The sequence below is a fragment of the Erythrolamprus reginae genome, chromosome 3 (assembly GCF_031021105.1).
Source record: "Erythrolamprus reginae isolate rEryReg1 chromosome 3, rEryReg1.hap1, whole genome shotgun sequence".
In the NCBI taxonomy this organism is placed as follows: domain Eukaryota; kingdom Metazoa; phylum Chordata; class Lepidosauria; order Squamata; family Dipsadidae; genus Erythrolamprus; species Erythrolamprus reginae.
Genome location: NC_091952.1, coordinates 251,715,011 through 251,787,099, shown reverse-complemented (window position 1 = coordinate 251,787,099; position 72,089 = coordinate 251,715,011). Strand labels below are relative to the sequence as shown.

Sequence of the window (72,089 nt, the reverse complement as noted above, 5' to 3'; positions counted from 1 at the left end):
ATGGGCGGGACCCAAAGACAGGTTCCCCCCAATTGCTCAGGCCGGCTAGCCACCACAAGCCTTTGGAGAGAACTTGTCATCCCCAAAGATGCCCAGCGGAGAATACGCAGTTGCTAAACACCACCCAGTTTTCCGCCCCTAACCTGCCTACCCAAATGACCAAAGGTAAGCCAATTAGCCTAAGCTGGGTGCGAAGCACCCCCTAACCGCATGTCCGTCGCCGCAGTGTGGAATAGGTGAAAAAACGGTTGCAGAAAATACCGAGACCACCAAAAATTCCTATTCGGCCCCCTAAGGGTGACCCACAGTGGCACACTGAAAGATAGGGAGGGCGGGTGGGTGTTCGCTCTGTCGTCGTGGGGCGAAAAGGAGGCCCCAAGCCTGCACAGCCCTTTTTATAGGGCTGGCAGGCTCCGCCCTCGACGATGTCATCGGCCATGGCCGATGCACCAGGAAATGGCTGAGATCTCATGAAATCTCGCGAGATCTCAGCCCCAAAAGATGGCGGCTACTCCGGAGGTCATGTCTCCCTGGCCCTGCTGCAAAATGGGACGGGGAGTGAAGCAACGGCCAGGTATTCTTAAAAAAAGCTTCTTGTGATGACACCACTAAGGGCAATTTAGGAAATAACCTTGTTTTATATTTATTCAAACTCTAAGTATGGCACATCTAATAAAAAGATTCATAAACATTATATTAACTTTAATTTATCATATCATAAATCACCATGTTAACCAAATCTCAATTCATGGCCTTCAAACTCCTATCGCTTTTGGTATGATGGTATCTTCAAGCACTTCCTTTGATCTTGTGTGTGATTATACTTTAAATTGCAAAAATCAGATATGGATATGACACAAGTTGTTTTTTTGCTGCTAGGAAGGTTTGCAGCTATGAGGTTCTTCTCAATTCCCCTTTCTCTGAAGAAGGAACCTACTGCATCAAGTGGAGGCCAAGGGGAGTCATTGAAAAAGACCTCATCCTTATATTCCAAGAAAGACCTGCTGGTCCTGTTTGGAGATTCTTAGCATCATCAGGTAATGCTTTGGGTTTTGTAACTGTTTCTTTCAAAGAACACCTTTTGGGGGTGAGGGTAGGACTTGGGAACCATCAGGATGGGATCAACTAATCACACAGGATCCTCTGACCAACAATGGAACTCAGTTCAGAAGCAATTATTTTTCCAATTATTTTTGCATGAGTCTTCTCCTGCCTGATTCCAATAAATCTTAATATGTGTATTTTAGGAGGTCTATTCTCGTTCTAATAGAATAGAATGAAATGGAGTGGAATGGAATGGAGTGCAGTGCAGTGCAGTGGAGCAGAATAGAATAGAATTCTTTATTGGCCAAGTGTGATTGGACATACAAAGAAATATATGTTTAGTGCCTATGCTCTCAGTGTACATAAAAAAATATACATTGCCAAGAATCATGAGATACAACACTTAATGATTGTCATAGGGTTCAAATTAGCAATCAGAAAACAATCAACATTAATATAATTCATAAGGATATAAGCAACAAGTTACAATCATATAGTCATGAGTGGGAGAAGATGGGTGATAGGAATGATGAGAAGAACTAGTAGTAATAGTAATGCAGCCTTAGTGAATGGTTTAGAAGTTGTGAGAGAATTATTTGTTTAGCAGAGTATTAATTGTCTTTTCCTTCATCATCTTGTGCTTTAGGCGATTATGTTGGAGATTCTTTTGTTATAGTTATTGCATTGTTGGTCGTTTGAAAAGGGGAGTGGGTCACAGTATCTCAGAAAGACCCTCAGTAGTCTTCTAGAAAGTAAAAGTAAAGAAAAGGAAAAGAGCTTTCAGACTTAAAAAGATTATGTTCCTGCAAACTCACAATAAAGATAATATTAGTATTCATGTCTGGAGGATTTTTTTGGAGTACCCTGCTGATCAGTGTTCCCTCTAATTTTTTTGGGGGGTGGGCGGAAAAGTATAGTGTCTGAGCGGCAGTCCCTTTGGGACTGGGCGGCACAGAAATAATAAATAAATAAATAATCCCAGCGACCGATTAGGTCCCACAGAGTGGGCCTTCTCCGGGTCCCGTCAACTAAACAATGTCAGTTGGCGGGCCCCAGGGGAAGAGCCTTCTCTGTGGCGGCCCTGACCCTCTGGAAACAACTGCCCCCGGAGATTAGAACTGCCCCTACTCTCCTTGCCTTTCGCAAGCTTCTTAAGACCCACCTGTGTCGTCAGGCATGGGGGAACTGAGACATCTCCCCCGGGCATATACAATTTATGAATGGTATGTATGTATGTATGTGTGTTTAGAAAATGGGGTTTTTAAAATGTTTTTAGTAGAAATTTAGATTTGTTGTAAATTGTCTTTTGTACTTTGTTGTGAGCCGCCCCAAGTCTGCGGAGAGGGGCGGCATACAAATCTAAATAAACATAAACATAAACATAAATAAATAAATAAACAAACAAATAAAAAACCCACCCTGTTTTGCCTCAGAGAATTTCAAAATAAAATACTGTACTGTGTGTCTATAACAGTGAGCTCCTAATAGGGCAACTCTACCAATATCAAAATGCCACTTAAATAGTTGAGCTAGTTTCAAAATAGATTTTGATTTTCTTTCTCTCTTCCTTGCTCCCATTCTTTTTCTTTCTCTTTTCCTTCCTCTCTTTTTTCTATCTGTTTCTCTCTCTTCCTCTCTTCCTCTCTCTCTCCTTCCCTCTCACTCTTTCCCTCTCGGCTTCTGGGCAGGTTTGGAAAACTCTGAGTTGATGATGATTTTTAAGTGAGCGATTGCTCACTGCTCAGCTTAGAGGGAACTATGCTGCTGATATTAATCTTGCTGATCAATGAGCTTTCATGGGTGAAGGTGGAACTTGTGTCTCCTCAATTTAGGCAGGAAAAATAGTTTGACCCCCCCATATTTTTCTAAGAGCCGTTCAAATATTGGAATAGTACAATCATGTCTTCTCTAGTCCATTTTTTTCATTAGACTAGACATACCCAATGCCTATAAATATTCTTCATATGTTTTAGTCTCCAGTCCTTAATCATTCTTGTTGATCTTCTATGTACTCCATCCAAAGGTTTGACATATTTTTATATGAGTTGAATTTGTTGAGACAAAGTTGATTGATTGGGAATGCCTGTTTTTATATATATTTTTGGGTTTTTTTTAGATTTTATATTTAATTAATGAGGACCCGGATTGTGGGGGCAATATGCTGGCTCTGTTAAAAAGTGCTATTGCTAACATGTTGTAACCTGCCCTGAGTCTAAGGAGAAGGGTGGCATAAAAAAAAAATCAAACAAACAAACAAACAAACAAACAAACAAACAAACAAACAAACAAACAAATGGATTTAAGATGTGATACATAAACCACCCCGAGTCCTCGGAAAGAGGCAGCATAAAAGTCAAATAAATAAATGAACGAACAAACAAACAAACAAACAAACAAACAAACAAACAAATGTTGTGAACAGAACTGCATGCCATATTCCAAACATGGTCATGTTCAGGATTTGAAAAGCAGCAATAAAACTTCATGTGGTCTTGATGCTATAATTCTATTAATGTAGCCTAAGATTGCATTAGCTTTTTTGATGGGCCCAAAACTGAATCTTGGCGTATCCCACTCCATGTGGATGGAGTTCCATTGAGTACACATTCAGTACAATTTGTCAGCCAGTTGCAAACTCTTCCAGTGATGGTGCTGTCTATCTCACATGTTTCTAGCTTGCCAAGGACTAGGTTGTGGTCTATTTCATCAAATGCTTTTCTGTAATTTAAGTCTACTATGTTCATAGCATTTCAACGAGCCACTAACTTAGTCAGTTTGCCAAAGAATAAAATAAGATTTGTTTGGCATGATCTCTTTTGGATGGACCCAGGTTGGCTTCCAGTTGTAAGTCTGTTTTGCAAATGAACAGTTTAACTTGTAAAATTCAGAGAAAACCATTACGCAAGTTCTCTAAGGTTGTTTTGCTACATAACTTTGTGGCTTGGGCCACATAAATTCTCTGTTCCAATTTTCATTGCTTGAATTGACAGTCAACAGGAACTTCATCTGATTGTTAGATTTCGATAGAGAACTGCTTGTTTCTCCTGGAGATTCTTTCTATCCTCCACAGCCAAGGTCTTCAAACTTGGCAACTTTAAGACTTGTGGACTTCAACTCCCAGAATTCTCCAGCCAACAATAGCTGGCTGGAGAATTCTGGGAGTTGAAGTCCACATGCCTTAAAGTTGCTAAGTTTGAAGACCTCTGCTCCACAGGTATGTCAGTAGTAAAAGTAGCACTTGAATGGTGGTAAATGTTATTTTCAAATACATTTTGATTTCTTTAGTTCAGAATAGGACTTGGGGGATTATTAAGAGGGTCTCAGTTAACACCACAGAACTCTATGGCTAAATGTAAAATCTCACTCCCAGTTTGTTATTCAGTTTTTAATTTAATTGATTTAGTTATTTGGGTTGGGTTGGGTTGTGAGAAGGTGACTGGAGCAATGTTACCCAGCTGATTTTGGTGTTTGGGGTGCGATTAGAACTCACAGACTAAACTGGTTATCCCAAGCTCTCACACGCTTAAAATTAGTCATAATTTCTCTTAGGATTTTGATTACGATTTTGTTATCAAAAATCTTTTGTTATTTTCTGATTAGTGACAAATAAAGTTTTGATATTATGTTTGTGGAGAATTTTACTAATAGTAAAATTAGTAAAATTAGTAAAATTCTCCACAAACATAATATCAAAACTTCATTTGTCACTAATCAGAAAATATCCAACATCCTAAGAAACCCAAAAGACAAAATCAAACTCGAAAACCAAGGAATCTATGAAATACCATGCAAAACATGTGCAGTCACATACATTGGATAAACCAATCGAAGAATAAACGCACGCATTGCAGAACATAAAAATGCAGTAAAAAGGAAGAAAAAACTTCCTCCCTTGTCCAGCACATTAAAAAAACAGGACATGAAATTGACTTTGAAAAAACTAAATTACTTTCCAAAACAGAACACGTATATAAAAGAATAATCATGGAAGCCATAGAGATAGAAAAACACCCCCTCAGCATGAATAAATGTGATGACACGTCCCGCCTCCCAGAAATTTGGAAACCAGCCTTAAACAAAAAAACATATCATAATCATCACCATGTCAATCCTTCAACTAAATGTGATTCCACCAACCAATCAAATCATTAAAACATAGCCACCCAATCTACTTGCTACATTCAAACCAAATCTACACCCCCACCACTATTTATAAGGAACATGGCTTCCATGATTATACAGCATGATTATACAGCAAAAGAATAATCATGGAAGCCATTGAGATAGAAAAACATCCCCAAAATATGAACAAGCAGAAGGATACCTCCCGCCTACCAGACATCTGGAAACCAGCCCTCATTAACAAACGTATCCCAGCCATAGAAACTGAAACCAGACTCAGAACACACATTGCAAAACAACCAAGTAGCCTGCAAGCTCCAACTACTCAGGATATCACCCCTAATCCACAATCATTAACTAATCAGCATACCTCTGTTAAATCAACGACCCCAGGTGTCACCCCACTGACTCACCAGGAAGTTTCTACACAGCAGGCAATTGCTGAGCCATCAAACCACATCCAGCCCCCAGTATTTATAGAAGGAAGGCAGCTCAGGTCTCGCTGTGTTCGCCCTAGAACAAGGACAGAAGCACCTCTGATTTCGTAGTAAAGGTCTCTGCATTACCCCTGAGCTATAGCTCTGTAAAAGAGACCTCAATGGCTAAGCAGTTTTAGTAAAGATCCCATGATTCTGATATTTTTCTTCCATGGTTCTAGATAGCTAGTTTATAGCAGTGGATGGGAAATTATTGCTTCCCACATATTTATTTATTTATTTATTTATTTATTTATTTATTTATTTATTCATTCATTCATTCATTCATTCATTCATTCATTCATTCATTCATTCATTTATTTATTCCAATACACAATGAGGGTTTTAGTGGGTGTATATGCTCAGCAAACCACAACTAGCCACCAGTATTTATAGAAGGAAGGCAGTTCAGGTCTCGCAGTGTTTGCCCTAGAACAAGGGCAGAAACACCAGCCTGAAGATGACGAATGGGACCTCGTCGAAACGTCGCCAGAAACCTGAGCTGCCTTCCTTCTATAAATACTGGTGGTTGGGTATGGTTTGATGGCTCAGCAATTGCCTGCTGTGTAGAAACTTCCTGGTGAGTCATTGGGGTAACACCTGGGGTCGTTAATTTAACTGAGGTATGCTGATTAGTTAATGGTTGTGGATTAGGCGTGATATCCTGAGTAGTTGGAGCTTTCAGGCTACTTGATTGTTTTACAATGTGTGTTCTGAGTCTGGTTTCTATGGCTGGGATATGTTTCAGGGCTGGTTTCCAGATATCTGGTAGGCGGGAGGTATCATCCTGCTTGTTCATATTTTGGGGATGTTTTTCTATCTCGATGGCTTCCATGATTATTCTTTTGCTGTAGTGTTCTGTCAAAATCAATTTCATGTCCTGTAGTTTTGAAGTGTTGGAAAAGGGAGGAGGTTTCTTTCTTTTTTCCTTAATGCATTCTTATGTTCTGCAACACGTGCATTTACTCTCCTGTTATTTTGTCCAATATATGTGGCTGGGCAGATTTTACACGGTATTTTATAAACTCCCTGGTTTTCTAGCTGGATGTTGTCTTTCAGGTTTCTTAGGATGTTGACTCACCAGGAAGTTTCTACACAGTAGGCAATTGCTGAGCCATCAAACCACACCCAGACACCAGTATTTATAGAAGGAAGGCAGCTTAGGTCTCGCAGTGTTTGCCCTAGAACAAGGACAGAAACACCAGCCTCAAGATGACGAGTGGGACCTCATCGAAACGTCGCCAGAAATTTCCAAATCCTACACTGGAAGAAACCCGAATACAGTGGTCCCTCGAGTTTCGCGATCTCGATCTTCGCTAAACGCTATATCGCGAGTTTTCAACCCGGAAGTAAACTCCACCATCTGCGCATGCGTGCCCTTCCACGCATGCGTAGATGGTGGAGTTTCCCCGCCGGGCAGAGGCTTCCCTGGGTCTTCCCCCTCTTGCCCCGGTAAGGCGCGAGCAATGGCGTGGGCGGGTGGGCGGCACACGCGCGGGGAAACCCCAGGGCCGCTTCTCACCTGAGAAGCGGCCCCAGCAACAGCGCGGGGGGGCGGGCGGCGCGCGCGCGCGCGCGGGGAAACCCCAGGGCCGCTTCTCAGCTGAGAAGCGGCCCCAGCAACAGCGCGGGAGGGCGGGCGGCGCGCGCGCGCGCGGGGGAAACCCCAGGGCTGCTTCTCAGCTGAGAAGCGGCCCCAGCAACAGCGCGGGGGGGGCGGGCGGCGCGCGCGCGCGTGGGGAAACCCCAGGGCTGCTTCTCAGCTGAGAAGCGGCCCCAGCAACAGCGCGGGGGGGGGGCGGGCGGCGCGCGCGCGCGCGCGGGGAAACCCCAGGGCTGCTTCTCAGCTGAGAAGCGGCCCCAGCAACAGCACGGGGGGGCGGGCGGCGCGCGCGCGCGTGGGGAAACCCCAGGGCTGCTTCTCACCTGAGAAGCGGCCCCAGCAACAGCGTGGGGGGGCGGGCGCGCGCGCGCGCGCGTGGGGAAACCCCAGGGCTGCTTCTCAGCTGAGAAGCGGCCCCAGCAACAGCGCGGGGGGGCGGGCGGCGCGCGCGCGCGCGGGGAAACCCCAGGGCCGCTTCTCAGCTGAGAAGCGGCCCCAGCAACAGCGCGGGGGGGTGGGCGGCGCGCGCGCGCGCGCGGGGAAACCCCAGGGCCGCTTCTCAGCTGAGAAGCGGCCCCAGCAACAGCGCGGGGGGGCGGGCGGCGCGCGCGCGCGCGCGGGGAAACCCCAGGGCTGCTTCTCAGCTGAGAAGCGGCCCCAGCAACAGCGCGGGGGGGGGCGGGCGGCGCGCGCGCGCACGGGGAAACCCCAGGGCTGCTTCTCAGCTGAGAAGCGGCCCCAGCAACAGCGCGGGGGGGGGGGGGGGCGGGCGGCACGCGCGCGGACAAGCAGCAGCAGCGAGGCGGCGGGGAAACCCAATCTTCGGCTCCTCGCTGCTGCGGTGGAAATAAAAATACCATCTGCGCATGCGCAGATGGTGTTTTTACTTCCGCACCGCTACTTCGCGACAAATCGATCATCGCGAGGGGTCCTGGAACGGAACCCTCGCGATGATCGAGGGACCACTGTATACCAAGACCATCATATAACTATATTTATATGTATGTATGTATGTATGTATGTATGTATGTATGTATCACATGTTTATATACATATATCTGTCTGTCCCAGGTCCTTGGGAAGAACTCTAAAACCACCAAATCCAATCTGAACCCTGGGCCAATTTACTATCACTATAATTTATTAAACTATATATATAAATCTACGAAAAAACACACATGCACACACATATGGACAGAGTGGTGGTTTGATGATGTTAAAGGAATTGTCACAATGTGCAGGTTTTCCTAAGTAAATTTGTCTTTTGTAACTGACTGATGGTGATTTTGTCAATGTCGATGGTGTTTTAAGGGAAGCTTGAAATGTTTTGGGACTACATTCAAGGGCACATTCTGGTAATAACTTCATCATATTATTACTTTCTTTTCTGTCCTTTCTCCTATTAGTCCTGCAGTTGCTGGACATGATTGCTTAGCCAACAGTTCTGAGTCCTATAATCTACTTGGCACCAGATGTCGAGAAACTCCAACATCTTGTGTGGTTCTTCTTGATGCGAGTGACAACTTGTCCGGTATGTGTTTCTGTAAATTATGCCTCACTTTATTGTTTATAGAAGAGACTTTCATCACATATTGATGCTATTATTGTGGTTATTATAGGAGATACACATGATAATATGATAACTATGGATTAATATTTATGTATTTATGTATTTATGTATTTATGTATTTATGTATGTATGTATGTATGTATGTATGTATGTATGTATTTATTTATTTATTTATTTATTTATTTATTTATTTATTTATTTATTTATTTATTTATTTATTTATTTATTTATTTATTTATTTATTTATTTATTTATTTATTTATTAGATTTGTATGCTGCCCCTCTCCATAGACTCAGGGCGGCTAACAACAATAATAAAAACAGCATATTACAAATCTAACATTTAAAATAACTAAAAAAAACCTTATTAAAAACCAAACAAGCACACACACAAAGATACCATGTATAAATTGTATAGGCCTAGGGGGAAAGGATATCTCAGTTCCCCCATGCCTGACGACAGAGGTGAGTTTTAAGGAGCTTACAAAAGGCAAGGAGGGTGGGGGCAATTCTGATCTCTGGGGGGGAGCTGGCTCCAGAGAACTGGAGCCGCCACAGAGAAGGCTTTTCCCCTGGGTTCCGCCAATTGACATTGTTTTGTCAACGGGACCTGGAGAAGGCCAACTCTGTGGGACCTAACTGGTCGCTGGGATTCATGCGGCAGAAGGCGGTGCCGGAGATATTCTGGTCCGATCCCATGAAGTGCTTTATAGGTCATAACCAAACCTTTGAATTGTGATTGGAAACTGATTGGCAACCAATGCAGACTGTGGAGTGTTGGTGTAAAATGTGCATATTTAGGGAAGCCCATGATTGCTCTCGCAGTTGCATTCTGCACAATCTGAAGTTTCCGAACACTTTTCAAAGGTAGCCCCATGTAGAGAGCGTTACAGTAGTCGAGCCTCGAAGTGATGAGGGCATGAGTGACTGTGAGAAGTGAATCCCGGTCCAAATAGTGCCACAACTGGTGCACCAGTAGAACCTTGGCAAACGCCCCCTTCGCCACAGCTGAAAGATGTTTCTCTAATGTGAGCTGTGGATCGAGGAGGACGCCCATGTTGCAATGATTCCCCCCCCAGGGTGATGGATGGACAGATGGAATTGTCCCTGGGAGGCAAAACCCACAGCCACGCCATCTTATCAGGGTTGAGTTTGAGTCATAATTTATGGCCTAACAGCCTCCAGGCACTGGCACATCACTTCCACTGCTTCGTTGGCTGGACATGGTTGAATCTGTTCTTCTTTCTTTTCTTCTGATAGGAACTTCCATTCGAAAATCAGAGATTATTGTTGCATTACAAAAATCTCTCTGTGGATTTCATCCTGAAGTACCAGAGCAAAAAATCTGAGGATACAGCACTTCTATCAATTATTTAGATTAAGCACAAAAATATGTTTGTGGTTAATATCACAGCCGTAATCATCAACTGCATTGGAATCCCATTAAATGGAATAGTTATCTGGCTACTTGGCTTCCAGATTAAGAGGAACCCTTTCACCATATTGATTCTTAATTTAGCTATTGCTGACTTTGGAAATCTTGTATTTTTCAGTATATGTTGCATTTGTTCTCTCATAGATTTTGAATCAAAAGAATTTCTCTTGTTTATCATCGATTCATTCATTGACATCCTGTATATGACCAGTCTCTTTCTCCTGACATCCATCAGCATTGACCGGTGTGTGTGTGTCCTCTTCCCAATCTGGCATCGCTGTTCCCGGCCAAAATATTTGTCCCCAGCTGTCTGTACTGTCCTCTGGATTGTTTCTGTCCTCTTGGTTGGAATTCAGAATATCATGCGATACAAGTTTGGATCTGGTACCTGGCAGTATATCTATACCTTTGTTCCTTCCGTGCTTTGCCTTCCATTGATTACAGTCTCTACTCTGATCCTATTTGTCAAAATATGCCCTCAACCTAAACAGATCAAACGTAGACGAATGTTAGTGATGATCTTAATTACTCTTCTCTGTTTCCTTATTCTTACTTTGCCATTATATATCTGTGCGTTCATTAACTTTTCTTACTTTATTCATTTGACTGAATTTCCTGAATTATACGGCTACTTAATTCTAGGGGCTTGCCTAAACAGCACTGTTAACCCAATAATTTACTATCTGGCGGGGAGAAAAAAACGAGCTCAGACCAGAGAGAGCATGAAGCTCATTTTTCAAAGAGTCTTCAGGGAAGATGAAGCTCCTGAAAGTGCAGAAAATGCTACAAAGAGAGTTTCAACCCCTCTGTAAAAATGATATTATTATTGTTGTTGTTGTTATAGATAGATTAGCCTGCAAAATCCATTTGTTTCATTTCATTTTTCATTTTTTTGAGATCAGGAGTGTTGAAATTAGTATACTAGCAAAAAAGTATTAAAGAAAAACACTTCCAGTAGCTAAAAGCAACCTTTTTTTAGTCCAGGTCAAATATGACCTGGAGGAGCACAAGTATATAATTTTTGGAATAGAACATCAAATTTTTCATTTCATTTTTCATTTCATTATGTTCAGAAATATTCAAATTAGTATGGCAATGCCCAAAATAGTCCAAGAATTCTGATTTGGCAGGCTAATCTATATACAAAGTGAAATAATTGCACACAGCCGGGGAGAGAGGCCCTTTTCTGAGCAAAATAAAAAAAATAAGCATCAATTTTTTAATTACAATTTTCATTTCATTGTGTTCAGAAATGTTCAATTTAGTATACCAATGCCAAAGATGGTAAAAAAAAAGTCTGATTTTACAGCCTAATCTAGATAAAAATGAACAAAATTGCACAAAAATGGGGGGGCTTACTTTTATGAGCAAAATAAAGAAATAAGCATTAATTTTTTCACTTCAATTTCATTGTGTTCAGAAATGTTCAAATTAGTAGGCAAATGGCAAAGGGTTTTAAAAAATTGAAAATTGGAAGCCTTATATATATATGTAATGTGAAATAATTGTGCATGAACAAAATTGCACAAAAATGGGGGGCATGCTTTTATGAGCAAAATAAACATGTAAGCATTAATTTTTTCACTTCAATTTTCATTTCATTGCGTTCAGAAATGTTCAAGTTAGTACATTAGTGAAAAAGATATTCAAAAAGACCATTCCAGTAGCTAGAACCAACCTTTTTATACTCCAGGTCTAAAAGGACCCAGGAGGGTAACAAGTGTATAGTAAATGCGAGGAGAACAGCAGGGTTAAATATTTCGATCATGCCCCCACTTTCCCTTCTGTCCTCTAGACCAGTGATTTTCAACCTTTTTTGAGCCGCGGCACATTTTTTACATTTACAAAATTCTGGGGCACACCACCAACCAAAATGACACAAATCTAATAAATAAATAAATAAATAAATACATACATACATACATACATACATACATACATACATACATACATACATAACCCCCTCATATATACAATCCCATGTAACATCCCCTTATAAATACCTGTACAGTCAATCATCAATCATCCCTCCTGAAATTTATACCACTGTCTCATTTCTGGGTACTTCTCCTGTCTTTCCCCATTTTCTCTCTCATGTTTCTCAATTCTCTCTCTTCCTCCCTTTTTCCCTCATTCCTTCTCTCCCTCCCTTTCTCTCTCTTTCCTTTCTCTCATTCCCTTTCTCTCTATCCTTTCTATCTCTCACTTGTTCTTTCTCTCCCTCCCTTTCTGTCTCTTTCCTTTCTCTCATTCTCTCTTTGTCTCCTGGGGCTGACTGCGCCTGCCCTGCACCCCCCACCGCGGAGGGAAAGCATTTGGCATCGGCACCGCCAACCCCCCCTCCATGAGCAGCAAAACCCTCAGCGACGGAGCCAAAAGGCAAACGGCGCGATCCGTCACTTAGGCTTGTGCTGCTCCTGGAGGGGGGGGGGAGGATTTTCTCCTCCCCACCCCCCTGGTAGCCAAACGTCGCTGAGGCTTTGGGCATTGGCGCCTTCCCCTCCATGAGCAGCAAAAGCCTCAGCAACAGAGCCGAAAGGCAAACGGCGTGCCCCGTCGCTGAGGCTCTTGCTGCTCGTAGAGGGGTGGCGCTGATGCTCCCTCTCTCCGCCCCCATCTCCCGGCGACCGCCTGGAGCCGCTGCAGCCGGCACGCTCCCACTCCCACCGCCAGTGCCCTCCCGCCGGGCCCAAAGGACACTTGCCACCGACGCCAGGAAACTCCAGCTGGGCGGGGCGCTGCTGGTGCCTCCGAGCTCCCACTCGCTCTCCTTTTTCCCGCCTTCCTTCTTTGGGGCCCAGCAGGAGAGCGCCAGAAACAGCTGCAACGGGCAGGAACCGGGGGACAGCTGCGAGTGGGAGCTCGGAGGCACCGGCAGCGCCCCGCCCAGCTGGAGCTTCCCTAGGAGCTTGGCAGCACACCTGACTGTGTCTCGTGGCACACTAGTGTGCCGCGGCACACCGGTTGGGAAACGCTGCTCTAGACTACACAGATTGAGTTCATTAAGTCTTTCCTGATAAGTTTTATGCTTAAGACCTTCCACCATTCTTGTAGCCCATCTTGGACCCGTTCAATTATGTCAATATCGTTTTGTAGGTGTGTATTCCAAATGTGGTCTCACCAGCGCTCCATACAGCGGGATCACAATCTCCTTCCTCCTGCTTGTTATACCTCTATCTATGCAGCCAAGCATTCTACTAATTTTCCCTACTGTCTGACTGCACTGTTCACCCATTTTGAGGCAATAAGAAATCACTACCCCTAAATCCTTCTCTTCTGAGATTTTTGCTAACACAGAACTGCCAATACAATACTCAGAGGATTCCTTTTCCCCAAGTGCATTATTTTACATTTGGAATCATTGTACTGCAGTTTCCATTGCTTTGACCACTTATCTAGTAAGGCTAAATCATTTGTCATATTACAAATGTCTCCAGGAATATCAAGCCTATTGCACACTTAAGAGTCATCGGCAAATAGGCAAACCTTCCCTACCAAACCTTCCCCTATGTAACTCACAAACATATTAAAAAGAATAGGACCCAGAACCTGTCTTTTATGGTTCTGTTTTTGCTAAGTTGAGTGCTTTCCTTTTGGATGAAGACAGATGCAAAGCAAGGGCGAAATGCTCCTAGTTTGGACCGATTTGGGTGTACTGGTAGCAACGGCCACCCGTGGTTCACTGAATCCCAGTGTGGCTGGCTGGCCATGCCCCCAAAATGGTCCACCGGTCACCACTCATTGGCTCTGTAAGCAGATGTCCCAGGACTACAGATATGGTAGGATGGAAGCCCGCAATGGAAGAGGACTGTCAGAAATGCGATACATATGTGCAGCAGCTCCAGGACATCCGTTTGCCATTTCCCACCTTTTGGACCTGGCGTGTTATGCTTCAACGGGGCCTTTGGCTAACTGTTGCCACTCTCAGACTTAGCACCATATCAGCAGCAGCAGAGGAAGAAGGAGGAGGAGGTGGTAAGGTGATGCTGGAAGGGGGAAAGCTGCACCTTGAGTCCCAAAGAGCAGGGCGTCCTCCTGCCTGCGCTCTCTGCCATCCCGGAACCGCACGTCATCAGGGAATTTTCTGCATGGCTGTGGTGTGGGCAGAGCCACTCATCGAGGCTTTGTTTGAATGTGGCTCAGTGTGGGGTGTTGAGCTTTGGGGTTAGGCAGGGCTCAGAGTAACAAGAGGGAAGGAAAGGTCTCTTTAGTCTTGAAAGGTGGCCTTTAAGAGATGACTTGATCGAAGTGTATAAAATCAGGCATGGGATAGAAAAGGTGGATAAAGAAAAAATATTTTCTCTATCACACAATCCTAGGACAAGGGGGCACTCCCTAAAGCTCATAGTAAGAAAGTGAGGACAAATCAAGGGAAATATTTCTTCACCCTGAGGATCCGCCTGCTACCGCACGAATCCCAGTGGCCGATAAGGTCCCACAGAGTTGGCCTTCTCTGGGTCCCGTCGACTAAACAATGTCGTCTGGCGGGCCCCAGGGGAAGAGCCTTCTCTGTGGCGGCCTTGGCCCTCTGGAATCAACTCCCCCCGGAGATTAGAACTGCTCCCACCCTCCTTGTCTTCCGTAAACTACTTAAGACCCACCTATACCGCCAGGCATGGGGGATTTGAGACACCTTTCCCCCAGGCTTATTATAATTTATGTTTGGTATGTATGTGCTTTTTGGTTTTTAATTATGATAGGGTTTTTAGGTTTTTTTTAAATATTATATTTGTGCCAGTATAATATTGTTTTTATTGTTGTTGTGAGCCACCCCGAGACTTCGGAAAGGGGCGGCGTACAAATCTAATAAATTATTATTATTATTATGGAACTCACTTCCAGAAGACAGCTGTCAGCCTGGATAGCGTCAAGGCAGGATTAGACAGATTCAGGGATGACAAATGTATCGGTGATTATTGAAACGGATGTCCAAGTGCCACCTGTTGGTTGAGGTAGGCAGGATTCTCTTGGGTACCATTTGTTGGAGGTCAAAGGTAAGGGAGGGTTTTGCCTTCTCTTTCTGCTCAAGATCCCCATTGACAATTGGTGGGCTCAATGGCCTTTGTCCCGATTCAGCATGGCTCTTCTTATGTTCTTATGAACTTTCTCCTCCTACTGGTGAGTTTCATTGAGTTCATTTTTCAAGCTTCTGATGAAAACTGATGATGAAGTAGAATCCAACCCTGTTATGTTCCTGTGCACAACACAAAATCAACCATGCCAGCTGGTGTAACAGGCAGTGTTCCCTCTAATTTTTTTGGGGGGTGGGCAGAAAAGTATAGTGTCTGAGCGGCAGTCCCTTCGGGACTGGGCGGCACAGAAAACATAAATAAATAAACAAACAAACAAACAAACAAACAAACAAAAAACCCACCCTTTTTTGCCTCAGAGAATTTCAAAATAAAATACTGTACTGTGTGTCTATAACAGTGAGCTCATAATAGGGCAACTCTATCAATATCAAAATGCCACTTAAATAGTTGAGCTAGTTTCAAACTAGATTTTGATTTTCTTTCTCTCTTCCTTACTCCCATTCTTTTTCTTTCTCTTTTCCTTCCTCTCTTTTTTCTATCTGTTTCTCTCTCTTCCTCTCTTCCTCTCTCTCTCCTTCCCTCTCACTCTTTCCCTCTTGGCTTCTTGGCAGGTTTGGAAAACTCTGAGTTGATGATGATTTTTAAGTGAGCCATGGCTCACTGCTCAGCTTAGAGGGAACTATGGCAACAGGTTCCTGCTTGTTTCAGATATCAGCAGAACAGATTTTCTTAGCCTGGTAAAATGAAAATATTTTCTAAATCAAAATAAATTTCACATCCAAATTAAGCTGCTTTTCAGCCAGATTTTGTTTTTTAGGTTGTTCCTTCTTCCAAATTAAGTTCACATATTTAAGTACTTCTTTTTGTAAATCAAGTGTGTGCAATCATAAAATTCAGAGAAGACTATTAAGCAACTTCTCTGAGGTAGATTTTCTACGTAACTTTGTGGCTTGGGCAACATAAATTCTCTGTTCCAATTGCTTCAATTGACAGACAACAGGAACCTCATCTGATTCTTAGATTTTGATAGAGAACTGCTTGTCTCCCCTGGAGATTCTTCCTATCCTCAACAGGTATGTCAGGAGTAAAAGTAGCACTTGAATGGTGGTAAATGTTATTTTCCAAATACGTTTTGATTTCTTTAGTTCAGAATAGGACTTGGGGGATTATTAAGAGGGTCTCAGTTAATACCACAGAACTCTATTGCTAAATGTAAAATCTTACTCACAGTTTGTTATTAGAGCTTTTAATTTAATTGATTTAGTTATTTGGGTTGGGTTGGGTTGGGTTGCGAGAAGGTGACTGGAGCAACGTTACCCAGCTGATTTTGGTGTTTGAGGTGGGATTAGAACTCAATGTCCCGAGTTTCTAGGCAATGACTAGTTATTACTGGTAATATTTATTTTATTACGTTCTTTTGTGTCATTTTTTTTTCATTAGTCCTGCAGTTGCTGGACATGATTGCTTAGCCAACAGTTTTGACACTGTTGGCACCAGATGTTGAGAAACTCCAACATTCTACTTGATGCGATTGACAACATGTCCGTTATGGGTTTCTGTAAGTTATGGCTCACTTTATTATTTATAAAAGAGACCCTCTTCATCTATTGATGGTATTATTATTGTTGTTGTTGTTATAAAATGAGTTAGGCATGACAATATGATAATTATGGAGGAATGTTTGAATCTGCCCTTCTTTCTTTTCATCTAATAGGAACTTCCTTTTGAAAAGCAGAGATTATTGCTGCATTCCAAAAGTCTCTTGGTGGATTTCAATGTGAAGTACTAGAGCAGAGTATTCAGCACCATAGTTCCCTCTGAGCTGAGCAGTGAGCAATCGCTCACTTAAAAATCATCATCAACTCAGAGTTTTCCAAACCTGCCTAGAAGCCAAGAAAGAAAGAGTGAGAGGGAAGGAGAGAGAGAGGAAGAGAGAGAAACAGATAGAAAAAAGAGAGGAAGGAAAAGAGAAAGAAAAAGAATGGGAGTAAGGAAGAGAGAAAGAAAATCAAAATCTAGTTTGAAACTAGCTCAACTATTTAAGTGGCATTTTGATATTGATAGAGTTGCCCTATTAGGAGCTCACTGTTATAGACACACGTTACAGTATTTTATTTTGAAATTATCTGAGGCAAAGCAGGGTGGGTTTTTTATTTGTTTGTTTGTTAATTAATTAATCAATCGATCGATCGATCGATCGATTGATTAATTAATTAATTAATTATATCTGGCTGTATCTCCATTTCGTTGTGCCTTCTGTGCTTTGCCTTCCATTGGTTACAATCTCTACTCTGAACCTTTTGTCAAAATATATCCCAAATCTAAACAGATCTAGCGTGGACGAATGTTAGTGATGATCGTAATTACTCTTCTTTGTTTCCTTATTCTTACTCTGCCATTAATTAATTAATTAATTAATTAATTAATTAATTAATTAATTAATTAATTAATTAATTAATTAATTAATTAATTAATTAATTAATTAATTAATTAATCAATTATGTGCTGCCCAGTCCCGATGGGACTGCCGCTCAGACACTATACTTTTCTGCCCACCCCCACAAAAAATTAGAGGGAACACTGTTCAGCACTTGTATCAATTGTTTAGATTGAGCACTAAAGTTGGGCGAACCCAACGAAGTTTGGGTGAGTTCGCCGAACCCGAACAGCAGCAAACCGGTGCAGCATCTTTTTCTGTAAAAATAAACAAGGAGGGGGAGAATTCCCCACCTCCTTTTGCTTCCTTTTATTTTTACGGAAAAGGATGCCGCAGCGGCGCTGCAAGCAAAAGTAGGTGGGGAATCCCATGATGGGATTCCATGGGCGGGGCTTTGATGTCATGGAGACTCCTTCCTCCCTGTTTTGGCCGGCCAGGAAGTAATCTCTGTGATGTCAAAGCCCCGCCCCTGGAATCCCATCGTGGGATTCCCCATCTACTTTTGCTTGCAGTGACGCAAGCAAAAGGTGGTGGGGAATCCCACGATGGGATTCCCCACTCTCCTCCTGGGCAGTGATGTTTCGCAGTGTTCCAACTTTTTTAAAAGTTCGGGTTCGGCATGCCGAATACTGCAAAGTTTGGCACGAACCCGAACTTGCAAAGTTCGGGTTCGTGCCGAACTTTGCAGTATTCGGCATGCCGAACCCAAACTTTTTAAAAAGTTGGAACACCGCGAAACACCACCGCCCAACACTATTGAGCACAAGTATATGTTTGCTCTTGTTATCGTATTCTCAATCAGCTGCTGTATTGGAATCCCATTAAATGGGATGGTGATTTGGCTACTTGGCTTCCAGATTAAGAGGAACCCTTTCACTGTATTGATTCTTAATTTAGCTATTTCTGACTTTGGACATCTTGTATTTTGGGCTATATTTTATATTTGTAATTTAAAATATAAATCACCTCTAGGAATTCCCTTTTTAAGCCTAGATCCATTTTTGATCATACGTTTTTTCATTCACATCATGTATATGAACAATCTCTTTCTTCCATGAGAATCCATCATCTTTTACCAGTGTGTGTGTGTCCTGTTCCCAATCTGGCATCGCTGTTCCCAGCCAAAACATTTGTCCTCTGCTGTCTGTGCCTTCCTCTGGATCTTCTCTGTTCTCTTGGTTGGAATTCAGAATATCATGGGATATGAGTTTGGAAATTATATCTGGCTGTATCTCCATTTCATTGTGCCTTCTGTGCTTTGCCTTCCATTGGTTACAATCTCTACTCTGAACCTTTTGTCAAAATATATCCCAAATCTAAACAGATCTAGCGTGGACGAATGTTAGTGATGATCGTAATTACTCTTCTTTGTTTCCTTATTCTTACTCTGACATTAATATCTACTCTGTCATTAATATTCTTACTCTGCCATTAATATCTATCTATTAATATCTATGTGTTCTTTAACTTTTCTCACCTTTGAGTAAATTTCCTGAAATGAGCCCCTTCTTAATTCTGGGTGCTTGCCTAAACCACAGTGTTAACCCAACAATCTATTATCTGGTAGAGAAAAAGAAATGAGCTCAAACTAGGAAAAGTAAGTAAGGTCGCTGGGATTTGTGCGGCAGAAGGAGGTCCAGGAGATATTCTGGTCCGGTGCCATGAAGGGCTTTATAGGTCATAACAACACTTTGAATTGTGACCGGAAACCAATGCAGACTGCGGAGTGTTGGAGTGATATGGGCATACTTAGAGAAGCCCATAATTGCTCTCGCAGCTGCATTCTGCACGATCTGAAGTTTCCGAACACTTTTCAAAGGTAGCCCCATGTAGAGAGCATTACAGTAGTCGAGCCTCGAGGTGATGAGCGCATGAGTGACTGTGAGCAATGACTCCGGTCCAAATAGGGCCGCAACTGGCGCACCAGGCGAACCTGGGCAAATGCCCCCCTCGCCACAGCTGAAAGATGTTTCTCTAATGTGAGCTGTGGATCGAAGAGGACGCCCACTAGTGTGCCTTTCATCCCCTGTCCAATTGTCTCTCCTTATCTCATATATCATATACAGTGGTACCTCATCTTACGAACGCCTCTTCTAACGAACTTTTCAAGATACGAACCCGGTGTTTAAGATTTTTTTGCCTCTTCTTCCAAACTATTTTCACCTTACGAACCCAAGCAGCTGCTGCTGGGATGAAGGGGTTTCTTCCCCCCCCTTTTTTGAAGAAAGAAAAGGGAGGAGCTGCTTGGAGTAGGAAACATTTTGCAGAGAACAACGTGCTTGCAAAGGAACTGAAAGGGTGTCTTTTTAAGAAAGAAAAGGGAGGAGGGAGGGGCAGCCTGGGGGAGGAAATTTTTTGCAGAGAACAACGTGCTTGCAAAGGAACTGAAAGGGTGTCTTTTGAAGAAAGAAAAGGGAGGAGGGAGGGGCAGCTTGGGGGAGGAAAAATTTTGCAGAGAACAACGTGCTTGCAAAGGAACTGAAAGGGTGTCTTTTGAAGAAAGAAAAGGGAGGAGGGAGGGGCAGCTTGGGGGAGGAAAAATTTTGCAGAGAACAACGTGCTTGCAAAGGAACTGAAAGGGTGTCTTTTGAAGAAAGAAAAGGGAGGGGCGCCCCCCTTGCCTTTCTTCCTTCCCACTCACCCTTTAGCCTAGCCTTGCTTCTTCCACCCGCCCCCTTTAGCTGCTCCTCCCTGCCCTCTGTTCACCTCCCTTCTAAAGTTTGGGATTTTCCTGAAGGATTTGCATGCATTATTTGCTTTTACATTGATTCCTGTGGGAAACATTGTTTCATCTTACGAACTTTTCACCTTACGAAACTCCTCCTGGAACCAATTAAGTTCGTATGATGAGGTACCACTGTATATTTTCTTCCTTGCATATATCTTCTCCTCTATTTTCATATTATCTTTATATATATTACTTCATGTCTATTCTCTTCCATATGTATTGTGTATTGGACAAACGAATAAATAGAAAAAATAAATAAGTATTCATTTGCAATTCATGTTCCATATCCTTTCATGTTCCTCCAAATTTATATTATGTCTGATATTTTGTGCCCATGTGATCATTGAGCCTTTCACACTTTGCTTTGGAATGCAGGTTGACAGCCTCTTAGATATTGGAAGCTACGACAATGCTAGTTTTATTTAGGAGACACGAGTAACTGAATCCACTCTTCTTTCTTTTGATCTAATAGGAGCTTCCATTCAAAACGTTTTTCAGAGGATTACAAAAACTCAATGATGAATTCCACCTTGGGAGATCTGGATACTGCCCAGAACTATTATGGACACCACAATGTCAGTGACTCCTATGAGAATACAGAAGAGAACAGCCCTTCTGATTTAGGACAGTTTATTTGGCTGGCCATTACTTTCAGCACCTGTTGTATTGGATTTGTGGGCAACGGCTACATCATTTGGCTACTTGGCTGCCAGATTAAGAGAAACGGTTTCACCACATTCATCCTTCACTTGGCCATCACAGACTTTGGCTACCTCACATCTGTATTTATAATTAATATCGTTTCCATTACCAATGTTCCAGAAGATGGAATTGTCTCCCACATCTGTGCCTTTTTCTCCCACATGATGCTCATCAATACAAACTTTCTTCTGACGGCCATCAGCATTGACCGGTGTGTGGCTGTCCTATTCCCAATCTGGCATCGCTGTTCCCAGCAAAAACATTTGTCCCCCAAGGTGTGTGTCCTCCTGTGGGTCTCCTCTTTCCTCCTGAGTGGAATTAGGAGGATTATAAAAATATTTGTAAGGGACAGTGTGTTAAATTTCCACTTCTTTGTGACTGCTATAGTTTGCCTTCCATTGATCACAATTTCAACTGTGATCCTTTTCATGAGAATACGTTTGAAAATTAAACAGAAGAATCAGGGCAGGCTTTTACTGATGATTTTAATTACTCTCCTCTCTTTCCTCATCCTAGCTTTTCCATTAAATGTCATTGCAGTGATTATCAGTTTTTCTGATACCAAAGTTTCAAATAAATTAAAATATCTAGTTATTTTTAGTATGCTGCTTTCCTGTCTAAACAGCAGTATTAACCCAGTAATTTATTATCTAGTTGGGAGAAGAAAAGGAGCTCAGTCCAAGGAGAGCGTGAAGGTCATTTTGCAAAAGGTCTTCAAAGAAGGTGAAGCTACTGTAGAGAGATAGAAGAGCCCACACCTACATGCAAGACCTCAGTGCTTCTTTTTCAGTAGCAATGGTCAGTGTTCCCTCTAATTTTTTGGGGGGGTGGGCGGAAAAGTATAGTGTCTGAGCGGCAGTCCTTTCGGGACTGGGCGGCACAGAAATAACAAACAAACAAACAAATAAATAAATAAATAAAACAAATAAATAAATAAACAAATAAACAAACAAACAAACAAATAAAAAAACCCACCCTGTTTTGCCTCAGAGAATTTCAAAATAAAATACTGTACTGTGTGTCTATAACAGTGAGCTCATATTAGGGCAACTCTATCAATATCAAAATGCCACTTAAATAGTTGAGCTAGTTTCAAACTAGATTTTGATTTTCTTTCTCTCTTCCTGACTCCCATTCTTTTGCTTTCTCTTTTCCTTCCTCTCTTTTTTCTATCTGTTTCTCTCTCTTCCTCTCTTCCTCTCTCTCTCCTTCCCTCTCACTCTTTTCCTCTCGGCTTCTGGGCAGGTTTGGAAAACTCTGAGTTGATGATGATTTTTAAGTGAGCGATTGCTCACTGCTCAGCTTAGAGGGAACTATGGCAAGGGTGTGGAACCTTATAAGTGGGAGCAACTTAGTAGCTTCTTCATCCGAATACACATATACAATAATTGCATTTTTAGAAATGTCTGCATCAATGCACATATAATGATTTTCAGAAAATGAACGGCATGGCGTTTATGAAACACTCAGGTTTTTTTTAATTGTTTTAGGTGGTTTTATATTACATTTTACATTTATATAGAGAGAATTATTACAAGAAGAAGAACAAGTAGTAAAAGGATTGACGAGATATTGGCAGGATGAATTAGAAATTGATGAATGGGATATGGAAGGCATAATTGAAAATATCAAAAGAATTAAAAACACAAGAATAAGAGAGATGAGAAGAAAAATATCACATAAATGGTATTACACACCAGTACAATTAGCACGTTTTCAAACAACGAAGAAAGGAAATTGTTGGCATGGGTGTAAGGAAAATGGAATATTTATGCATATGTTTTGGGAATGTAATAAAGTTCAAAAATTTTGGAAACAAATACAAATGGAAGTGAATAAAATTACGAATGGTAATTGGAAAATAACTAAGGAAGCAGCATTATTGATAAAAAATAGTGAGGTAAAAGAATATGAAGAAATCAAAATTGCAGCGATAGAAAGTGCCCAGGCAACAATAGTGCTTAGGTGGAAAGATGACAATAAATGGACGATAGAAAATTGGTGCAGATACATGGTGGACCACATTCACTATGAAATTATGGAAATTAGATTACATAATTACAATGAGGAGAAATTAGCAGCAACAATGAAGCGGTGGGAGAAGGTCAAAAATTATATATTAACAACATCAGTAAGCGATGCAAATGTAAGAAATAAAATTCAATCACTTTATAAAGAATGAACAATGTAACCCAGAGATGAAGCAAATGAAGGATACAAAATTGAATCTTCCCTGGTGACGGGAATTTTTTTCTTTTTGGTGATGGCACATTTTATGCTTATGTTTTGTTTTTTGTAAAATTATTTAAAAAATCAATAAAAATTATAATTAAAAAATATATATATTACGTTTTATGTGTACTTGGTTGTAAGCTGCCCAAAGTCCAAATAAAGTCCAAATAAATAAATAAATAATGGTTTGGAGAAAATGAACTTGCACGGTGTTTATGAAATACTCAGTTTATTTTGCTTTCCATAAGTATAAATACAAATATAAATAAAAGTTTTATAAATACTGGGGAACTCCAATCATATCTGCTGCTTCCAGATATCACCTATTTTTTTGTGTGTGTGGAATGAAGCAACACTAAGAAAAAAATAAGGTAGAACCAGTCACAAACCAATTCAAATTCAATAATGAAAGTTAAGGCTTCAATCAGTTACTAAAAACATGAACGGGGAGCAAAAAGAAAGTCTTACCACAAAATTAAACATTTAAATAACAAAAAGAATAAAAGATTTGGGGATCAACCTAACATCCAAAACCATAAATCTAAAAGAATAAAATTATGACAAATTAAACGGAAAAATTAAAAAAGAACTGAAGAAATGGGGAAAGCTACAACTTTCCTTTATTGGAAGGGTAGCTGTTGTGGTTAGCTCTGGCTCAGCTCCTGCCTCAAGGAATGTGGATGTGGGGGAGACATCCACATGCCGCAGGCCTGTTTTGCTCCCGGTGGAATCTGCTGATGAAGGCTCCTCTGACCAAGAAGACATGAGTGACAGGGAGGAGAAGAGTTTGGCAGACAGCTCAGAAGGAGATCAATTATCTACCTCCTCCTTGGATTCAGAACAAGAGTTAATGATACAGCCACGCATGGGTAGAGCGATGCATAGGAAGCAACAACTGAGAGATTATTATCAAAGAAAATGAGGCCACCTATGGTTGGGCGGGGCTGTGGTCATTAGTGAGGCTGCTATAAAGAGCAGCCTGTGGGTTTGGCCATTGTGGAGGATTATCTGATCGTTGTGTTTCATGCCTGTCTTACTGACTTCGACCTTTGTGTGTTGATTTTTCCCCGCTTTGAAACTTAAGCAGAGTAAAGTATGTTTCACTTCGTTAAAGAAGAAGGACTGTGAATTGCCTCACAGCTGCAAGCTAAGTATCACAGAACTGATAAGGGACTTGTACAAATTACCAGATTGTTTGGAGACGAATGCTCTTTGCTATACAAGAAGAGTGCTTAGTTTATTTGAATTTTCATTATAAAGAACATTGTTTTGAATTTTCAAACGTGTGTGTGTCTGAAATTTGTACCTGTGAATTTTCGGGAGGATTCTACCAGAGAGCCCGATAGAACAGTAGCCTAAATTTTGCCTAAAATTCTCTTTTTATTTCAAACAATTCCCATTCAACTATCTCAAAATTATTTAAACAGATTGATAAACAAATTGATACAGTAATACCTCATGATACGAACTTAATTGGTGCAAGGAGGAGGTTCGGAAGATGAAAGGTTCGTAAGACGAAACATTGTTTCCCATAGGAAACAATGTAAAGTCAATTAATCCGTGCAACCAAAAAATCCCCCGCAAAAAAACGGCTTTCGGCGACTGCTGGGAAGCCGTGCGGCTGTTTTAAAAGGTGACAGCCGGCCTGGGGGGCTTGCCAGCACCCCCCCGAACCCCGAACCCGGGTTCGGGGGGGTGTTGGCAAGCCCCCCAGGCCGGCTGCGACCTTTTAAAACAGTCACGCCGCTTCCCAGCTGTCTCCCGAAGCCGAACGCGGAAGTTCGGCTTTAGCGTTCGGCTTCAGGAGACAGCTGGGAAGCAGCGGGGTGCTTTAAAAGGTCGCAGCCGGCCTGGGGGGCTTGCCAGCACACCCCCGAACCCAGGTTCGGGGGTGTGCTGGCAAGCCCCCCAGGCCGGCTGCGACCGTTTAAAACAGCCGTGCTGCTTCCCAGCTGTCTCCCGAAGCCAAATGCGGAAGTTTGGCTTTAGTGTTCGGCTTCGGGAGACAGCTGGGAAGCGGCGTGGGTATTTTAAAAGGTCGCAGCCGACCTGGGGGGCTTCCCAGCAACCTCCCGAACCGAACCCGGGGTTCAGCAAAATTTTGCCTCTTCTTACGAACTTTGTTCGAGTTACGAACCGGCGTTCGGGAGGCTTCTGAGAAGCCCCGCCGCCCGGCTGTCACCTTTTAAAACAGCCGCGCGGCTTCTCAGCAGTCTCCGAACGCCGGTTCATAACTCGAAAAAAGTTCATAAGAAGAGGCAAAATTTTGCTGAACCCCAGGTTCGTATCACGAGTTGTTCGTAAGACGAGGGGTTCGTATCTTGAGGTACCACTGTATAGCAAAACAAGCGACCCAGAATTTGGTTAAAATAAGAACCAAAATAAAATAAGAAACTAAGGAAGATGGTGGATTGGCTTTACCCAACTGGAAGGAGTATTACAACACATCTGTTTTAGTTTGGGTTTAGGAATGGATGGGGGTCACATGCGTGGGGGGGAATGGGTGGGGGACACGCACACACACAATTTTGACATATGAACCAAAAAGGTTAGCCATCATTGCCCTATATGTTATGTGACAAAGACAGCAACTAAGATTTTTCAACAGGGAAGGAAATATCTCTCTCTGTCTCTGTCTCTGTGTCTCTCTCCCTCCCTCCCTCTTTCCCTCCTCCTTCCCTCTCTTTCTCTCTCACAAAGAACAAACAGACAGACAGACAGACAGACAGACAGACAGACAAACACATACAAGTGTTTCCATAGATATCTTCATCCCTCTATCAAAGTTCATTCTATTAAAGTTCACAATTTTGAAAAAAGATCCCGAATGCAGAAAAAGAAATAATTATACACTAAGAGAAAGTCCATGAACCTTGCAAGATTTGCTGCAGAAACCATTGAACAGTTTCAAGCTTGTTTTATATATCAGCAGAATGGATTGCCTTCGCTTGGGAAAATGAAAATATTTTCTAAATAAAATTAAACTTCACATCCAAACTGAGCTGCTTTTCAGACAGATTTTGGTTTTTAGGTGGTTCCTCCTTCCAAGTTAAGTTCCCATAATTAATTCCTTCATTCGCAGATCAAGTGGGTGAACAGTTTAACTTGTAAAATTCAGAGACGACTATTACGCAAGTTCTCTGAGGTTGTTTTTCTACTTAAGTTTGTGGCTTGGACCATATAAATTCTCTGCTCCAATTGTCATTGCTTCAATTGACAGACAGCAAGAACCTCATCTGAGAATTGCTTATCTCTCCTGGAGATTCTTCCTATCCTCAACAGGTGTGTCAGGAGTAAAGCTAGCCCTTGAATGGTGGTAACTGTTATTTTCAAATACCTTTTCAGTTCTTTAATTCAGAATAGATCTTGGGGGGATTATTAAGATGGTATCAGTTAATACCACAGAACTCTGTGGCTAAATGTAAAATCTTGCCTCCAGTTTGATATTCAACTTTTAATTTAATTTATTTAGTTATTTGGGTTGGGTTGCGAGAAGGTGACTGGTGCAATGTCACCCAGCTGATTTTGGTGTTTGGGATGGAAAATGTATTGATTGATAAAATATACAGGTGTGCTTAAATGGACAAATTGACATTTGCCTTAGGACATTGCCACCACATGTGTAGTAAAGGGCAGTACTGCAGGCCACTGAAACTGACTGTAGATCTGAAGGTCAGCGGTTCAAATCTCATCACCAACTCAAGGTTGACTCAGCCTTCCATCCTTCCAAGGTGGGTAAAATGAGGACCTGGATTGTGGGGGCAATATGCTGACTCTGTTAAAAAGTGCTATTGCTAACATGTTGTAAGCTGCCCTGAGTCTAAGAAGAAGGGCGGCATAAAAAATCTAATAAATAGATAAAATAAAATAAATGTGATAATAGGTTCCTTCACTACTTCTGCACTTCCAACTATTTGGTTTCATGTTTATAATACACTTTCACTGGTCTTAGAAACATAGAAGACTGACGGCAGAAAAAGACCTCATGGTCCATCTAGTCTGCCCTTATACTATTTCCTGTATTTTATCTTACAATGGATATATGTTTATCTCAGGCATGTTTAAATTCAGTTACTGTGGATTTACCAACCACGTCTGCTGGAAGTTTGTTCCAAGGATCTACTACTCTTTCAGTAAAATCATATTTTGCAGGAGAGACGGAGTAACGACACGGACACAAGAGCTGGATTTAAAACTGGGTCATTTTTATTAAAATAAATTTGCATAATGTATTTAATTAAATTAGCATAATTAACATAACTAACTATGACCCAAACAATGGACCTGCAGGGTCAAACAATTGCTTCCGGGGTGGAAAATGACATCATATAAACTTCCTGGGCATCTTATGGGCGTAGCTCCATGCTAGTCCAGGTGAGGGACCCCTCCCTCACCTGAGACCCTGCCATGCACTTGCATGTGGGAGGTCCCGCCGGCTAACTCCTAGCAGGGGACTTAAATGCGCAGGACCCGAAGACAGGTTCCCCCCAACTGCTCAGGTTGTCAGCACCACAAGCTTGGGTAGAACCTGTCAATCATCCCCAAAGATGCCCAATAGGGAACACGCAGTTGCTAAACCACCACCCAATTTTCCACCCCTAACCTGCCACGGAGCGGGGGTCAGATCTCTATCTTGGCCCCCCGACTCCCCCCTCTAACTGCACCAGCTCGCGCAGAGACCGCTGCAGGTCCTGTAAGAAAATGGTGTTCCCCTGTTCTGACAGGTGAACACCGTCGGCCCGGTAAAGCCACGGCCGGTCTACAGTGATGAGGGGATGGGCCACTACAACCCCACCTAATTCCCTAACTATTTTACCCAGGGCCTTATTCACTCTCCGTCTAACCCGGTGAATGGCCCTAAGGGAAAGGGCGTCCCTCCAAGTGATCCTCGGGAGGATCTCTGACCAAACCACTTGCATGGAAGGCCACACAGCACGAAGCCTCCATAGGTCTTTGTGCGCCTGGCAAATCAGGGGCAGACCGCCAAGCAGGCACAGGTCATTGCCACCGAGGTGCAAGACCAGCCATCTGGGCGCAGCAATGGGATGCCGCCCTCCCAGTCCAACCTGGGCACAGCCATGGGAAACCGCCCTCCCAGTACAGCCAGGCGTAGCCCTGGGATGCTGCCCTCCCAGCAACGTCGGCAGGAGACCCTCCCACCGCATACCTTTTCTGTCCATCCAAACGATATTGACCCAACGCCCCAATGACAGCTGTCCCCACGGCACTTCTGGCTGCTGAACGGCCGGCCCAAAATATCATGCTATGGCCGCACAGCAACGCCGTCGGCCTCGTATTGGCATGGCTACCTAGAAGAGGGTAAAGAGGACACAGAGAGGTTACCTGGCCTAAGACCCTGACCTAGATCCTCAGCCGGCCTAATATAACCCAAGTATGCCGCACCTTGGACATGGCCCTGGACACTAAAACCCAGAACTGATAACGGGTGAAAGGCGTACCGTCCTGATGTTTAAACAGGTACCCCTGACCCGACCCCCATAAGCTACAAAAGTGCTGGAGAGCAGCCACCGGGCACACAGACTGGTCGGTGGCCGCACTAAGCTCTAACCTAACCCCTCTGTGCAGCTGATCTGTCTTGGAGTGTCTCACCAACAATGATACACCCCCCGCCCTAAAAGCCAGATCAGAAAACTGGAAGGCCCAGAATGACGTGTCAGCCTGTGAGGAGGCCATAGCCTTGCTGACCCGCAGGGCCCCAAAGAACATTACACAGGTCGCTGCCCTAAAAAGACGGGCCTCGTACAGAGAGGCACACAGACTGTCCAAAGCTTGATTAATAAGCGACAGCTGCTCAACCGTCAGGGCCTGACGAGTGTCAGAAGGGGTCCCCTGTCACTCCCTAGCCCAGCCCTCCAACATCTTCCGAATGCGGAAGTCACCATAAAGGTCCCCAACCCCCCCCGCCTTGGACAGAAAGGCGAGGCCAGCTAACTTGGACCTAATTGTCCTAACTGAAAGGCCACGCTGCCTAAGCTGGACACAAAATTCTTCCAGGTGTTCCACTGGGGCAGGCCAACTATGGGGGTAACCCCTATCCTGCCTGAACTCCCCAAACTCCTTACCTGCATGCTGGTAAGCCCTCAGGGTGCCTGGAGCCACTGAGAGTGCCATAGCCCTGCAGGCCTCTTCTCTCCACTGCTCAGGAGCCCTCCCAGGCTCCAAAGGTGGTCGGGAAAAGCCTCTGGTGACGCTCGGGCCCACGGGGCCAGGGTCCCAAACCTGGACAACTGACCACGGGACAAGGCGTCAGCAATCCCGTTATCGAACCCGGGGACATGTCTGGCCAAAAACAAAGCGTTCAGAGACAAGGACCTGTGCACAAAATGGCAGACAAGCGGCATGACCCTGTCGCTCTTAGAGGACAGGGCATTCACAACATGGACCACTGCCAAGTTGTCGCACCAGAAGTGCACAGTCTTGTCCCTAAACTGCTCCCCCCAAAGCTCTAAGGCCACTACCAAGGGAAAGAGCTCTAAAAAGGTCAAATCCTTAACCAGGGGGGAGGCCCTCCATTCCGGAGGCCAGACAGACCAGCACCACTGGTCATCTAGCACAACCCCAAAGCCACAAGTCCCCGCAGCATCCGAACACAACTGCAACTCAGCTTCCAAAAGAAGCTCGTGCCTCCAAAACGACAACCCATTAAAACGCTCTAAAAACTCCTGCCATACACCGAGGTCAGCCCTGACCCCAGCGCATAGGCGGGTACGATGATGGGGCAAACATAGCCCCTTCATCGCACTATACAACCTCCAGGAAAAAGCCCGTCCAGGCACCACGACCCGACAGGCAAAATTCAAAATCCCTGCTAATTCCTGCAGCTGCCTAAGAGTGACCTTCCTGCAGCCCAAGACTAGATCAAGCTTAGCCTGGATCTTGACTAACTTATCTAGGGGCAATCTAGAAGATTGCTCTTCTGAGTCCAATTCAATATCAATGAAGGTAATCTTGGTGGCAGGGCCCTCGGTCTTCTCAGGGGCTAGAGGCACCCCCAACTGAGCACAAAGGGCTTCGAAGTCCTGCATCAGAGCAAAACATCGCTCTGAACGTGCAGGCCCCGCCATCAAGAAATCATCAAGGTAGTGAACGATCGAACCCAGACCACTGCGCCTCCTGAGCGCCCACTCCAAGAAGGTGCTAAAGCTCTCAAAAAGAGAGCATGAGACAGAGCAACCCATAGGTAAAGCCCTGTCTACATAGAAACCACCTTCAAAGTGGAAGCCCAAGAGCTCGAAGTTGTCTGGGTGAATGGGGAGGAGCCGGAATGCCGACTTAATGTCGCATTTACCCATAAGGGCTCCAACCCCACACTTCCTAACCATGGCCACGGCCGCATCAAAGGATGCGTACCGGACTGAACAAAGTTGTCAGGAATGAAGTCATTCACTGACTCCCCTTTCGGAAAAGACAAGTGGTGAATCAACCTAAATTCACCACTCGCCTTTTTGGGGACCACCCCTAATGGTGACACCCTAAGATTCAGGAAGGGCGGCTCCGGGAAAGGCCCGAGGACCCTGCCATCGGCCACCTCCTTCCGAATCTTCTCCCTAATGATGTCTTCATGTCTCACAACCAATCTAAGGTTGTCGGACATGAAGGCTTTCCTAACCCCCATATAAGGGATCCTAAATCCCTTGGAAAAGCCTAACAAGAGAGCGGCCGCTCTCGATCGAGGGTGGTAGTCCTTCAACTAACCCTCGAGTGCTTTAAGATTAATTGGGCTGGGCCCCTTTTCCCCCAGCAGGTTGGGCTGACTTTGCTGGGCCCCCTCCCTTCTTGTCTGTTCCCTTCTTGGGGCGGGGGCACACAGAAGCGGCATGGGAACCCCCGCAGTTCCCACACGCATGCCTGTACTTACAAAAGGGACGAAAACAAGCCCTTTTTGCAGCAAACTCATGACATGCGGGGGAGGCACCCCTCCCCGCACCCCCCGTGGCAGCCTTGGCAGGGGCGGAAGCTGTGGGCTCCTCCTCCATGTAGTGCCCATTATCCGTCCTGTCACACCCCTCTTTCCCCGACATATAGGTCGCCTGGAACCAAAGGTCCGGCACCACTATGTCCCAAGGCAAGGTGGGGTCAAAGGCTAGCCGCATTCTAAACCTCTTGTCGTAATGCCTCCAGATGGTACCCTTATACTCAAAGTGGGCCCGGGCAATGAGGTCTGCGTATTTAATCAAAGCCGCGGCCTTGGCCGGCTGCCTCTGAATAACCACCGTGGCATAGGTCAGAAAAGCATATAGCCAAGAGCTGAAACACTTGCTGACCTTGAGTTTTTTGGGTTTTTCCCCTGGCACTACATCTTTGTCCTGCTTGGGGACCTCCCGATTCAATATGGAAAACAGATCGACATACTCCCCCTTCCATATCGCCTCCTTCACCAAAGGGTGAAGGTGGAACCCAAGAGGAGTGGCCGGTAAACCGCATGGGATCGCCCCCGCCTTCAAACTGGCGAATGGGTCCCACATCATGGTGGCCCCCATTCCTAACACCCCCATTACTGATGGGTAAGGCAAAACAGGAGGCGGAGGCATCACGGCCCGGCACCCCAGGCCCTGGCGGAAAAGCTGCCCCAGGGACCTGTGCCGCCGCCGCAGGAGCTGGCGGGGACCAAACCTGGCCACGTGTGCCTAAGGGAGACCCCATGAAACCAGCCCCACTCCCAAAACCCGGTGGTATAAAGGCCTGGCCGGGCAATGGGAGAAAAGAAGTGGAAGGTGTGTGTGGTGCAACCTCACCTGTCCCGTAGGGGGTCGATGACATCCCGGGCGGCCCCGGCCTCCCGGGGCCCGGCAACGCCGCCATCAGCCCTGGCTGGGCCATCTGCCCAGACTGGGCCACCGTTTCCTCGGGGTCCCTGCCCAGGGCAGCCTGCGCAGACATGGGCGCCCCTCCCGGGCCGGCACCGGACCGCCAGCGTTCGAGCTTGTCCAGCCGCTCGAGGACCCTAGCCCAGGAAAGAGAGGGAGACAAATTCTGTTGAGCCACAGGAGGCATAAACCCAACTCCCTCACCTGGGACCCCTACAGGGGCCCCCTCCTGACTAGCCCAAGCCCGGGCTGAAGGCCTCAAAGCACGCCTAGGCCACACCACTGGTTGAGCCGGGGGGGGGGGGGGGCCCGGGCCTGCTTCTTCTTTGGGGCCATTCCTGAAACCACAAAGTTATCAGTAAACAAGGGAGTATGAATAAAATATGTGATATATAACAAACCTTTATTATTGAATTTTATTATTATTATTGTTTATTATCTGTTTGAAATGTTCTTGCTTTAAACTGAGAGGGTGGTGCCAGAAGGCCCAAGCCCCTAACAGAGGGCAGGGACCGGCCTCAAGCCCAAACGGGCAAAGGGGCAACAGGGAAGTGTCCCCCCCAAGGCTTCGCCGCCCTTTGCATGGGAGAGCCACCCCGACCTGTAATGCCGCCCCTGATCCCGGGGAGGCAAGTCGTGCACCCCCCCCACTGGAATTATGGTGCTGCCGGTCGATCCCCCACGCTCCCGAGGGGAACGACGAGAATGATCCCCCCGATCCCGGGGGGCCCTAAACATAAGGTTCCAAAAGCAGCAAGGCTCCTGTGAGTCCCAAGCCGCTGTTACCGCCTTCCCGCCGAGGACAGTCGAACCACTCCACGCCTCCGATGAGGCTCACAAAATGGCGGCCGCGACATGCGGCAGCCACAAGATGGACGCCGAGAGCAGACACCCAGCCGAGTGTCTGCTTTAGCACGCTGTCCGGGCGAAAAGGCAGAGCCCGGACCTGCATGCCCTTTTATAGGGCTGGCAGGCCCCGCCCGGACAACGTCACGATCGGGCCATTCTGGCCCGATCCTCGGCCGAAGTCTCGCGAAATCTCGCGAGACTTTGGCCGATCCAACATGGCGGCTACACCATGTGTCCGCGTCTCTCGTCCCCTACCTGCAAAAGGCACCGGCGGGTAAGTCCGCCGGCGCTATTCTCATGTTGCCTTTGATCTTTCCCCCAACTAACTTCATATTGTGTCCCCTTGTTCTTGTGTTCACTTTCCTATTAAAAACACTTCCCTCCTGAACCCTATTTAACCCTTAAGTACCACTTAAGTCTTAAGTGCCATCTTTAAAATAATTTATATTGGTTTTCTTTAAATGCAGTCGGCAGTATTAATTTGCAATTCATGTTCCATGTCTTTTCATGTTCCTCCGAATTTATATTATGCCTGATATTTTGTGTCCATGTGATCATTGAGCCTTTTACACTTTGCTTTAGAATATAGGTTGACAGCCTCTTAGATATTGGAAGCTACGACAATGCTAGTTTTATTTAGGAGATAAGAGTAACTGAATCCACTCTTCTTTCTTTTGATCTAATAGGAGCTTCCATTCAAAACGTTTTTCAGAGGATTACAAAAATTTAATGATGAATTCCAGCTTTGGAGATCTGGATACTGCCCAGGACTATGATGGATACTACAATGACTACTACAATGTCAGTGACTCCTATGAGAATACAGAAGAGAACAGCCCTTCTGATTTAGGACTGTTTATTTGGCAAGGCATTATTTTTATTCCCTATTGTATTGGATTTGTAGGCAACGGCTACATCATCTGGCTACTTGGCTGCCAGATTAAGAGAAATCGTTTCACCACATTCATCCTTCACTTGGCCATTGCAGACTTTGGGTACATCACATCTATATTTATAATTGATATCGCTTTTTTAGCCAAAATTCAAGATGATGACATTTTTTTGCACATCTGGGCATTTTTCTACAACCTGATGTACATCAATTCAAACTTTCTTCTGACGGCCATCAGCATTGACCGGTGTGTGGCTGTCCTCTTCCCAATCTGGCATCGCTGTTCCCGGCCAAAACATTTGTCCTCGAAAGTGTGTGTCCTCCTGTGGATCTCCTCTTTCCTCCTGAGTGGAATTTGGAGGATTATAAACATATTTGGAAGGGACAGTGAGTTTAATTTCCACTTCTTTGTGACCGCTATAGTTTGCCTTCCATTGATCACAATCTCAACTGTGATCCTTTTCATCACAATGCGTTTGAAAATTAAACAGAGGAATCAGGGCAGGCTTTTACTGATGATTTTAATTACTCTCCTCTGTTTCCTCATCCTTACTTTTCCATTAAGTGTCCTCACAGTGATTATCAATTTTCCTGGTACGAACTTTGTAGAGAAATTAAAATATCCAGTCATTTATAGTATGCTGCTTGCCTGTATAAACAGCAGTATTAACCCAGTGATTTATTATCTAGTTGGGAGAAGAAAACGAGCTCAGTCCAAGGAGAGTGTGAAGGTCATTTTGCAAAAGGTCTTCAATGAAGGTGAAGCTACTGGAGAGAGATAGAAGACCCCACACCAACTTGCAAGACCCCGGTGCTTCTTTTTGAGTAGCAATGGTGCGTTGTGTAACCTTATAAGTGGGAGCAAATCTCTTTCAACTTATACGTAAGTTGAAAGAGATTTACATAAGTGCACCAGAGTGCCTACTGGCCCCTGTCCTATAGTATCTCCCATATCACATATATCTTCTCTTCTATCCCTATATCTTTTTCTGCTATTCTCTCATAGTTATATTTTATTCCTTTATGTTCTCCTCTATTTTCCCTTTAATACATTCTACCTGGTTATATCCTCTATAAACCTTGTTGTGGTTCAGCCTGAGCCAGATCAAAGACCAGCTGAGTCTCTGCTGGCTCCATGCCGGGGGAGTCTGATTGCAGAGGGGAGAGTTCTTTGCAGCCAGACAGGGGAGATAGCAGTCAGGAAAGTGACGAGGAAGAAAGGCCTGGGAGCCCTGGGGAAGGGTTATCTCAAGCAAGTAGCTTGGATTCTCTGGAGTCCCTGGAGTCCCTGGATATTGAAGCACAAGCTATCATTAGTATGCGACAGAGACGCATAGATCAAAGGAGAAATCAATTGTGTAGATATTATCAGTGCTGAATGAGGAACACCTGGGGGTTGGGTGTGGTCCTCAATAGCAGGGAAGGGTTTATAAGGCATGCGAACCCTTTCTGCATCGTGGAGTGTTATCAAAGTGGAGTTGCTGTTATCTGCATTTTCTCTCAGTTTTTTTGTTCCTGGCTCGTGGCCCAGCAGTCTTGAAGACCCATGGGAGGTTGGTGTCTGTTAGCAACAGCCTCGTTTGGCATTAAGGATCCTGTGTTTCTGTATGAACAATTGCCTTCGTGTATCTATTTGGAGTTCCACTGTTTTCCTGACCTGTAAGGACATTTTCTGTTGGCTTCTTTTCTGTTTATCATTATAAAACTGTGTTTGGATTCAACCGGTGTGTCTGGCTTATGTTTTTGGGTTGGTCATAGCTTCTGGAGTGACCCAGACAGAACAACCCTCAGTGTGTATTATTGTGTGTTGAACAAAACAAATAAATAAATAAAATAAAATTGTTAGCATCTTCATCCGAATACACACAGAAATAATTGCATTTTAACAAAGGTCTGCATCAATCCACATCTAATGATTTTCATAAAATGAACGGCATGGCGTTTATGAAACACTTCTGGTTTTTAAAAACTATTTTAGGGGGTTTTATATTACATTTTATGTGTATTTGGTTGTAAGCTGCCCAGAGACCAAATAAAATAAATAATGGTTTGCAGAAAATGTACTTGCACGGCGTTTATGAAATACTCAGTTTGTTTTGCTTTCTATAAGTATAAATATAAATATAAATAAGAGTTTTACAAATACTGGGGAAGCTCCAACCACACCTGCTGCTTCCAGATATCACCTGAAGGCAATTTATTCATGGAATGAAGCAACAAGAAGAAAAAGAATAAGACAAAACCCATCAGAAACCAGTTCAAATTCGATAATGAATGTTAAGGCTTTAATCAGTTACTAAAAACTTGGAAAACAAGTGAGACAATTTATAAGCATACTCTATGAGAACAGCAGTAGAGGCAAAATCTTAAATCCCCAGGCCAGAAAGAAAGAATGGAAATATGGCCACTTAAGCAGGAAAGCAAATATAGGGAAGTGTACAAAAAGCCATTAGCAATTCTAGAAATCTTCTTTGTACTGTCTGAACGTGATTGCTATTGCAGAAGTTTAGTTACCTAGCTAGGCAATATCATCAATGCTAGAAGGGAGTGCACTTTTGTCTTTGTTTATGTACAATGGCTTGCCATTGTTGGTGGGAATATTGTTTTATCCCCTTGATCGTACTGCTATTTATTGTTTGATTGTTTTTTATGAGTTTATTTATTTATTTCTTTTGTCCAATACACAATGAGGGTTTTAGTGGGTATTTTACACATAGTAAAATACATGATGAAGGTTATAGAGGAGATACTCAGTAAAATATATCTATGAAAGAATAGAAAAGAAGATATAGTAATAGAACATATCAGTGAAAGAATAGAAGAAGAGATATAGGAATAGAAGAAAGGTATAGGAGCTATCGGAGAGCAATAGGACAAGGGACGGAAGGCACTCTAGTGCACTTGTACTCGCCCCTTACTGACCTCTTAGGAATCTGGATAGGTCAACCGTAGTTCCTAGTTCCTGGATTGGTGTTGTTTTTGAAACAGTTGCTACAGAGCATATCAAATACAAACATTCACAATATGATTTCTTAGAAGACCTAAATGCTTACAAATACGACAGGTTGCTAGACACAAAAAAGAACAGTGTGAGAAAGCAGGGCCTTTTCTTTTGTTCTTGTTGCTCATTTCATTTTGTTTCGTTTTCCATTTTCTACATGTATAATGTGCAAATAGTCTCCACACCTCATACCAGAGGTCAGCAACCCACGGCTCTGGAGCCACATGTGGCTCTTTCAACCCTCTGCTGAGGCTCCAGTTCTCTAGTTTGTTTTGTTTATTTAGATTTGTATGCCGCCCCTCTCCGCAGACTCGGGGCGGCTCACAACAAAGTGCAAAAAAAACAATTTATGACAAATCTAAATTTCTACTAAAAAACATTTTAAAAAACCCCATTTTCTAAACTCACATACATACACACATACCATTCATAAATTGTATATGCCCGGGGGAGATGTCTCAGTTCCCCCATGCCTGATGACACAGGTGGGTTTTAAGGAGCTTACGGAAGGCAAGGAGGGTAGGGGCAGTTCTAATCTCTGGGGGGAGTTGGTTCCAGAGGGTCGGGGCCGCCACAGAGAAGGCTCTTCCCCTGGGGCCCGCCAACCGACATTGTTTAGTTGATGGGACCCGGAGAAGGCCCACTCTGTGGGACCTAATCGGTTGCTGGGATTCGTGCGGCAGGAGGCGGTCTCGGAGATATTCTGGTCCAGTGCCATGAAGGGCTTTAAAGGTCATAACCAACACTTTGAATTGTGACCAGAAGTTGATCGGCAACCAATGCAGACTGCGGAGTGTTGGTGAAACATGGGCATACCTAGGTAGGCCCATGACTGCTCTCGCAGCTGCATTCTGCACGATCTGAAGTTTCCGAACACTTTTCAAAGGTAGCCCCATGTAGAGAGCATTACAGTAGTCGAACCTCGAGGTGATGAGGGCATGAGTGACTGTGAGCAGTGAGTCCCGGTCCAGATAGGGCCGCAACTGGTGCACCAGGAGAACCTGGGCAAATGCCCCCCTCGCCACAGCTGAAAGATGGTTCTGTAATGTGAGCTGTGGATCGACGAGGATGCCCAAGTTGCGGACCCTCTCCGAGGGGGTCAATAGTTCCCCCCCCAAGGGTAATGGAAGGACAGATGGAATTGTCCTTGGGAGGCAAAACCCACAGCCACTCCGTCTTATCCGGGTTGAGTTTGAGTCTGTTGACACCCATCCAGGCCCCAACAGCCTCCAGACACCGGCACATCACTTCCACTGCTTCGTTGACTGGACATGGGGTGGAGATGTAGAGCTGGGTATCATCTGCGTACTGATGATACCTCACCTCATGCCCTTGGATGATCTCACCCAGCGGTTTCATGTAGATATTAAATAGCAAGGGGGAGAGGACCGACCCCTGAGGCACCCCACAAGGGAGAGACCTCGGAGTCGACCTCTGACCCCCCACTAACACCGACTGCGACCGACCGGAGAGGTAGGAGGAGAACCAGTGGAGAAAAGTGCCTCCCACCCCCAACCCCTCCAGCCGGTGCAGAAGGATATCATGGTCGATGGTATCGAAAGCCGTTGAGAGGTCAAGAAGCACCAGGACAGAGGATAAACCCCTGTCCCGGGCCCGCCAGAGATCATCCATCAACGCGACCAAAGCAGTTTCCGTGCTGCAACCGGGCCTGACTGCTGGGGACCTAGATAATTGGCTTCTTCCAAGGATCGCTGGAGCTGGAGTGCCACCACCTTCTCAACAACCTTCCCCATAAAGGGAAGGTTGGAGACTGGCCGGTAGTTATTAAGTACGGCTGGGTCCAGGGAAGGCTTCTTGAGGAGGGGGCGCACGAGCGCCTCTTTATAGGATGATGGGAAGGATCCCCTCCCCAAGGAAGTGTTGATAATCTCCTGGACCCAGCTCCGTGTCACCTCCCTGCTGACCAAAACCAGCCAGGAGGGACACGGATCCAGTAAACAGGTGGCGGAACTCACAGCTCCAATGGCCTTGTCCACTTCATCAGGTGTCACCAGATCAAACTCTTCTCAGACAGATGGACAAGTACCGGCCCCAGTCACCTCAACTGACTTGTTGTCAGCCGACTCTGTTTTCCAATTGGAGTCGAGGTCCGCCCGGATCTGAGCGATTTTATCAGCGAAAAACATGTTAAAATCCCCAACTCCCCTTTGATTGAGAAGGGAGCGGGTCACCCTAAACAGAGCGGCCAGGCGGGATTCCGCTGATGCAATCAAGGCGGCATGATACGCACATCTTGCCGCTTTGAGCGCCACTTTGTAAGTCTTAATAAAAGCTCTTACAAGTGTTCGATCGGATTCAGACCTATTCTTCCTCCATCGCTTCTCTAGACGTCTCTTCTGGCGTTTCAACTCCCGGAGCTCCTCGTCGAACCATGGAGCTCTACGGGGTCTAGCGCCACGGAGAGGTCGCAAAGGCGCAATCCGATCGAGAGCCTCCGCTGCAGCCTTGTTCCAGGCTTCCGCAAGAGACTCCGCCGAACTGTGGACGAGTGCATCTGGAATAACCCCAAGCGGTGTCTGAAAGCCCTCTGGGTCCATCAGGCGTCTTAGTTGGTTCCGCCTCCCTGAGGGAAGGATTGGAGCCAGGAAGTCAAGCCGTAGTAGAAAATGGTCTGACCATGACAATGGCAATATTTCTAAGCCCCTTAGTCTCAGACCATTACTCAATTGCTCAGAGAGGAATACCATGTCGGGTGCATGCCCTCCCTCATGAGTCGGACCCTGTATTACTTGAGTCAGGTCCATGGCTGTCATGGTGGCCATGAACTCCTGTGCCAGTCCAGAGGCTTCGCCAAGTGACGGCAGGTTGAAGTCCCCCAAGACAATAAGTCTGGGGAACTCCACCGCCAACCTGGCTACCCCCTCGAGCAGCACAGGCAGGGCTTTTGACACGCAGCTGGGAGGCAGGTACATGAGAAACAAGCCCACCTGAACCCCTAAGTCCAACTTCATCAAGAGAGATTCGCAACCCGCAATCTCTGGAGCAATGAGTCCACGTAGGCAAAGGCACTCCCTGGCTATAATAGCCACTCCTCCCCCCCTTCCCTGGGGTCGAGGTTGATGCCATATCTGAAACCCAGCTGGGCAAATTTCCGAGAGAGGAACTCCTCCCTCTGGGCCCAGCCAGGTTTCAGTAATACATGCCAGGTCGGCCTCCTCATCCAGGATTAGATCCCGGATGAGGAGAGCTTTATTTACCACCAACCTGGCATTAAGCAGCAGCAACCTGAGCCCAGGGCCAGAATTACACTCATCACCAGTACCCAAGGTTGAGCTCACAGAGCCAGAACAAGGGATCGTTATTACGCAACGATCCCTCGTTCCCCTGGAATGGCTAATTCTGTGGCCCCCGCCATATCTGCCTCTCTCCAGCAACACCGGGATGTTCTGACCCTCTGTCCCCCCAGAGATAGGTGCCTCCCACCCTCCTGCCTCTCCAGTGCCAGGTGGGCCAACTATGTTACTTTCATCCTTCCCATTCATTTCACCCATATTGCAACCCCATTCCCATCCATCCCATCCATCACAATCATTCACTACATACATGTGGCTCTTTCAACCCTCTGCTGAGGCTCCAGTTCTCTAGTTGGGAGAAATAAACTTTTTTTTTTAAAAAAAAATAATGTTTATTGGTTATATACAAATATATACAAAAGAAACAATACAAAACAGTGTTGAAGAAAATAAAGTGTTGGAGAAATAAACTTTAATGAGAAGATAGTATCAAAACAAAAGAACAGACTGCACTGTTGAATGACTATGATCAGGAATCTTTCTATATAAGGAGATGCAACATTTCTGAACTGTTCTGCAAATTAGTTTTTATTAATTTTCCACTTTTAAAAAGAAATATATAGATACCACCCTATTTTCTTGTTGCTATGCATTATTTTTTATTCCTTACCCATGCCATCATGTTGCCTTAAAGTCTTGAAAGGGCTTCCCGATTGCTTAGCAATATCTTCATGTTGCCTTCCAGTCTTCTCCTTCCTTATCACTTATATCCATGATGGTGAACCTATAGAAGCTTCTTTGAAGTCCGGTAGTGCACAAAACTGTCCAATGGGCAAACTGGAATTCCTGCAAATGGACTTCCAGGTAACCCATCCTGCAGTTCTTCAACAGGGAAGGAAATATCTCTCTCTGTCTCTGTCTCTGTGTCTCTCTCCCTCCCTTCCTCTTTCCGTCCCCCTCCCCTCTCTTTCTCTCTCACAAAGAACAGACAGACAGACAGACAGACAGAGACACACATACAAGTGTTTTGGTTTCCGTAGACATCTTCATCCCTCTTTCAAAGTTCATTCTATTAAAATTCACAATTTTGAGAAAGGTCCTGAATGCACAAAAAGAAATAATTAGAAAGTCCATGAACCTTGCAAGATTTGCTGCAGAAACCATTGAACAGTTTCACGCTTGTTTTATATATCAGCAGAATTGATTGCCTTCGCTTGGGAAAATGAAAATATTTTCTAAATAAAATTAAACTTCACATCCAAACTGAGCTGCTTTTCAGCCAGATTTTGCTTTTTAGGTGGTTCCTCCTTCCAAGTTAAGTTCCCATATTTAAGTTCTTCTTTCGCAGATCAAGTGGGTGAACAGTTCAACTTGTTCAATTCTTAGAAGACTATTCAGCAAGTTCTCTGACTTTTTTTTCTACTTAACTTTGTGGCTTGGGCCACATAAATTCTCTGCTCCAATTGTCATTGCTTCAAATGACAGACAACAGGAACCTCATCTGATTGTTAAATTTTCACAGAGAACTGCTTGTCTCCCCTGGAGATTCCTCCTATCCTCAACAGGTATGTCAGGAGTAAAAGTAGCACTTGAATGGGGGTAATTGCTATTTTCAAATACCTTTCAGTTCTTTAATTCAGAATAGATATTGGGGGGATTATTAAGATGGTATCAGGTAACACCACTGAACTCAATGGCTAAATGTAAAATCTCACTCCCAGTTTGTTATTCAGCTTTTAATTTAATTTATTTAGTTATTTGGGTTGGGTTGCTGGCACAATGTCACCTACCTGATTTTGGTATCTGAGGTGGGAAATGCATTTATTGATAACATATACAGGTGTGCTGAAATGGACAAATTGACAATAGAACTGAAAGGACCAAATGAGTCGGATCAAGTTTAGACGAAATGCTACAACTGGATGGGAAAAATAAGAGAAAAACAGCCTGACAATGTGGAAAGACTAAAAATGGAAATATATAATATATTGTAAATAGATAAATGAATTGCAAAGTATGAAATTTGGAAGTAGATTTGTGAAAAAAATGTTATCATGTTTAAAGATGAAAAACAAACAAATAAATAAAAGAAATCACAGCCCCCAGTTTCTAGGCAATGCCTTAAATAACCATCAGATCAAACTGGTTATCCCAAGCTCTCATGCAGTTAGAATTAGTCACAATTTCTCTTAGGATTTTGATTAAGATTTTGTTATCAAAAATCTTTTGTTATCAAAAGATTCTGAATTAAACAAGAATTCAATTCTGCAAGTCTAAGAGCCCATTTGTTAGATAGTTTCTCAGTAGGTTAGAGTAGACTAGATTTAGTTTTATTTCATTCTCCTTCCCCTCCTTCATAAATATTGTGCATAAAATCCATTTTTTTTAACCTCAGAAACAATGTAAATAGATGGAGACCTCCACAGATTTAAACAGGAAGAGCTTCAGTTAGCAGTGAATGTTCATCAATTTTGATGTATTTTCTCTACAGATTCTGCCATCTTTTATATTCCTCTGTGCTTCAGCTAAGACAAAATGACTAGAATGTCCCAAGGGGCAGCCTAATACCCTCTAAACAGAAGAGGTGTGCAAATCTTGAAAGGACTTCTCAATTGCTAAGAAGCTTTGAACAAAGCATGTCCCGAAAACTGAACAATGTAATTAAGCTTCTTCCATATGATTTTAAAAAATATACAATTTTTGTGGATAGTGTTGTGGTTAGCTCTGGCCCAGCTCCTGCCCCAAGGACTGTGGATGTGGGGGAGACATCCACATGCTGAAAGCCTGTTTTGCCCCGGTGGAATCTGATGATGAAGGCTCCTCTGACCAAGAAGACATGAGTGACAGGGAGGAGGAGAGTGTGGCAGACAGCTCAGAAGGAGATCAATTATCTAGCTCCTCCTTGGATTCAGAACAAGAGTTAATGATACAGCCACGCATGCGGAGAGTGATGCATAGGCAACAACAACTGAGTGATTATTATCAAAGAAAATGAGGCCACCTGTGGTTGGGTGGGGGTAATTAGTGAGGCTGCTATAAATAGCAGCCTGTGGGTTTGGCCATTGTGGAGGATTATCTGATTGTTGTGTTTCATGACTGCTTTACTGACTTTGACCATTTGTGTGCTGATCACAGAGAAGGAGAGAGGAAGGTAGTGCTTTTTTACTTTTTGCATTTTGCTTTTTTTGATTTCAAGGAGAAGGGGCAGTTATAACTGGCTGTAAGAGACAATTTTATTGGCAGTTTGTGTTCAAACACTGACCAATCAGATTAGACTGGGGCAGGATTAGACTGGGAAGTATAAAAAGCAGGAAAAAGCCATTTTAAATTTGCACTTTCAGATCACGGAGAAGGAGAGAGGAAGGTAGTGGCCCTATAAACAAAAATCAGCAAAGTTTGGTAGCAATAGGGGTTGTCGATTTTCTTGCTAAGTACTTGTATTTCAATACATTGTTAAGATGACTGGCTTGGTGCAGTGTAACACTTGTTTGGCTGTTGTCTTCCGTAGTACCTTGTGGAACTTGAGGTACTGCCCTCTTTGCATAAGGACATCTAGGTTAGATGGCGAGATCTCTAGATTGCAGTCCTTAGTTTGTAGCTTGCAGTCAGAAATGGAAAGATTGTCCCAGCCACGTGCTGTAATGCATCCATGTGTCCAGCCTCCACTTCCACAGCGCCCCCCGAGGAGGAGGGCTGTGTGGACAACTGTCGGTTCAGGAAGATTGCGTGCAGTTCAGCAAAAACATAGCAATTTTGGTCTCTCTGTATCGAATTCCTATAATGTTCTTGCGGATTTAAATAGTAAGGATGTTGGAGATATTAGCAAGGTCCCTCAGGCAGAGAATGAGGGGATGTTCAAAGGGGAAGTTGTCGTAAATGTCACCAAACCATTAAGTGCAGTTAGTAGAAATAAAAAGAGGACACATTTTTTTGTGGGTGATTCGACTGTTAGAGGTGTTGATTTGAGACAGAGCAAGGATGTGGTGAAGGTGCTGAGGTGTCTCCCAGGGGCCAGCAGGGACAGGAGGCAGATTACAAACATTGTCAAGGCTGTGAGTAAAGGTAATAACGTTGATGTGGTGGTGCATCTTGGCACAAATGATTTGTCCCAGAGAAATATTAATGTAGTAAAAAGAGTTTTTCAATGTCTAAGTGTGGAGCTGGGTAAAATAACTGATTCAGTGACTTTCTCAGAGGTGTTACCGGTTTGTGGCCAAGAGGATAAAACAATGTGTATCAGAGAGTTTAATGTGTGGTTAAGGCAGTGGTGTAAAGCTGAAGGTTTTGGCTATGTAAGTCATGATGTCAGTAGGTGGTCTAATAGGGAGTTGTTTAAGAAGGATGGTTTGCATCCATCATACAGAGGTACCCAGGTACTCGGTGAGGAATTCAGAACTTTTTGGACAGGCATTTAAACTAGGTAAAGGGGACAGAGATGTAACTGATGTGGGTGATTTCTGTCCCCGACCAATGAGGATAAAGCAGTTTTTGGAAGCTTATGAAAAGGGAGCTGCAAATAATATAGATGTAGTTGTTGATGATAAAGGGCAAACTAATAATGAAAATAATGTTCTTCGGGTAATGTGCACGAATGCTCGAAGCTTGAGCAACAAGCACTGTGAATTAATGGCCATAATATCTAGAGATGATTTGGACCTGGTTGCCATAACTGAGACATGGTTTAAGGATTCTAATGAATGGGAAATATCCATACCAGGATATACACTGTATAGGAAGGATAGAATAGAGAGAATGGGAGGTGGAGTAGCCATTTATATTAAAGAAAGTCTAAAAACAACACTAATTCAAAATACATGTCAAGATCTAGAGACTCTCTGGATTTGCATGCAAAATAAAGAAGGTTCTGTCATTAGAATTGGGGTGATCTATAGGCCTCCAGGGCAATCCGAGGAATATGACAACAAGATGGTGGATGAAATTACCCAAATGGCAGTAAAGGGAGATATTGTGGTTATGGGTGATTTCAACATGCCTGATGTTGACTGGAATATCCCCAGTGCCCTTACATGCAAAAGTAAGAATATAGTAGAGGCCTTTACAGGAGCAGCTCTGGCACAGCTGGTTAAGACGCCAACTAGAGGGGAGAATATTCTAGATTTAGTGTTTACGAATGGGAATTGGGTTTCAGAGGTCAAGGTGGGAGAGAATTTAGGTTGCAGTGACCATTTATGTTTGTGGTTTGATGTAAAAACTCATTGTGAGCAATCCTATAATGCAACCAAAGTATTGGATTTCAGAAAAACAAATTTTAATGCAATGGGGGAATATTTAGATAATGAATTAAAGGGGAGGGATAAAATGGCAGGAGCGAGCACCCAGTGGACTGTATTAAAAAAGGCCATCTTAAAAGCCACTGGACTGTATGTAAGACAAATAACTAAAGGTAAAAGGAAGAAGAAACCGCTATGGTTTAGCAATGATGTAAGGGCTATAGTCAATGAAAAAAAGGCTGCCTATAGGAGGTATAAAGAGTCTGGAAGTATAGCTGATAGGGAGGTGTATAAAATGAGACAGAAGGAGGCGAAACAGATAATATATGCTGCTAAAGCCTCAAAAGAGGAAGAAATTGCCAAATCTGTAAAGAATGGGGATAAAACCTTCTTCAGATATATTAGTGATAAGAAGAAGAAAATCTGCGGCATCACGAAGCTTAGTACCGGGAATAATACATGCATTAATGGGAATAAGGAGATCGCTGACCATTTCAATAGCTACTTCTGTTCAGTTTTCTCAAAAGACACTTTACAAAATAATACTATAGAGGGAAATAGCATTGCTTCCAGCTGTACGGATTCAGCTCCAGTGATCTTAGAAGCCGATTTCTTAGAAGAACTTGAATGATTAAAGATAAATAAGGCAATGGGTCCAGGTGGCATCCACCCCAGAGTTCTTAAAGAACTCAGATCTGTCATTACTACCCCCCTGACTGATTTGTTTAACCAATCCTTGTTAACAGGAGAAGTTCCTGAGGATTGGAGAATGGCCAGTGTTATGCCTATTCACAAGAAGGGCAGTAGAGAAGAAGCTGGTAACTACAGGCTAGTTAGCTTGACATCAGCTGTAGTTAAAATGATGGAGACTCTACTCAAAAAGAGGATAAATCAGCACCTAAAAAACAATAACTTATTGGACCCAAATCAGCATGGCTTTACTGAAGGCAAATCATGTCAGACTAATCTCATTGATTTCTTTGACTATGTCACAAAGGTGTTGGATGAAGGTGGTGCCGTGGATATTGCCTACCTGGACTTCAGCAAAGCCTTTGATACTGTTCCACATAAAGAGCTGATAGATAAATTAGTGAAGATTGGACTTAATCCCTGGATAGTTCAATGGATTTGCAGCTGGCTGAAACGTAGACATCAGAGAGTTATTGTTAATGGCGAGTATTCTGAGCAGAGTCAGGTTACAAGCTGTGTGCCACAAGGGTCTGTTCTGGGTCCTATTCTTTTTAATATGTTTGTGAGTGACATAGGGGAAGGTTTGGTAGGGAAGGTTTGCCTATTTGCCGATGACTCTAAAGTGTGCAATAGGGTTGATATTCCTGGAGGGGTCTGTAATATGGTAAATGATTTAGCTTTACTAGATAAATGGTCAAAGAAATGGAAACTGCAGTTTAATGTTTCCAAATGTAAAATAATGCACTTGGGGAAAAGGAATCCTCAATCTGAGTATTGTATTGGCAGTTCTGTGTTAGCAAATACTTCAAAGGAAAAGGATTTAGGGGTAGTGATTTCTGACAGTCTCAAAATGGGTGAACAGTGCAGTCATGCGGTAGGGAAAGCAAGTAGGATGCTTGGCTACATAGCTAGAGGTATAACAAGCAGGAAGAGGGAGATTATGATCCCGCTATATAGAATGCTGGTGAGACCACATTTGGAATACTGTGTTCAGTTCTGGAGACCTCACCTACAAAAAGATATTGACAAAATTGAACGGGTCCAAAGACGGGCTACAAGAATGGTGGAAGGTCTTAAGCATAAAACGTATCAGGAAAGACTTAATGAACTCAATCTGCATAGTCTGGAGGACAGAAGGAAAAGGGGGGACATGATCGAAACATTTAAATATATTAAAGGGTTAAATAAGGTCAAGGAGGGAAGTGTTTTTAATAGGAAAGTGAACACAAGAACAAGGGGACACAATCTGAAGTTAGTTGGGGGAAAGATCAAAAGCAACCTGAGAAAATATTATTTTTCTGAAAGAGTAGTAGATCCTTGGAACAAACTTCCAGCAGACGTGGTAGATAAATCCACAGTAACTGAATTTAAACATGCCTGGGATAAACATATATCCATCCTAAGATAAAATACAGAAAATAGTATAAGGGCAGACTAGATGGACCATGAGGTCTTTTTCTGCCGTCAGACTTCTATGTTTCTATGTTTCTATGATTTTCCCCTGCTTTGAAACTAAAACAGAGCAAAGTGTGTTTCACTTTGTGAAAGAAGAAGAACTGTGAATTGCCTCACAATTGCAAGCTAAGTATCACAGAACTGATAAGGGACTTGTACAAATTACCAGTTTGTTTGGAGATCAATTGTCTTTGCTATACCAAAAGAGGGCTTAGTTTAAGTGAATTTTTATTATAAAGAACATTATTTTGAATTTTCAAACGTGTGTGTGTCTGAAATTTGTACCTGTGAAGTTTTGGGAGGAGTCTACCAGAGAGCCCAACAGAACAGATACTGGAAGCAACTATCCTTCTAAGGGGATATATATTTTTAATTGATTTTATTCTATTTTTTATTTTTCACTGTTCTGAATTGTGCAGTGAATAAGAGTCAGCTAGAATTGTGATTTAACAAATTATAGTTATAATCATCTAGCCAGATGTTTAGATTGGATTTTGTGGTTTTAGCCATCTATCCAGTTCTTCCCAAGAACCTGGGATAGACAGGTGTGATGGTTTGATGGTGTTAAAGGAATTGTCACATTATGCAGGTTTTCCTAACTAAATCGGTCTTTTGCAATTGACTGGTGGTGATTTTCTCAATCCCGATGGTGTTTTAAGTAAAGCTTCAAATGTTTTGGGATTACATTCAAGACCCCCTATTACTTCTGGTAATATTTTATTTTTTATTTTATTACTTTCTTTTCTGTCATATGTTCAATTAGTCCTACCATTGCTGGCCTGATTGCTTAGCCAACAGTTTTAGGTCCTATAATCTACTTGGCACCAGATGTTCTTCCAACATTCTTTTTGATAAAAGTGACAACTTGTCCCTTATGGGTTTCTGTAAATTATGCCTTACTTTATTCTTTATAGAAGAGAATCTGGTCATCTATTGATGTTGTTATTATTATTATTATTATTATTATTATTATTATTATTATTATTATTATTATTATTAAATGAGCTAGACATTTCAATATGTTAATTATGGAGGAATGATTGAATCCATTCTTCTTCCTTTTCTTCTAATAGGAACTTCCATTAAAATCAGAGATTATTGCTGCATTACAAAAGTCTCTTGGTGGATTTCATCCTGAAGTACTACAGCACAGTATTCTGAGGATACACTACTTCTATCAGTTATTTAGATTGAGCACAAAAATATGTTTGTGCTTAATATCACAATCTTTATCAGCTGCTGCATTGGAATCCCATTAAATGGAATGGTTATCTGGCTACTTGGCTTCCAGATTAAGATGAACCCTTTCACCGTACTGATTCTTAATTTAGCTATTGCTGATTTTGTATATCTTATATTTTTCGCTATATTTTACATTTGTTCTTTCATCCAATTTGATTTGCCAATACTTCCCAATTTGATCATAAATTTTTCCCCTCACATCATGTATATAAATGGTATCTTTCTTCTGATAGCCATCAGCATTGACCGGTGTGTGTGTGTCCTTTTCCCAATCTGGCATCGCTGTTCCCGGCCAAAACATTTGTCCTCTGCTGTCTGTGCCTTCCTCTGGATCCTCTCTGTCCTCTTGGTTGGCATTCAGATTATCATAGTACATAAGTTTGAATATGGTTCCTGGCAGTATCTCCATTTGGTTATTCCTTCTGTGCTTGGCCTTCCATTGATTACAATCTCTACTCTGATCCTATTTGTCAAAATATGTTCTAAAGCTAGACAGATCAAACGTAGACGAATGTTAGTGATGATCTTAATTACTCTTCTCTGTTTCCTTATTCTTACTCTGCCATTACCTATCTTTGTGTTAATGCACTTTTTTTACTTTTTAACACCGGGACAATTTTTCAGATTACAGGAATACTTTAATCTGGGTGCTTGTCTAAACAGCAGTGTTAACCCAATAATCTATTATCTGGTGGGGAGAAAGAAACGAGCTCAGACCAGAGAGAGCATCAAGGTCATTTTTCAAAGAGTCTTCAGGGAAGATGAACCTCCTGAAAGCACAGAGAATGCTACAAATAGAGTTTCAACCTCTCTGTAAAAGCATAATTTTCACTTTAGCTTTAATGCTGGACATTGCTTGGCTTGAAAAATGTTTTTCCTGATCCAAAAATAAAATATAATCATATTTTGTGTGCCTCAAAAAAGTACGTTTTCATGATAATCAATATAGAAAATACACAAGCTTTTATTTAAAGATCTTAAACATTTAAATATAACTTTTATACAAATAGATGGTAATGTTGGGAAATCACAATTATATTACAGAATGGTATAAACTGGACTTGTTGAATTAATATTAAAATTGGTAAGGATATATTGTATCACCAGAGGGAAAGATAAATCAACCCCTCTGTAAAAATGTAGTTTTAACCTGCCTCTAATCTTGGATATCACTTGGAAATGTCTTTTTTGCTACAAAAATAAAATATCTTTCAAAAAACTATGTTGTCAGAGTTCATCTTGAAGATGTGGGAAGCAAGAATTTCATATACAGTGATCCCCTGATTATCGCGAGGGTTCCGTTCCAAGACCCCTCGCGATAATCGATTTCTCGCGATGTAGCAGTGCGGAAGTAAAAACACCATCTGCGCATGCGCGCCCCTTTTTCCATGGCCGCGCATGCGCAGATGGTGTTTTTACTTCCGCACCTGGGAAGACCCAGCAGCTGAGGAGCCGCCTGCCTGCCTGCTTGTCCGCCGCTTTTCCGCTTGTCCGCCGCTCTGGGAGTTGAAGACCCAGGTAAGGTTCCTTCGGCCGCCCACCAGCTGATCTGCTCGGCAGCGCAGTAGCAGCGAGGAGCCGAAGATGGGGTTTACCCATTGCCCACGCAAAGGGGAAACCCCATCTTCGGCTCCTCGCTGCTACTGCGCTGCCGAGCAGATCAGCTGGTGGGCGGCCGAAGGAACCTTCCCTGGGTGCCACCCGCCGCTCGAGAGCAAGAGGGGGAGAGATAGAGAAAGAGAGAGAAGGAAAGAAAGAGATGAGAGAGGGAGGAAGAGAGTGTGAGAGAGGAAGAAGCAAGATAGAGAAAGAGAGAGAGAAAGAAAGATGAGAAAGGAAGGGAGTGACGTCATCGGGTGGAAAAATCGCGATATAGCGTTTCGCAATGATCGAGATCGCGAAACTCGGGGGATCACTGTACAGTGCTATAAACTACCTATCTAGAACCATGTCAGAAAGATATCAGAATGATGAGCCCAGGGGTGGGCTGCTACCCGGATGGGGGGCACAAATGCAGTAGGGTAGTAAAAATGGAGCTCCACCCCAGAGTGCCCAGTTTGCACTGAAAGATGTGGAAAGAAAATGCAGGGTGTCTTGCATAAGCCTCCCTCACATTGTTTGGTATTTGGTATACAGTGGTACCTCATGATACGAACCCCTCGCCATATGAACAATCCGAGATACGAACCCGGGGTTTGGAAATTTTTCCCCTCTTCTTCCGAACTTTTTCCATCTTACGAACCCGCTGCCACCGCCGAGAAGCCCCACCGCCCAGCTGTCGCTTTTTTAAACAGACGGGGGGCTTCTCAGCGTCTTCCTGAACCCGAACGCCAAACCCGAACTTTTGCCGAACTTCCGGGTTCAGCATTGGGAGAACGCTGAGAAGCGCCCGGCTGTTTCAAAAGGTGACAGCCGGGAGGCGGCATTTTTTGGCATTTTTTTTCTTTCACGCATTAATTCATTTTACATTGTTTCCTATGGGAAACAGTGTTTCGTCTTACGAACTTTTCACCTTACGAACCTCCCCCGGGAACCAATTAGATTCGTAAGACGAGGTATTACTGTGTTTAGTAACCCTTCACTGGATGAGACCATCACTAAAACTGCTCTGCAGTTGAGGTCCCTTTTACAGAGCTATGGCTCAAGGGAAATAGCAGCAGAAATTTTGAGTTGTTCAGAGAATGGGTAAATACCACCTCTTCCTGGCCCTGATCCCATCTATTCTCTGCCTTAAGAATCCCAGCTGATCGGGAGCAAATGGGATTTTGTAGTAACCTTTCCCTGGAGTGGGAGTGGGGTGGGAATGGAGATTTTATAGTATCCCTCCCCTTCTATGTGCACAAACCCACACCCACTAAGCCCACAGTACCAGCAGTAACAAAAATTTGAATCCCACTAAAGTATATCACAAAGAGAGTAACTGCTACTGGATCAACAAGATACCCTTTTGAAGAGATACAACTGAAATTATACTTTAAGCTATTATCTAATGTCTAGGGTTCCATCTCCTTGAAGACATAGATCAAGAATTCTGAAGTCATGTTTTGGAGAGAATTGTCCAGGCTGAGTTTTTTATTTTTATTTTAGTTTTAAATAATTTTTATTATAATACAAAGATTAAAAAAGAGCAGATATATAGTATTTTACATATTACATCATTTCAGAGTATAATTATTATTTGTATGGTTGTTGTGCTTAAACTCTAAGATACTTTATACAGAACTTCCCCTAGTTCCCTCTCCCTCCCCGTTGAACTGTTGACCTAACAGTTCCATTTTTTCCCTTTTGATATCAATATGCAGCTTATGGCATCAGCGGTTGTCACACATTTGTTCTATCGTACAATTAATCTAAAGTCAGATTGGATTGATCTTGATTTTGTATCTCGGAATGATTTAAAGAACATCTTGTTTATTTACTACCATAATTGTTTTTTTTTTTGTTTTTTTCCCTTGTCTCTACTCAGTCATAACATTTTTTCCAGATTTCATAATATTTTGATTCTTCTTTATTTTTGAGTTTTTGGGTTAATCTGTCCATTTCATCTGACTTGGGAGGTTCCAAGATGCTGGTGAAAGGCCATTTGTCTTCAGGATGCTAGACTTTGACCAAGAGACATCTCATCAAGCAACATCATCTCACAGATGAGAAAAAAATATTCCATTTATTCAAATTTTCTATGCATTGAAACAATATCTAACAAATGTGAGAGATATTTTCAGGCTTTTTTTTTGGGATGGAAATGTTTTGTACATTTAAGATGCCACATTAGAGCCAAAGAATTACCAAATAAATTCATATATCTCATAGCTAGGAGAGGTGCCTTGAATAAACCAAAGAGCTATCCACTTAAGCAGATAAAATCAAGGTTTTACTTGAGGCCCCTGTCCTTGTCACATCTCTCAACTGAAAATCAGCAAACCAATACAGCAAATAATGACATTGGTACATAAAATTGAAAAACCTCGAGGTTCGACTACTGTAACGGTCTCTACATGGGGCTACCTTTGAAAAGTGTTCGGAAACTTCAGATCGTGCAGAATGCAGCTGCGAGAGCAGTCCTGGGCTTCCCCAGGTATGCCCATGTTACACTAACACTCCGCGGTCTACATTGGTTGCCAATCAATTTCCGGTCACAATTCAAAGTGTTGGTTATGACCTATAAAGCCCTTCATGGCATTGGACCAGAATATCTCCGAGACCGCCTTCTGCTGCATGAATCCCAGCGACCGATTAGGTCCCACAGAGTGGGCCTTCTCCGGGTCCCGTCAACTAAGCAATGTCCCATCAACTAAGCAATGTCGGGGCCGCCCAGAGCCTTCTCTGTGGCGGCCCCGACTCTCTGGAACCAGCTCCCTCCAGAGATTAGAACTGCCCCTACCCTCCTTGCCTTTCGTAAACTCCTCAAAACCCACCTTTGTCATCAGGCATGGGGGAACTGAGATATTTCCCCTGGGCCTATGTTATGTATGGTATGTTTGTATGTATGTCTCCTTAATAATGGGTTTTTAAAAATATTTTAAATTGTAAATTATTAGATTTGATTATTAGATTATTAGAACTGTTTTATTGTGTTGTGAGCCGCCCCAAGTCTACAGAGAGGGGCGGCATACAAATCGAATAAATAAAAAAATAAAAATAATAAAAGGAAAAATGTGTTTGCCCTAGCACAAGGACAGAAGCACCAGCCTGAAGATGACGAGTGGGACTTCGTTGAAACGTCGCCAGAAATCTCTGAATCCTACACGGGAAGAAACCCGAATATGCCAAGACCTTCATATCTGTACCCATGAAAATCTACGAAAACACACACACACAAACACACAAACATATATATTCAATACCCCACTGCATTTTCCCCCAACCCCATCCAGGCCCACCCCTGTATATAATGTATAGGTATAGATATAGGTATGGGTATATACTGTATAAGATTAGACCTCTTTTAATTGTTTAAATGTTAAAACAAAGAGGAGAAGCTCCTGAAAGCTTTCTATTTTCTATGCTTTTTTATCAGATAAGAAAATCCCATGTATAAATAATGTTAGGCATGTAGGATGTGTTTTCTTTTATGTATCTTTTTATTGCACAGTGCAGAAAAATATAAAAAAATGATTCTAAAAAAACAAGCAATAAAATTGAGGGAAAAAGAAAAAAGTAAGGGAGTGAGAGAGTGAAAGGATGAAAGGGAAGGAAGGAAGAAGAAAAAGAAAGAAAGAAAGAAAGAAAGAAAGAAAGAAAGAAAGAAAGAAAGAAAGAAAGAAAGAAAAGAAAATACTGTATAGTCTTTAATAGACAATGTAGCAATTTCAACAACACTGCAGAATAGGTTCTTCATAAAATAAATACGATTTTAAAACTATACCAGCAGTTGGCCAGCAGATGGTTCATGAGCTTCATAAATATAATTGCTAAAGGACAAGGGGATTTCAGCTTTTTTATTAAATAGAGGCAGGTTTGACACACACATACACACACACACAAACAACTGTTGCTTTTCATGGATCTAATGTCTCTCAGGCACGTCCTCTGCTCAAAGGTTTGTTGTGTTGTGTGAAGGCATCAAAGTGAGGACTCTGGAATGTGAATGGGATATATCTTTGGATTACTCTTGAGGCTGTACTTGAGTTTAAGAAATAAATTCAGAGGTTGAGATATTTTCCAATCAAGAAACAGGACCACCTGTTCCTCTTTTCAGCTAAATGAGTGACTCCCTTGTTGGCAAGGAGCCTCATTGAGTCTCTTTCCTCTGCTTTCCAACTCTACTCCTTGTCACCAAAGGACTTGGAGGACCCATTTCACCATCTCATTACTATAGTGTTCTGAGGGTGCCTGTTTTTGATGAATCTTTAGTGATTTTTGCCTTTCGTAAGCTCCTCAAAACCCACCTCTGCCGTCAGGCATGGGGGAACTGAGATATTCTCTCCCCCTAGGCTTCTACAATTTATGCATGGTATGTTTGTATGTATGATTGGTTTTATAACAAGGGTTTTTAGCTGTTTGAATATTAGATTTTTACATGCTGTTATTATCACTGTTGTTAGCCGCCCCGAGTCCACGGAGAGGGGGGCATACTAATCCAATAAATAAAATAAAATAAAATAAAATAAAATAAAATAAAATAAAATAAAATAAAATAAAATAAAATAAAATGAAATGAAATGAAATGAAATGAAATGAAATGAAATGAAATGAAATAATGAAATGAAATGAAATGAAATAAAATAAAATAAAATAAAATAAAATAAAATAAAATAAAATAAAATAAAATAAAATAAAATAAAATAAAATAAAATAAAATAAAATAAAATAAAATAAAATAAAATAAAATAAAATAAAATAAAATAAAATAAAATAAAATAAAATAAAACAAAACAAAACAAAACAAAACAAAACAAAACAAAACAAAACAAAATAAAATAAAATAAAATAATAAATATCATTGTCTTGGTGCCTCCTGAGATTGAAATTCCACTGGTTCAGCAGTAACAGCTTCTTCAAAGCCCTAGTGAGTCCTGCACCATGGAACCAATGCACCATTTTGTAGCCATGTTTGTAATTTGGGGATATTTTATGATTCTGAATGACCTTTGACACTCCTTTTGAAAATGGTTAAAGTGACAGATTAGATTCATAAATAGAACTTAGCACTTAGACTTATACAGTTTACCTCTGTATAGTCCTCTCTAAGCGGTTTATAGAGTCAGCATATTATCCCCAACAATCTGGATCCATATTTTACTGACCTCAGAAAGATGAAAAGCTGAATCAACCTTGAACTAATGGGACTTGAACCCTTGAATTAGTCTGCAATACTGCAGTCTAAACACTGGCACATAAAGCTGTTATGTTGCCCTGCTAAACAAGGAACCACCTGTGGGTGCTACAGGAAACATAGCATGCTGCTCCTGAAGCACTTTAGCACCAACTAGTATTTATCACTCATTACCACTCCCACCTTTCACCTAAGACCACTAATACAAGAGTCTTTTCACAGTTTAAGTGTGTGCATCCATTGCATGTATGTAGTCAATGAAGCAGTGGAAGTGATGTGCCGGTGTCTGGAGGCTGTTGGGGCCTGGATGGGTGTCAACAGACTCCAACTCAACCCTGATAGGACGGAGTGGCTGTGGGTCTTGCCTCCCAAGGACAATTCCATCTGTCCATCCATTACCCTGGGGAGGGATTATTGACCCCCTAAGAGATGGTCCACAACTTGGGTATCCTACTCAATCCACAGCTCACATTAGAGAAACATCTTTCAGCTGTGGCAAGGGGGGCGTTTGCCCAGGTTCGCCTGGTGCACCAGTTGCGGCCCTATCTGGAGCGGGAGTCACTGCTCACAGTCACTCATGCTCTCATCACCTCGAGGTTCGACTACTGTAACGCTCTCTACATGGGGCTACCTTTGAAAAGTGTTCGGAAACTTCAGATCGTGCAGAATGCAGCTGCGAGAGCAGTCATGGGCTTTCCTAAGTACGCCCATGTTACTCCAACACTCCGCAGTCTTCACTGGTTGCCGATCAATTTCCGGTCACAATTCAAAGTGTTGGTTATGACCTATAAAGCCCTTCATGGCACCGGACCAGGTTATCTGTGAGACTGCCTTCTGCCGCACGAATCCCAGCGGCTGGTTAGGTCCCACAGAGTTGGTCTTCTCCAGGTCCCGTTGACTAAACAATGTCGTCTGGCGGGTCCCAGGGGAAGAGCCTTCTCTGTGGTGGCTCCAACCCTCTGGAATCAACTCCCCCCAGAGATTAGGACTGCCCCCACCCTCCTTGCCTTTTGTAAACTCCTTAAAACCCACCTGTGTCATCAGGCTTGGGGGAACTGAGACATCCCCCCCTTGCCTATGTAATTTTGTGCATGATATGACTGTGTGAATGTATTTTATCTATTGGGGTGTTTTTTTTACACTTTTTAATGTAAAACTGTTATTCTAGATTTTAATTATTAGATTTGTTACCATGTATTGTTTTTATCACTGTTGTGAGCTGCCCCGAGTCTACGGAGAGTAGTACAGTGGTACCTCAAGATACGAACCCCTCGTCTTACGAACAACTCGTGATACGAACCCGGGGTTCAGAAAAATTTTGCCTCTTCTTACGAACTTTTTTCGAGTTACAAACCGGCGTTCGGAGACTGCTGGGAAGCCGCGCGGCTGTTTTAAAAGGTGACAGCCGGGCGGCGGGGCTTCCCAACAGCCTCCCGAACACCAGTTCGTAACTCGAAAAAAGGTCGTAAGAAGAAGCAAATTTTTTCTGAACCCCGGGTTCGGTTCGGGAGGTTGCTGGGAAGCCCCCCAGCCTGACTGTCACCTTTTAAAACAGCCGTGCGGCTTCCTAGCTGTCTCTGAACGCCGAACGCGGAAGTTCAGGTTTGGCGTTCGGCTTCGGGAGACAGCTGGGAAGCCGCGCGGCTGTTTTAAAAGGTCACAGCCGGGCTGGGGGGCTTCCCAGCACCCCCCCGAACCCCGAACTTTTGCCGAACTTCTGGGTTCGGGGTTCGGGAGGTTGCTGGGAAGCCCCCCAGGCCGGCTGTCACCTTTTGAAACAGCCGCGCGGCTTCCCAGCAGTCGCGGAACGCCGAACGCGGAAGTTCGGGTTTGGCATTCGGCTTCGGGAAGCTGCTGGGAAGCCGCGCGGCTGTTTTAAAAGGTGACAGCCGGCCTGGAGGGCTTCCCAGCAACCTCCCGAACCCTGAACTTTTGCCAAACTTCCGGGTTCGGGATTCGGGAGGTTGCTGGGACGCCCCCCAGCCCGGCTGTCACCTTTTAAAATAGCCGCGCGGCTTCCCAGCAGTCGCCGAACGCCGTTTTTTTGCGGGGGTTTTTTTTGGTTGCACGGATTAATTGACTTTACATTGTTTCCTATGAGAAACAATGTTTCGTCTTACGAACCTTTCGTTTTACGAACCTTCCCCTGGAACCAATTAGGTTCGTAAGACGAGGTATGACTGTATTATTCTTGTATCAAGAGGACCTGCTCATGGTCACTCCTGACCTCCAAGCTGGACTACAACAATATCCTGGGGGTGGACAAAGAAAATGGAAACACTTGACTTTTTGGCATCATAATGTTTGGACATGTTCAAATCAATCAAAACTTGACATATTTTAATGTTGTTGTTTTTAAATTCTGTTGTTTGATATGTTTTTTTAAAAACTACCTTTTTTTAACAGAAATTTAAGGAAATTTGTTATAACCTTCTAGAAATGGCAGACCTCTCAGACTTTCAAAGAGGCCAAATTGTTGGTGCTCGAATGGCAGGCGCTAGTGTAACAGAAGGTGCCCGAATGTTTGGCGTTTCAAGAGGTCATGTCTCAAAAGTAATGACTGCTTTTGAAAGAGAAGGGAAAACGTCCTCAGCTAAGCACAGGTCTGGTAGAAAGTTGAAGTTGTCTGAGAGAGACCGTCAGACTCTAAAGCGAATGGTTAGAGTGGATCGCAAGACCACCGCTCCTAAAATCACTGCAGAACCCAGTTTCCACAAAAACTGTTCGAAAGGAGCTTCACAAATTTGGATTCAAAATCTGGAGGTCTTAAGCATAAAACGTATCAGGAAAGACTTAATGAACTCAATCTGTATAGTCTGGAGAACAGAAGGAAAAGGGGGGACATGATCGAAACATTTAAATATGTTAAAGGGTCAAATAAGGTTCAGGAGGGAAGTGTTTTTAATAGCAAAGTGAACACAAAAACAAGGGGACACAATCTGAAGTTAGTTGGGGGAAAAATCAAAAGCAATGTGAGAAAATATTATTTCACTGAAAGAGTAGTAGATCCTTGGAACAAACTTCCAGCAGATGTGGTTGGTAAATCCACAGTAACTGAATTTAAACATGCCTGGGATAAACATATCCATTGTAAGATAAAATACAGGAAATAGTATAAGGGTAAACTAGACGGACCATGAGGTCTTTTTCTGCCATCAGTCTGCTATGTTTCTATGTTTCTATGGATTTTCAAGGTGTTTCCATTTCTTTGTCCACCCCCTATATCTTAGATGAGACTGCTCTTGAAGAGTAATTGAAAGCTTCAACTGGGCCATGACACTGATGAGCCATTTCAGCCATTGTTATATTTCGAATGGTCTTCCATGCTCCTTCTGAGATAAATGTTTACATACAAAGCTGAAGTGACAGTTTGGGCTCTTAAAGCTCTCCTGTTGCTCTGCCATTTAACAGGCTGCAGTTGTGGTGCTGCAGGAAGCATAGGCAATAGATAGAAGAAATTAATCACTGATCTATGTTATCTTTTCCTGCCTTCACAAGATATACCAGAACTCAAAAATGCTGGATGAACTGATAAGAAATGCCTGCTAGATGTCTTTTCTTTGATAGTCACTAAATTGAAATGATTTTTTTTTTTTGCGAGTTTAGGAAAGATGATCTGGTCCTTTTATTTGGGATTCCCAAAGTGATCAACTCTGGAAAAAATAAAATGGATTTGAATAACACTAAGGGCAATTTAGGAAATAAACTTGTTTTATATTTATAGAAACATAGAAGACTGACGGCAGAAAAAGACATCATGGTCCATCTAGTCTGCCCTTATACTATTTTCTGATTTTATCTTAGGATGGATATATGTTTATCCCAGGCATGTTTAAATTCAGTTACTGTGGATTTACCAACCACATCTGCTGGAAGTTTGTTCCAAGGATCTACTACTCTTTCAATGAAATAATATTTTCTCATGTTGCTTTTGATCTTTCCCCCAACTAACTTCAGATTGTGTCCCCTTGTTCTTGTGTTCACTTTCCTATTAAAACACTTCCCTCCTGAGCCTTATTTAACCCTTTAACATATTTAAATGTTTCGATCATGTCCCCACTTTTCCTTCTGTCCTCCAGACTATACAGATTGAGTTCATGAAGTCTTTCCTGATACGTTTTATGCTTAAGACCTTCCACCATTCTTGTAGCCCGTCTTTGGACCCGTTCAATTTTGTCAATATCTTTTTGTAGGTGAGGTCTCCAGAACTGAACACAGTACTCCAAATGTGGTCTCACCAGCGCTCTATATAAGGGGATCACAATCTCCCTCTTCCTGCTTGTTATACCTCTAGCTATGCAGCCAAGCATCCTACTTGCTTTTCCTACCGCCAAACTTTAAATCCAAACTTTAAACTTTATTCCAAACTTTAAGCATGGCACATCTAATAAGAAGATTTTTAAACTGTACATTAATGTTTAATTTATTTTACCATAAATTACCCTGTGAACCAAATCTCAATTCACGACCTTAAAACTCCTATCGTTTTTAGTATTATGGTATCTTCAAGTACTTCCTCATCTTGTGTGTGATTATACTTTATATTGCAAAAATCAGATATGCATTTGACACAAGTTTTTTTTTTTTGCTGCTAAGAAAGTTTGCAGTTAGGAGGTCCATCTCAATTCCTCTTTCTCTGAAGAAGGAACCTACTGCATGAAGTGGAGGCCAAGGGGAGTCATTGAAAAAGACCTCATCCTTATATTCCAAAAAAGACCTGCTGATCCTGTTTGGAGATTCTTAGCATCATCAGGTAATGCTTTGGGTTTTGTAACTGTTACTTTCAAAGAGCACCTTTTTGAGATGAGAGTAGGACTTGGGGACCATCAGGATGGGATCAACTAATCCCACAGGATTCTCTGACCAAGAATGGATCTCAGTTCAGCAGCAATTATTTTTCCCATTTTTTTTACATTAGTCTTCTTCTGTCTGATTCCAACAAATCTTAATATGTGTAATTTAGGAGGTCTATTCTCGTTCGAATAGAATAGAATAGAATGGAGTGGAGTGGTGTAGAGTGGAATAGAATATCATTCTTTATTGGCCAAGTGTGATTGGAAATACAAGAAAATATGTGTTTAGTGCATATGCTCTCACAGTACATAAAAGAAAATATACATTTATCAAGAATCGTGAGGTTTAACACTTAATAATTGTCATAGGGGTCAAATAAGCAATCAGTAAACAATCAATATTAATATAAATTGTAGGGATACAAGAAACAAGTTACAGTCATACAGTCTTAAGTGGGAGGAGATGGGTGATAGGAATGATGAGAAAAACTAGCAGCGATAGTAAGTCAGCCATAGTGAATAGTTTTACAATGGTGAGATAATTATTTGTTTAGCAGTGTATTAATTGCCTTTTTCTTCATCTTCTTGTGCCGTATGCATCATTGGATGTTGGCGATCATGTTGGAGATTCTTTTGTTATAGTTATTGCATGGTTGGTCTTCTGAATGGATAAGGGGAGTGGGTCAAACTATCTCAGAAGGACCCTCTCTAGTTTTTCTAGAAAGTAAAAGTAAAGCAAGGGAAAAGAGCTTTCAGATTTGAAAGATTATGTTCCTGCAAACTCACAATAAATATAATATTAGTACAGTGGTACCTCTACTTAAGAACTTAATTCGTTCTCTGATCAGGTTCTTAAGTAGAAAAGTTTGTAAGAAGAAGCAATTTTTCTCATAGGAATCAATGCAAGAGCAAATAATGTGTGCAATTGGGGAAACAACAGGGAGGATAGAGGCCCTGTTTCCTCACAGGAGATTCCTAGAGAGGCCCCATGGAGGCTTCTCCCCACCTTTTCCAGCCCTGTTTCCTCCCAGGACATTCCTAGATAGGCCCCACATAAGCTTCTCCCTGCCTTTTCCAGTTACAGTTTTGGAGACTTGGGTTTGTAAGTGGAAAATGGTTCTTGAACACTTGGTTCTTATCTAGAAAAGTTCGTAAGTAGAGGCTTTCTTTCATGTCTTGGGCTTTTTGTTTGGAGTACCTGCTGATATTAATATTGCTGATCAAGTGAAGGTGAAAAAGTTGAAGGTGAAAAAGTTGCAGAATGCACAAAAGAAAATGATTATACATTGAGAGAAAGTCCATGCACGTTTTGCTTGCTCATGCTTGTTTAAGGTATCAGTAGAATGGATTTCCTTAGCTTGGGAAAAAGAAAATATTTTCTAAATAAAAATAAATTTCACATCCAAATTAATCTGCTTTTCAGCCAGATTTTGTTTTTTAGGTTGTTCCTTCTTCCAAATTAAGTGCCCATATTTAAGTACTTCTTGCGCAAATTAAGTGTGTGAACAGTTTAAATTGAAATATTCAGAGAAGACTATTCAGCAAGTTCTCTGAGTTTGTTTACTATAAAACTTTGTGGCTTGGGCCACATAAATTATCTGTTCCAATTGTCATTGCTTCCATTGACCGACAACAGGAACCTCATCTGATTGTTAGATTTTGATAGAGAATTGCTTGTCTCCCCTGGATATTCTCCTATCCTTAATGGATCAGGAGTAAAGGTAGCACTTGAATGGTGGTAATTGTTATTTTCAAATACCTTTCCAGTTCTTTACTTCAGAATAGGATTTGTGGGATTATTAAGATGGTATAGTTAACACCACAGAACTCTATGGCTAAATATAAAATCTTGAGAAGGTGACTGGTGTAATGTCACACAGCTGATTTTAGTGTCTGAGGTGGAAAATGTATTGATTGATAAAATATCACAAGAGCCTACAAGACTTTTGCCAGACCCATCCTTGACTACTGCTCATCTGTCTGGAACCCATACCACATCTCAGACATCAACATCCTTGAAAACGTCCAAAGATATTTCACCAGAAGTGCCCTTCACTCCTCCACTCAAAACAGAATATCCGCCCCGAGTCTGCGGAGAGGGGCGGCATGCAAATCTAATAAATAAATAAATAAATAATAAATAAACAGAATATCCTACAAAAATAGACTAACAATCCTGGGTCTAGAAAGCCTAGAACTATGGCGCCTAAAACACGATTTAAGTATTGCCCACAAGATCATATGCTGCAATGTCCTACCGGTCAATGACTACTTCAGCTTCAACCGCAACAACACAAGAGCACGCAACAGATTCAAACTTAATACGAACCGCTTCAAACTTGACTGTAAAAAATATGACTTTAGCAATCAAGTTGTCGAAGTGTGGAACTCATTACCGGACTCAATAGTGTCAACCCCTAACCCCCAACATTTCTCCCTTAGACTATCCACAATTGACCTCTCCAGGTTCCTAAGAGGCCAGTAAGGGGCGTACATAAGTGCACTAGTGTGTCTTTCGTCCCCTGTCCAATTATCTTTCCTTTATCTAATATATCATATATATATTTTCTTCCTTTCATATATCTTTTCTTCTATTTTTGCTTTTATCCTTATATATATTACTTCATGTTTATTTTCTTCCTATGTATTTGTGTATTGGACAAATGAATGAATGAATAAATAAATAAAAAAATAAAAAAATAAATAAATAAATAAAATATACAGGTGTGCTGAAATGGACAGATTGATAATAGAATTGAAAGGACAAATGAGTTGGATAAAATTTAGACGAAATGCTACAACTGGATGGGAAGAATAAGGGAAAAACAGCGTGACAATGTTGAAAATGCTAAGAATGGAAAGATATGATATATTGTAAATAAATATGTGAATTGCAAGGTATGAAATTTGGAAGTAGATTTTTGAAAAAAATGTTATTTATTATTTATTTATTTATTCATTGGACTTGTTTGCCGCCCCTTTCCATGGACTTTAGGTGCCTCACAACATATAGCAAAAATACAACAGTATATTTTATCCAATTAATATACTAAAAGGTTCTTAAAATTCTAACTTAAAACATTTATTTTCATTCATTCAGCAATCACACTAACAACCTTCATTGAACAGGGGAAGGTCCTGAAAGCTAAACAATGCAATTAAGCTTCTTCCACACAATTTAAAAAATAGACACATTTTGTGGATAGTGGAAGCAACTATCCCATTAACGAGATATATTTTGATTGATTTTATTGTATTTTTTATTGTTCATTTTTCTGAGTTGTGCAGGGAATACGAGTCAGGTAGCATTCTAGTTTAATAAATTATAGTTATAGTCATTTGGCCAGATGTTTAGATTGGAGTTGGTGGTTTTAGATAGCTGCCCAGTTCTTCCCAAAGACCCAGGACAGACAGATGTGATGGCTTGATGGTGTTAAAAGAATTGTTGCAATGTGCAGGTTTTCCTAAGTAAACCTGTCTTTTGCAATTGACTGATGGTGATTTTGTCAATGTTGATGGTGTTTTAAGGAAGCTTTAAACGTTTTGGGGCTACATTCAAGGGCACCTATTACTTTTGGTAATAACTTCATTATATTATTACTTTCTTTTCTGTCATTTCTTCAATTAGTCCTGCAGTTGCTAGACATGACTGCTTAGCCAAACGTTTTGAGTCCTACTTGGCACCAGATGTTGTGAAACTCCAACATTCTATTTGATGCGAGTGACAACGTGTCTGTTATGGGTTTCTGTAAAGTTATGCCTCATTTTATTGTTTAAAGAAGAGACCCTCTTCATCTACTGATGTTATTATTCTTGTTGTTATTGTTAGACATGACAATATGATAATTATGGAGGAATGATTGAACCCATTCTTCTTTCTTTTCTCCTAATAGGAACTTCCATTCAAAAAATCAGAGATTATTGCTGCATTACAAAAGTCTCTTGGTGGATTTCATCCTGAAGTAATAGAGCACATTATTCCGAGGATACAGTACTTCTATCAATTATTTAGATTCAGCACAAAAATATGTCTTCTTTTGTTCTCACAATCGTAATCATCTGCTGCATTGGAATCCCACTAAATGGAATTGTTATCTGGCTACTTGGCTTCCAGATTAAGAGAAACCCTTTCACCATATTGATCCTTAATTTAGCTATTGCTGATTTTGGATATCTTGTATTTTTGGCCATATATTCCATTTGTTTTTTAATAGGATATAAGTCATCACGTGAAATTCCCCTTTTAAGCATACTGTTTTTCATGAACATGATGTATACGACCAGTCTCTTTCTTCTGACAGCCATCAGCATTGACCGATGTGTGTGTGTCCTTTTCCCAATCTGGCATCGCTGTTCCCGGCCAAAACATTTGTCCTCAGCTGTCTGTACTGTCCTCTGGATCTTCTCTGTCCTCTTGGTTGGAATTCAGAATATCATGGGATATGTGTTTCAATATGGTATCTGGCTGCATCTCCATTTCCTTGTGTCTTCTGTGCTTAGCCTTCCATTGATTACAATATCTAGTTTGATCCTATTTTTCAAAATATGTCCTAAACCTAAACAGATCAAACGTGGACGAATATTACTGATGATCTTAATTACTCTTCTTTGTTTTCTTATTCTTACTCTGCCATTACATATCTATGTGTTCATTAACCTTTCTGATTCAATTTATTGGAGGCAATTTCATGGATTGAACAACTACTTAATTTTGGGTGCTTCCTTAAACAGCAGTGTTAACCCAATAATCTATTATCTAGTTGGGAGAAAGAAACGAGCTCAGACCAGACAGAGCATCAAGGTCGTTTTTCAAAGAGTCTTCAGGGAAGATGAAGGTCCTGAAAGCCCAGAAAATGCTACAAACAGAGTTTCAACCCCTCTGTAAAAATGTAGTTTTAACTTGCCTCTAATCTTGGATATTGCTTTTCTACAAAAATGTCTTTCTTGCTACAAGAATTAAATGTAATTATCTTTTGTATCTCTCAAAAAACTATGTTGTCAGAGTTCATCGGGAAGATTGTGAGATCTCACTGCTGGATGAGATATTCCGAGGGTGAGTTATGCACAGGGGCAGTTACCATCAGCATGCTGATGACACTCAGCTATACATCTCCACCCCATGTCGACTCAGTGAAGAAGTGGAAGTACTGTGGATGCGATGTGCCGGTGCCTGGAGGCTGTTGGGGTCTGGATGGGTGTCAACAGACTCAAACTCAAACCGGATAAGACGGAGTGGCTGTGGGTTTTGCCTCCCAAGGACAATTCCATCTGTTCGTCCATCACCCGGGGGGGGGGGGGAAATCACTGACCCCCCTCAGACAGGGTCCGCAACTTGGGCGTATCCTCAATCTACAGCTCACATTAGAGAACCATCTTTCAGCTGTGGCGAGGGAGACGTTTGCCCAGGTTTGCCTGGTGCACCAGTTGCGGCCCTATTTGGACTGGGAGTCACTGCTCACAGTCACTCATGCCCTCATCACCTCGAGGCTCGACTACTGTAACGCTCTCTACATGGGGCTACCTTTGAAGAGTGTTCGGAAACTTCAGATCGTGCAGAATGCAGCTTCCCTAAATATGCCCATGTTACACCAACACTCCGCAGTCTGCATTGGTTGCCGATCAGTTTCTGGTCACAATTCAAAGTGTTCGTTATGACCTATAAAGCCCTTCATGGCATCGGACCAGAATATTTCTGGGACCGCCTTCTGCCGCACGAATCCCAGCGACCAGTTAGGTCCCAGAGAGTTGGCGTTCTCCAGGTCCCGTCGACTAAACAATGTCGTTTGGCAGAGCCCAGGGGAAGAGCCTTCTCTGTGGCTGCCCCGGCCCTCTGGAACCAACTCCCCCCAGAGATCAGAATTGCCCCCACCCTCCTCGTCTTTCGTAAGCTCCTTAAAACCCACCTCTGTTGTCAGGCATGGAGGAATTGATATACACCTTCCCCCTAGGCCTATACAATTTATGCATGGTATGTTTGTGTGTATGTTTGGTTTTTAATAAGGTTTTTTAGTAATTTAAGTATTAGATTTGTTATATGCTGTTTTTTATTATTGTTGTTAGCCGCCCCGAATCTACGGAGAGGGGCAGCATACAAATCTAATAAGTAAGTAAGTAAGTAAGTAAGTAAGTAAGTAAGTAAGTAAGTAAGTAAGTAAGTAAGTAAGTAAAAAAATAAATAAAGTAAGTGCCAGTGTCTGGAGGCTGTTAGCATCTGGATGGGTTTTAATAAAAAAATAAATAAATAGTGGGAAGATGAGGCAAGCAAGAATTTTCCCTCCACTGCTATAAACTAGCTAAGTAGAACCATGCCAGAAAGATATCAGAACGATGGGACCATCGCTAAAACTGTTTTGCAGTTGAGGTCCCTTATACAGAGCTATAGCTCAGGGGTAATAAACAGAGTTGGAACTCACCTTTGCTACTAAATCAGACGTTAATTTCAGCAGGTTCTGATCAGTTCTGGAGAACTGCCAGTGGAAATGTTGAGTAGTTCAGAGAATGGGTAAATACCACTTCTGACTGGCTCTGTCCCCATCTATTCTCTACCTCCTAAATCCCCGCTGATCGGGAGGAAATGGGGATTATGCAGTAACCTTCCCCTGGAATGGGAGTGGGGTGGGAATGGAGATTTTATAGTATCCCTCCCCTTCTATGTGCACAAACCCACACCCACTAAGCCCACAGTACCAGCAGTAACAAAAATTTGAATCCCACTACTGTATATCATGAAGAGAGTAACTGCTACTGGATCAATAGGATACTCTTTTGAGGAGATACAACTGAAATTATACTTTAAGCTATTATCTAATGTCTAGGGTTCCATCTCCTTGATGACATTGCTTTTGGCTCCTGAGTAGAAGTGTTAAAGACATAGATCAAGAATTCTGAAGTCATGTTCTGGAGAGAATTGTCCAGGCTGGTGAAAGGCCATTTGTCTTCAGGATGCTAAACTTTGACCAAGAGACATCTCATCAAGCAACATCATCTCACCGATGAGAAAAAAATATTCCATTTATTCAAATTTTCTATGCATTGAAACAATATCTAACAAATGTGAGAGATATTTTCAGGCTTTTGTACATTTAAGATGCCACATTAGAGCCAAAGAATTACCATTTAAATTCATATATCTCATAGCTAGGAAAGGTGCCTGGAATAAACCAAAGAGCTATCAACTGAAGCAGATAATATCAAGGTTTTACTTGATGTCCCTGTCCTTGTCACATCTCTCAATTGAAAATCAGCAAACCAATACAGCAAATAATGACATTGGTACATAAAATTGGAAAGGAAAAATGTGTTTGCCTTAGCACAAGGACAGAAGCACCAGCCTGAAGATGACGAGTGGGACCTCATTGAAACGTCGCCAGAAATCTCTGAATCCTACACGAGAGGAAACACAAATATGCCAAGACCTTCATACCTGTACCCGTGATAATCTACAAAAACACACACACACAAACACACACGCATATATATTCAATACCCCACTGCATTTTCCCCCAACCCCATCCAGGCAGTAGCCCACCCCTGTATATAATGTATAGGTATAGATATAGGTATGGGTATATACTGTAAAAGAGTAGACCTCTTTTAATTGTTTAAATGTTAAAACAAAGAGGAGAAGCTCCTGAAAGCTTTCTATTTTCTATGTTTTTTTTATGAGATAAGAAAATGCCATGTATAAATAATGTTAGGCATGTAGGATGTGATTTCTTTTATGTATATTTTTATTGCATGGTGCAGAAAAATATAAAAAAGTGATTCTAAAAAAACAACCAATGAAATTGAGAGAAAAAGAAAAAAGTAAGAGAGTGAGAGAGTGAAAGGGAGAAAGGGAAGGAAGGAAGAAGAAAAAGAAAGAAAGAAAAGAAAAGAAAATATAGTCTTTAATAGACAATGTAGCAATTTCAACAACACTGCAGAATAGGTTCTTCATGAAATAAATATGATTTTAAAACTATACCAACAATTGGCCAGCAGATGGTTCATGAGCTTCATAAATATAATTGCTAAGGGACAAGAGGATTTCAGCTTTTTTTATTAAATAGAGGCAGGTTTGACACACACACACAAAAAACAAACAAACAAACCCCCAACTGTTGCTTTTCATGGATCTAATGTCTCTCAGGCACGTCCTCTGCTCAAAGCTTTGTTGTGTTGTGTGAAGGCATCAAAGTGAGGACTCTGGAACAGTGTTCCCTCTATTTTTGGGGGGGAGGGGGGGCGGAAAAGTATAGTGTCTGGGTGGCAGTCCCTTCGGGACTGGGCGGCACTCTTTCCCTCTCACTCTTTCCCTCTCGGCTTCTGGGCAGGTTTGAAAAACTCTGAGTTGATGATGATTTTTAAGTGAGCCATTGCTCACTGCTCAGCTTAGAGGGAACTATGCAATGGAATGTGAATGGGATATATCTTTGGGTTACTCTTGAAGCTGTACTTGAGTTTAAGAAATAAATTGAGATATTTTCCAAACAGGAAACAGGAGCCACCTGTTCCTCTTTTCAGCTAAATGAGTGACTCCCTTGTTGGCAAGGAGCCTCATTGAGTCTCTTTCCTCTTCTTTCCAACTCTACTCCTTGTCACCAAAGGACTTGTAGGACCCATTTCACCATCTTACTACTATAGTGTTCTGAGGGTGCCTGTTTTTGATGAATCTTTAGTGATCTTTGACTTTCGTAAGCTCCTCAAAACCCACCTCTGCCGTCAGGCATGGGGGAACTGAGATATTCTCTCCCCCTAGGCTTCTACAATTTATGCATGGTATGTTTGTATGTATGATTGGTTTTATAACAAGGGTTTTTAGCTGTTTTAGTACAGTATTGGATTTTTACATGCTGTTTTTATCACTGTTGTTAGCCGCCCCGAGTCCACGGAGAGGGGCGGCATAAAAATCCAATAAATAAGTAAGTAAGTAAGTAAGTAAGTAAGTAAGTAAGTAAGTAAGTAAGTAAGTAAGTAAGTAAGTAAACAAACAAACAAACAAACAAACAAACAAACAAATAAATAAATAAATATCATTGTCTTGGTGCCTCCTGAGATTGAAATTCCACTGGTTCAGCAGTAACAGCTTCTTCAAAGCCCTAGTGAGTCCTGCACCATGGAACCAATGCACCATTTTGTAGCCATGTTTGTAATTTGGGGATATTTTATGATTTTGAATGACCTTTGACACTCCTTTTGAAAATGGTTAAAGTGACAGATTAGATTCATAAATAGAACTTAGCACTTAGACTTATATACTTCTCCATAGTCCTCTCTAAGCAGTTTATAGAGTCAGCATATTGTCCCCAACAATCTGGATCGACATTTTACTGACCTCAGAGAGATGAAAAGCTGAATCAACCTTGAACCAATGGGACTTGAACTCTTAAATTAGTCTGCAATACTGCAGTCTAAACACTGGCTCATAAAGCTGTTATGTTGCCCTGCTAATCAAGGAAACGCCTGTGGATGTTACAGGAAACATAGCATGCTGCTCCTGAAGCACTTTAGCACCAGTTCTAGTACTAGCATTTATAAAAACATAGAAACATAGAAGTCTGACGGCAGAAAAAGACCTCATGGTCCATCTAGTCTGCCCTTATACTCTTTTCTGTATTTTATCTTAGGATGGATCTATGTTTATCCCAGGCATGTTTAAATTCAGTTACTGTGGATTTACCAACCACGTCTGCTGGAAGTTTGTTCCAAGGATCTACTACTCTTTCATTAAAATAATATTTTCTCTGTTGCTTTTGATCTTTCCCCCAACTAACTTCAGATTGTGTCCCCTTGTTCTTGTGTTCACTTTCCTATTAAAAACACTTCTCTCCTGAACCTTATTTAACCCTTTAACATATTTAAATGTTTCGATCATGTCTTTTTCTGCCGTCAGTCTTCACAAATTTGGATTCAAAATCTGGAGGTTTTAAGCATAAAACGTATCAGGAAAGACTTCATGAACTCAATCTGTATAGTCTGGGGGACAGAAGGAAAAGGGGGGACATGATCGAAACATTTAAATATGTTAATGGGTTAAATAAGGTTCAGGAGGGAAGTGTTTTTAATAGGAAAGTGAACACAAGAACAAGGGGACACAATCTGAAGTTAGTTGGGGGAAAGATCAAAAGCAATGTGAGAAAATATTATTTCACTGAAAGAGTAGTAGATCCTTGGAACAAACTTCCAGCAGACGTGGTTGGTAAATCCACAGTAACTGAATTTAAACATGCCTGGGATAAACATATATCCACTGTAAGATAAAATACAGGAAATAGTATAAGGGCAGACTAGATGGACCATGAGGTCTTTTTCTGCCGTCAGTCTTCTATGTTTCTATGGATTTTCAAGGTGTTTCCATTTCTTTGTCCAACCCACTGTATCTTAGATGAGACTACTCTTGAAGAGTAATTGAAAGCTTCAACTGGGCCATGACACTGATGAGCCAATAGTCAGCCATTTTGTACTTTTCAGCCATTGTTATATTTTGAATGGTTTTCCATGCTCCTTCTGAGAAAAATGTTTACATACAAAGCTGAAGTGACAGGTTGGGCTCCCAAAACTATCCTGTTGCTCTGCCATTTAACAGGCTGCAGTTGTGGTGCTGCAGGAAGCATAGGCAATTCATAGAAGAAATTAATCACTGATCTATGTTATCTTTTCCTGCCTTCACAAGATATACCAGAACTCAAAAATGCTGGATGAACTGATAAGAAATGCCTGCTAGATGTCTTTTCTTTGATAGTCACTAAATTGAAATGATTTTTTATTTTTTTGCGAGTATAGGAAAGATGATCTGGTCCTTTTATTTGGGATTCCCAAAGTGACCAACTCTGGAAAAAATAAAATGGATTTGAACAACACTAAGGGCAATTTAGGAAATAAACTTGTTTTATATTCATTCCAAACTTTAAGCATGGCACATCTAATAAAAAGATTTTTAAACTGTACATTAACTTTTAATTTATTTTACCATAAATTACCCTGTGAACCAAATCTCAATTCACGACCTTAAACATTTAAATATAACTATTTATACAAATAGATGGTAATTTGGGGAAGTCACAATTATATACGAAGCTGGACCTGTTGAACTGATATTAAAATTGGAAAAAATATATTGTACCGTCAGAGAGAAAGATAAATCACAACAAAAAAATGAATGAAATGAGTGTGTGGAAATTTTGGGATTTGAATAATTACTATTACCTTCTTCACTATATGAGATATTAATTTGAAACAATATATAAAGCACTTAATATTAATTCATATTTTACTATAAATATAGGTAAATGTGGAATTTTTAGGGGGCATTTAGTTATGAGAAAAATAGGGACCGGAGTAGCAAGAGGGAAGGAAAGGTGACCACAACTTTCTCTTTCTCCTCCTCCTTCCGGGGTTCATTGAGTTCATGTATCAAGCTCACGGAGAGGGGCGGCATACAAATCCAATAAATAATAATAATAATAATAATAATAATAATAATAATAATAATAATAATATTATTATTATTATTATTATTATTATTATTATTATTATTATTATACGACCTTAAAACTCCTATCGTTTTTGATATTATGGTATCTTCAAATACTTCCTCATCCTGTATGTGATTAATACTTTAAATTGCAAAAATCAGATATGCATTTGACACAAGTTGTTTTTTTGCTGCTATGAAAGCTTGCAGCTAGGAGGTCCATCTCAATTCCTCTTTCTCTG

General features: G+C 42.2%; 4 protein-coding genes and 1 long non-coding RNA gene across 5 annotated transcripts; all 5 read left to right on the top strand.

The window, feature by feature from the left end:
• The first annotated feature begins 618 nt into the window (after positions 1-618).
• Positions 619-11,823, top strand: LOC139166026 (uncharacterized). The gene is made up of 3 exons (XR_011558867.1): positions 619-1,037; positions 8,652-8,788; positions 10,076-11,823. It is a non-coding gene; the product is annotated as an uncharacterized lncRNA (long non-coding RNA).
• Positions 11,824-16,274: 4,451 nt separating this feature from the next.
• Positions 16,275-23,538, top strand: LOC139166024 (mas-related G-protein coupled receptor member H-like). Its single transcript, XM_070749284.1, has 3 exons — positions 16,275-16,356; positions 16,724-16,841; positions 20,921-23,538. The coding sequence occupies exon 3, from the start codon at positions 20,964-20,966 to the stop codon at positions 21,894-21,896; it is 933 nt and encodes a 310-aa protein (XP_070605385.1). The 5' UTR covers positions 16,275-16,356; positions 16,724-16,841; positions 20,921-20,963; the 3' UTR covers positions 21,897-23,538.
• Positions 23,539-26,639: 3,101 nt separating this feature from the next.
• LOC139166025 (proto-oncogene Mas-like) lies at positions 26,640-65,311 on the top strand. Its single transcript, XM_070749285.1, has 2 exons — positions 26,640-26,664; positions 64,286-65,311. Exon 2 carries the CDS (start codon positions 64,420-64,422, stop codon positions 65,275-65,277), a length of 858 nt encoding a protein of 285 aa, XP_070605386.1. The 5' UTR covers positions 26,640-26,664; positions 64,286-64,419; the 3' UTR covers positions 65,278-65,311.
• On the top strand, positions 33,789-34,751 carry LOC139166023 (mas-related G-protein coupled receptor member H-like). The gene has a single exon (XM_070749283.1). It carries the CDS (start codon positions 33,789-33,791, stop codon positions 34,731-34,733), a length of 945 nt encoding a protein of 314 aa, XP_070605384.1. The 3' UTR covers positions 34,734-34,751.
• On the top strand, positions 41,694-49,924 carry LOC139166022 (mas-related G-protein coupled receptor member H-like). The gene is made up of 2 exons (XM_070749282.1): positions 41,694-41,771; positions 48,656-49,924. The coding sequence occupies exon 2, from the start codon at positions 49,027-49,029 to the stop codon at positions 49,639-49,641; it is 615 nt and encodes a 204-aa protein (XP_070605383.1). The 5' UTR covers positions 41,694-41,771; positions 48,656-49,026; the 3' UTR covers positions 49,642-49,924.
• Positions 65,312-72,089: the final 6,778 nt, after the last annotated feature.

Bases quoted from the DNA above. Each gene is read 5' to 3' on its own strand.
- LOC139166023 (XM_070749283.1), top strand. From the start codon at position 33,789: ATGATGAATTCCAGCTTTGGAGATCTGGATACTGCCCAGGACTATGAT.
- LOC139166022 (XM_070749282.1), top strand. From the start codon at position 49,027: ATGTATATAAATGGTATCTTTCTTCTGATAGCCATCAGCATTGACCGG.
- LOC139166024 (XM_070749284.1), top strand. From the start codon at position 20,964: ATGATGAATTCCACCTTGGGAGATCTGGATACTGCCCAGAACTATTAT.
- LOC139166025 (XM_070749285.1), top strand. From the start codon at position 64,420: ATGTCTTCTTTTGTTCTCACAATCGTAATCATCTGCTGCATTGGAATC.